The 60,948-nt window shown below is 37.2% G+C and overlaps 1 protein-coding gene across 1 annotated transcript; it reads right to left on the bottom strand.

Annotated features, from left to right (window-relative positions):
* Window positions 1-4,225: 4,225 nt before the first annotated feature.
* Window positions 4,226-52,725, bottom strand: trim44 (tripartite motif containing 44). The gene is made up of 6 exons (XM_028003193.1): window positions 52,496-52,725; window positions 49,963-50,567; window positions 46,921-46,998; window positions 36,672-36,968; window positions 30,205-30,227; window positions 4,226-7,234 (listed from the first exon to the last, which is right to left on the bottom strand). The coding sequence occupies exons 2-6, from the start codon at window positions 50,551-50,553 to the stop codon at window positions 7,150-7,152; spliced, it is 1,074 nt and encodes a 357-aa protein (XP_027858994.1). The 5' UTR covers window positions 50,554-50,567; window positions 52,496-52,725; the 3' UTR covers window positions 4,226-7,149.
* Between the last annotated feature and the right edge of the window lie 8,223 nt (window positions 52,726-60,948).

Genomic DNA, 60,948 nt, shown 5'->3' with positions numbered 1-60,948 from the left:
TGTTCCACACAGCCACCTAACAAACCCAATTAAAAGAGCAGCACGAGTTGGATGGTAAAATCTATCCCCATAAAATTGTTAATGCCACCCGTCTCATCAAACGTGGAGACATGTATCTAATCACACTGGCAAAGGGGAGACCTTCAGGCCAGACTGCCACACCTTCCTCCCCTACTACTACTACTTCACACACAGACCTGTGTCACTGACGCAATTAACAAGCTCTGGAGAAGCCTGGGCAACCAGCAAGGGGCAGGCTGTGTACACAGCATGAATAATGAGAGGAATGACGAAGGATCGAAGGGGGAAAGGAAAACATCACACCAGGTTGCCAAGCTTTGGTGCACTAAATGCTTTAAGATTTTAAAGCCACATTTCTGAGCCCATATACCACTTTCACACTACAATTTAAACATAATGCATTTCAGTTTTAAAGATCCTTTGTGTGTTGACATTTTGTAAAGTGAGCCTGCAAATGCGATCATTTTCCTCCCACTCTACATTCTGCACTCATCCTTGTTGCGAGGATTATTCATCACAGCTGTGACACAGGGAGCGTAATGTGTTACAGCTCTCATAGGGAAAACACAAACTCTTATCTGTGTGGAATGTTCATTTTATTCAGAGGCGCGTTTGATTATCAGGCGATGAAAACGTAGCACCCAGGTTTCTCTTGAAACTGCAGCCAGGGCATCTGGATCAACATCTCTTATTGACATGGAATGGCCAGTTTTATTTCTTCACCAGCATTATTTTCAAAGCAGGATGCTAAAAACCTCTTGAAGTACAGCGAAAGGCTGAACTGCTATGGTAAACGACTGGGAACATATATATATATATATTTTACAAAATTTTGTCATATTAGCAGATCAGTTATTAGATTTTCCATTTTAATCTTATAACTGTGTAAACCCATGTTATCCCAAATGATCTAAATTCAACTCATCAGCCCTGCGAGTTATTTGGCTATTTCTTAGAAATGTGACCACATTCCCTTTTCCCATTTTAAGCGTTGGTGGAAACTGACTCATCTATTGGTCTTTTGATCTCTGTATCCTTTTAGTCTCACCCCCTCATTTCATCCTATATAATTCTCACTACTCACTTAAGTGGGATGCCGAAAAAGACCACATCGGGGATGAAGAGAGGAGCCTTAAGGTACCTCTGCTGAATTGAGTATCAAAGAGCGATGGGGGCTGTCTAAAGCAGAGATGGATTCCATGGCCTGTCTCGTCTCCACCCAGTCATTGTTCATGAGGCCGAGTTGCCAGAGAGCTGTCTGTAGCTGCCACTTTTGACAGATACCTACTGTCAGTCAGTCTGGGACGGTCTACAATCTCCATCCTCTCCATCCTGCTATAGCAGGAACTCATATGAGTCACAAATTCAACGACCGGGAAAAAAAAAAAAAAATCCATCTCTGTTAATATTTCACAGATGTGCTGCGTATGCCTAAAATTGAAAAGAGAGAAGAAAAAACAGTAGCACATCTTTCAGTGAGACCATCTTTCAGTTCAACAGGTTTTGTGAATAAGGCCATAAACCATCATAAGATAATTTTAGACCGTTTTAGTTACCCTAAACTACTCTATAATGATGGAAGGGAAGCTCAAACACTTAAAATGTGCAACTTGTTTTTACACTGTTTTTTACTTGATTTAAGTTTGCAGATACAAACATAGATGAAGTTTTTGTCAGTTTATTTATGTAAATAAACTGAAGTGATTTAAATTTAGATTTTGATAGAAAACAAAGAAGTGCATAAAGTAGAAAGGGAGACATGCTTAATACAAATCTGAGATGTGTGGCGAGCATCAGTTTTGACAGTGGGTCATATGTCCTATTTTTAACACTTAACACCCAAATGTTCATTATGTTCCAAAAACTAAAATCATAAAACTGAAACAAGGAATGCATACTAATTACAACTGTAGAAGTGAATGATTGTAGATTTATTGGCGAATTCCCTCGGGAAGTATGCTGATATCTTGATTTTTATTTTCTTTAAATTTTTGAATAGTGCAAGTCTGATATGTTCCTCTTTCTGTGGCCACATTTCCTTTGTTATGGAGCTAAAATGCAGAGTACATTTTTGTTAAAACATGTTAAAACAGGGGAGAAAAACGTACACTTAAAAACACAATTTTTCATTGGTCAAAATAAATTAAGTCAGGTATTTCAGAGTGACCGTCAGCGGTTGCTTTTACTACAGCTCTACAGTGAATGACTTCAAAATCTGAGCTTAAATTCAAACACTAATGCCTTATTTATTGATCTTGTGCATGTTTGTGTGAATGTGAAGAGAGGAAGGGGAAAAATAAAATAAGAAAGCACATTAACTGTAAGCCAAGCAATATTTTCTTCAGTGATACAAGAACGTGGAGAAAACAGATAGTGTAGGTGTGGCTCACTGCATAATAGCTGTTTTTTGTTTGTTTTTTTACGCATGAACACATATTTTTAAGCACATGCAGAACATGCAATGCACACACATCGGTCTGAAACTGTGTTTTTGGGGTAAAGAAATCAGAATTTTCACCATCTCTTCCATTCCAATAAACAGAATCATTAAGGTGCGTCATAACAGGATTTTTGTTAATCTGCTTCATTACCTTGAAGCCGCAGACTCCGACCGGCTTCTTAAAAGGATGCCAGAGAAACAGGCTCCATTAGAGGCACCAATCAAGCTGCATCACCACTAGCACGCTTGTCACGTAGCTAATTCAGTCTCACAAGCCATGAAGCAATTAATTTATGTCAATACAAATACACAAATAGTCCTTTTTGGCCCCATCAGGAGAGCAGAGGGTCTTAAGGCAGTGCTATTGTTTATTTGCACATCCTTGTGTCTCTGTGTGAACATGCTCAGTGATATGGACCTGGAAGAGCAGGTGTAATTGGGTATGGAGTGGGGGGGCAGAAAGCAACCCTGTGGTCTCGCTGCCTAAATGAGATCAGACAATCTTCTCTCCATTTCCTCCACTGACAAGATGCACATTGTCCCCCTTTCAGGTTTCTTATTATTGCTTTGATCATAAGAAATGAATGTAAAGAGTGGATCATTATTCTCTTTTTGAAGGCACCTGTGCTCGGAGAATACTGCGACAAAGTATTCCTCCCCTTACAGATGTTGCTTTCTTGAAACATCGCAAAAATTCATATCGTCAAATAAATTTTACTATTAGAAAACTATAACGCTGGGAAATACTCGATATGTGTTTTTTCTCATATTCATTCAGTGAAATAAACCCACCAGGACTGATGAGAAAATTGCCTAGTAAATCTAATAACAGGGCATGCCACCTTTAGGAGTAACAACTGCCATTAAGCTCCTGTGAGAAGACTGCAAAATGAATAGTGGGAAAGTTTATCTTTGTCTGATATGAAAGATATTTGAGGATCTGAAACATTAAAGCACGAGAGGAAGAAATCTTTAGAGGAGGGAAGTACTTTTGCACATTGCTGTAACTGGCTATGGCCACAAACAGACAACTGCAACAGAAATTCTCACAAGGTGAATTTAAATGCACCAGAGTAGAGTCATCAGGGTGCTAGCCTATGAGCACCTAAGATCAAGAGTTAAGCTCATAAGAAAATGTAAAATTGTCAATTTCCAACAGGGTAGCAAGCAGTGGTGGCTAAGCAAGTATCTGTGAATCAATGTATTAGGGCCGTTTTCTCAATTATTGGCAGAGATGATGAAACGGCTCAGGTAGAGAGCAGGTGCGGCACTAATGCGTACCAGATAGTGCGTCTGTCAAGAGATGAGATGAAGAAAATGAACAGCAAAGACACAAATGGTTTCAGATTGAGTTCAGGAGTTGATCAGCATTTTTTTGGGCTTGTTTGGAGGCAAGGATTTGGTTAAATACACCAGTCTCTCTGGGCAGAGAGAGGAGGAGAAACCCCAAAGATCGCTCAGGGCTCTGCCTTCCCCTGCTCCTAAACCTCCTATTCCCAGTCCTATCTGGATGTGCTGCTGCTTTGAATTTTAATGAAGAAAGAACTTGAAATTCTCCCCATCCTGAATTCTTCTTTAAGCCACTTCATCACTCTTCCTGTCTCCATCAATCATAGAAAAACCTTACATGGCTGCAAGGGTTTTTTCGCTGATACCACAGACTCGGTTGACTGGTTGACAGATGCTTTTCAGCTGTTTCCCTGAGTTTTGCATGAGTCAAATAAATACAATAAAAATTCTTAAAATGGAAACATACCTCCAGCCTTAAGAAGCAGACTGTTTATTTATAGATTAAAACCAAAACAGACAAATTACAACAGAAATAAACAGCCAGACTCCTTCCTGCTGTCACAATAAGAATACAGAATAATATTTTGCTGGGTTTTTTTTTGTTTTTTTTCCAATCGGCTGTTGACACATTAACAAATCCCTTAAGTAGGTATGCAGCTTCAGTACATTTCTGAGCAGCACTACTGTAGTGAAAAAAGCATTTTGAAACCCATCGCAAATATCATCAATGACAGCATTTCAGTTCAGATTTTAAGGCAACAAATTGCTGATATGAACACAAAACTGTGGCAATGCGTCATGAGTGACAGCTGCGACTCAGCAGGTCAAGGTAGAAAGTGCATTCGCATCTTTGGACGGCAATCCGTCATACGCTGCTGACGGGTCGAGAGTAATGAGCCTGTACATTATAGTACACATGGAGCTGGTAAATGCAGAAAGGCTGTTTTTGCACAGCTAAATAGAAGTTTCTTTTGAAGATTCAGCAACATTTAACCAATCAGCAATCAATCAATATGTGTCAGAATACACCTTGATTTTGATAAGTCATCCAAGAAAAACAAGAGGAAGTGTGAACAAATCTAAATACTTTTTTAAACAGCAAATGTAGAAGTGAAGGCCACAGTATGGCACAGAACAAAACACCATTTTTTTTTTTGCTTTGTTTTCCCCTTTTTCAATCAAAATACCATCCTAGTACACAGAAGAACGTAAAACTGGCCAGAGATCAAAACTCCTTTGTGTCAGTTAAGTAAATGAATAATAACTAAGAACTTTCACCGTTGTGGACTACAGATGCATCAACAAACAGCATGAACATGGATTACTTTTGTGTTTCAGTTAAAAATCAGATGAAAGATAAGAGTTGTACATGGCCTGGGCTAAAATCCTCATGTTATGATAAACTTGAACACAAACATCATGGCTTTGTTGTATTCACAAAATAATTTTTAACAAAACATCTTGTTATCATCTAAATTGTCACCGAATAATTTTGTTCATTAACTGGAAGTCAGTGAGAATTATTCCAACTCTTAACTGAGCTTAGCTTAATAACAGGGATTATTGGTGCTCATTTTGCTTCCCAGAGTTTCAATGGAAATGCTTCCAAACGGCCAAATTCATCTGTTTTGTAAGAAAGAAAACGGAGACAGAGCCTCTTTTCAGCCAGCTGAACAGCAGCAGGTAGGGGCAGTGCTCCAGTTCCTGTCGCACTTTGTCTTGCATCAAAACAAAAACAGTTGAAACAGTTTGAATGGTGTGCTGGAAAATGTTAGCAGTTTGAAACCACAACTTTTTATAACCTTGGTATAATTTGATAATGGAAACCAGCCCATGCCTCTAAGGGACACATGCTTTGATGGTTATAGCTGAAGAAAAAATATTTACATACACTGTAGAAAACATCAAATTCTTAAATCCCAGAATATCTAGAGACTTACTTTTTTTGTTTTTTGTTAATCTCTTCAAGTTCTGTAGTTTACATACACAAAGGTATAAAGGCCTTTCAAGCACTTAGGAAACCCCAGATGATGATATAAAGGCTATGTAAGCTTCCGGATAATTCACAACATTTGAATTACACAGAGGCAAACATGTGGATGTATTTTAAGGCAACATCTCAAATGTGCTGCTTTGTTGTATGATATTATGCATGGAGAAATGTATCTTCTAGTTGCTGTTGAGTGAGAACTGCAGAGGGGAGTGGTACATTTCACAACATAAGAGGGGAGAAAGACCATGAGATGGAAATACTAAATCAACATCTCCAGACATTGTCCAAGAAGCTAAAGCTTGGGCTCATATGGGTCTTTCAAATGGACAAGAATCCTAATCATACTGGCAAATTAGTTACAAACTGGACTAAGGACAAAGTGTTTTGGAAGTGGTCACTACAAAGTGCTGAACTCCATACGATTAAAAAATTGTGATGGAAAAGGTGTGTGCAAAAGGCCTTCAAATCTGACTGTTACACCAGTTATCTGGAAAAATGGGGCAGCAAATTACTGAAGGAAAGAACACCCAACACATTTGACCCAAGTCATGAATATTTCTACCAAATTTTAAAACGATTTGTTTTAAAATAGCAATAAAAAATCTCTAAATTATATCGCTTGTTATTTAGCAAATACAAATAACTTTGTTAATCATTGTTAAGAAAGGAAAATGTAGTTTTTAAACAGTGAATGTAAATATCTGTCCCCATTAACATGTATCAAGGAATTCCTTAAATTTGGAAAGAGCAGCTCATTTTTAAGTCTGTTCTCTTTTCTACGGCATATAGTTCCTAAAAGGGAAAAAAAAATCAGTAATGGTCAAAATTGGAACCAGAAGGCCAGACCTCAAAGTAAACTGTATATTGGTATTGGCCAGTCGAAGCCCGATCAGTGCACCACTAGACTTAATAAAATCTCTTGAAGATATAAGGCTGAACGGCAGAACCATAATTATATTCCAAATAAATGAGGAGTGTAACTCACTGCATCACGTACTTCTGTTTTTCTAACATTTGTTGAGCTCAACAGCTGCTTTTCACAGCTGCCTGCCCAAACTCCTCTCTGAATCAGCCAGGCTCACCAGTGAGCCACAGATCTGGTTGGCTGTGAAAATTGAGCCTGATGGTAATTGATTGCACATAACTTCAGTGCTTCAATTAAAGAAAGCTTGTAGCAAGTGAGAAATCAGGAAAAAAGTTTGCGTGTGGAATAGCTGTGGCCATCCATATTTGTCACTGCAGCCTCCTCTCAAGGTCACTGCCAGGGAAGGGAGGGGAGGCGGGGAGTGGTGGGTGGAAATGACTGACAGAGAAGGGGCCGGCATGACGGCTCAACTGGGCTGATGTCAGGCTGAAGCAAATCGTCAAGGACAGGTAGACGCACGGGGAGTCTGGTCCGCTCACATCACGGGGCGTGGTCCATGGATGGTCCAGAATCATTGTCCTCAAGGTCACGTGGGTCCATAGGGTTCGCTCTTGGCTCCGGCACCCTGCAAGAAAGAAAGAAAAGAAAAATGGATAAACATGACATTGGTTGCAGAACTCCAGCTGCTTTTTTCTCCCTTCTTTCACAACCACCTGCATGCAGCCTCGCAAACACAAACTCCAGCCTCATGATGATAAATTATGGAAATATAATAAACCTCTGCAAAATGCAATCAGCTTCAATCAAGCGTCGCCTTAAGCAGAAATCACTCATTCAGTCAGTGTTATATTAGTGCGACAGAGACAAAGTGATAGCTGGATTGCAGGGACCTGTGGTAATCTGAACCAGGCTGATAGATTCAATTTCACTTGAGACAGTCTACACTAATCATATGCTCTAATTGAACAGTGCAGTGAGGGCGGCAGAGCCCTGCTACCTGCTGCTCCATGAAAGGCAACTCTCCTGGAATTTTACTCGTCAGTCATCAATATTTTCCAATTACATCTGTAGCACGCTGATCCACCTTCGAAAGATTATACCTGCGAGTTTTTCTAAACACTTTTCAATTAACTTTATCGTGTTTATGCCGTTTAAGGCAATTCTATTTTTGCCATTTTAATTGGGTACTATTCAATCAGAATGTTCAAACTTATACGTTTCTGAACAGCTCGTGGATTCATGTGTGAGTTCTAACAATAGGAGCCATGCAAACCACATTTTACAAAGGAAGCAAAATTGCTAAAAAGTTTTCTGAGAACTCTTCTCAAAACATTCCTGTTTCACGGGGGGGAAAAAAGCGATATTTCTCATCGTTCATTATACATTTTGAGTGAGCAAATCATTTATTGCAGTTCAGCCTGCAATAAACATCTCAAGAGAAAAACATTGCATGCAGGATTCGAGAGTATAACCGCTCACATTTTATGTAATTTTTATATTGTTTAGGTCAGGTACTTTCAGGTGTTATTGAATCTGAAACATGAAGGATCTTAGTAAAGCATTCAAACTGCTTCAAATTCTCTATATATTACCAAAGTATAGTGACAAAGCTCAAAATATTTTACGGGGATTTTATGTATTACTTTAACACTCAGACATGAAGAATTGTCAACTGAAATGAAGACATGATTTTACAATAAAATCATCTGTTTTTAAGTAGGAGCTCTCAAAATGATTTATGTCTGGACTTGACTAGACTGCTCCAAGTCATGAACATGCTGTGATCTAAACGATTCCAATTTTATAAAAATCCTAATCTAATGCATTTACATTTTTTGTTGAATGTTTGAGGAAAAGTGCATATCTTTCAATCCTGGGCAAACCCAAATGCAAAAAAAAGGAAAAAAAAGACGGCCTAATTAAAGTGTGCATACTCACATGAAGGACAAAGTGCAATAAGGTTATAGCACATCAAAGAATAAAATTAAAAAGGTTACAAGTCTTTAATTCCTTATCTGTGTCAACGTGGCAGCTTAGACTGCCATCCATTTGGTTAGTTTTTGTTCAAGCTGTTTGAAATTCAGAGCACAAAGCAGTTTGCAAAAGTCGTCTGACTTTTACCTCACTCTTAAACACAGCTTCATCCTGTCTGAGGTAACCGTTTTGGTAAAACCTCAGCAAATTTGAATGTGAGGAGGAAATTTTTCTCAACTCTCCTAATCACCAAATAAGTTCCCCTTTTCTTTGTGTAACCAAGAAACAGCCATATGGCAAAATGTAAAGCCATTGGAGGCAAATAAACTAATTATATTTAGGTAGTCTTAGGACAAAGGGATGCAAGAGCTTTCTTGTCATTTCCACAAGATAAAGACCCTTTAACTTGAGAAAAAAAACCAGCTACAAATTTAATAGGTAGTGGAGGAGAAAAAAAGAGCTTTAACATAACGAAGTGTCAGTCGGCGGCTAATAAACCTCTTTCAAGTTAAGGTCTCTGCTTCGCTCTCTTTTTGCGTCTGTTCATTTTCTCTGTCCTAAATAAAACCAATTTCCCTGTGTGTGTATGTGTGTGTCCCAACGACTGAGTTCCTTCCCTCTATGACTTATTTATGAGCTTTAATGCAGTCAATGTTTTATTGATCAGGAACCATCATTGCCTCCTCCTTCTGATGTGACCAAGGCCTGTGGAAAAAGAGGAGAGCTGACGGCTGGAAGGCTGGCCGGAGAACTGGCTGGGGCTTCACTGAAACATACCTGGTGCCCTACAGGGTGATGGATGGCAGTGGCCATTGTGTGTGGAAATCTGGAACATTGTGAGTGTGTGCGACAAGGAATGGGAAAAAGATAAGGGTTTAGATAGGTCTGATCGAGTGGAAGAAAGCTACTCTTACTAATGTCTCCTCTTCGAGTGAAACAGAAATGCTTCTCTGATTGCCCTAAGAGAAACCCATCGCTCATGGGAGAAAACCTCAGGCTCGTGGTAAAGAAACAAAGGATGGGAGTGAGTATGATGACGCCCAGACTTTGACTTTTGTCTCCTGCTTTCCATTTTCAATTTGGCCTCAACCTTGTTGAGCTAGCTGGAAAAGAGAGAATGGATGGGTGCTTGCCCTGATTAAGTTTGAATTCGCTATTCTTGAGCGAGAAAATGCAGTGCTCTTAAGTCATCATCCGGAAACCCCCCTATCTCACTGTCGCAGCCTAGCTGGCTCAATCCAGCCTCATTGCCATATGAATAATCATACTGCAGTAGCTTGGAAATGCTTTATGAGCCTCCGAGGTGTGTGCATGTGTATATGTGTATAAAGATGGAAAGATGAGAAAAGGAGTAGCTGAAGAGAAAACTGGGAATTGTCCTTAGGGGAGTGAGGTTTTTCTTGATTAAGCAAGGAAGTTAAACGAGAATAAGGCCATGTACATAGACCCCATGGCAATCATCCAGAGGAAAAAAAAAAAAAAAAAAAAACTATTCCAATTTGCATTCCCAGACAGTAGTGATGCCATCTTATGCATATTCCATCACATATGAAGGCTGAACCCATTCCTTTAAGCCCTGAGGCATTATGAAGCTTTTTCTAATGAGAGATGATCCTTGATGGTTACTTAAAGAGCTCAAGAGAGCAGATTTTTCCCCCATGTTCTTGAGAAGCAATCCACTTGGCTTACAACTTCAGTAGCTTAAAACAGCATGGGATGAACAACATTATGGAAAAAAACTAAACACGAGAGATTAATCCCAAGAAATTGTCTGGAATTGGATGATGTTCTTAATGATGTTCTTGGTCTTTCACAACCACCTGTGAAAGACCAGTTTAAAAAAATCTGATCTTTGCCCAGTCAGTCACATGTATCACTTATTGGAGTGATAACTCAAAATTTGCTTTGTTCAGAATCTATAAGATATTGACGGTGAGGGCAGAAGAAAAGGAAACTGTATTTTATGTAATTTGTCTGCAATTCAAGAAAGCTATGAGAGAATGGGAGAGAGCAAGACTTTCAGCAGATAATGGTAAGGCTCAGAGTACTGCAAAACGGCTACATTTAGAGCTTCAAGACTACATCATGGAACATACTGAACATGGAAATATTAAAAGACTTTTAGAAATGTCAGTTATAATGGTGAACAACAGTATAGTACAGAAATACTGTAGTAATAGTGCTCTAATATAATAATATATAGGTATATTTTACTTATTTAGCATCTGTCACAGATAAAAATCACAAAGGGATTCACACAAATTAAAGACTTTCAAGAAAAGGCTAAAACAAACTGAGTGGAAAAAAAGTGAAAAACGTAAAATGCAGGTTTTAAAAAAAAATGTTTAAGAAAATGTTTTCTTGTCCCAAACCAAACATCTAAATTTTCCAGGTTTTCATTTTCAGGAAGATTTAAAATTTGTCTTTATATTTCAAATGTACATCTCTGTGCGTTTAAGATTTTTTTTGGCTGTTGTTTGTCAGTACGTTGACAGGAAAGGGACGGATAGAAGAGGGAGGAAACATGCGGAAAAGGAACTGAAGACAGCTTTCAAATCTGCTCTGCCCACTGTGTTTTTTAAAGCGAACATTACAGCTGAGCACACCAGTCTGACTCTCTTCACTCATCTTTACACTCACTTTTGCAACTCTGCATTGTTGAATCAAGCAACCCCCCACTGCAGAGAGGCTTTTAGGACAAAATATATAATGCAATTGACCTGCATCATGTACTATCAACGCATTAAGCTTTTAGATTAATCGCATAAGTTAAGATATGAACTATTATTGAAGGCCCTAATAGTAATGCTAACTGTGCCAGCCTGTAATACAAGATGCTAAATTCAGTTTAAAATGTCACCTCTATAATCATTTAGCCATTGTTTGATAGATATAAGCAAAATCCTGGTTGAAATCCCCCAAGAGTAGGTAAACTTAAAAAAAAAAAAAACATACAAAAAAAATACAGAAATTCTCACAGAAGAGTAAAAACTGTGAGAAGAAATGTAGAAAGTAAAAAACTGTCTAATTTAGAGATTGCACCACAGAGATCTCCCATCTGGTGAACTTCTAATTTCCCCAACACTTTCAACTCTGTTAATTTTGAGCAAGAATTTTAGTAGTAGTTTTCCCCTAATAAGAAGGAAAACACTATTGAAAAAAAAAATAATGATACAGAGAAAAAGGACAAAAACTTAAGACTGAAAAAGTTAATTAGGATGTGCTTCAGGTAGATAACGATCAGTACATGGAGCGCAAAAGTATCAAGGAGGTGATGTTATCCTAATTTACAAAAAGGTTACATTTAATTGGAGTTGCTATGGTTTATAGTGGGAATACTAATCATCCTGCAATCAGATATTTATAAGTTCAATTCCAGATTCAGTGTTGTTGAGGATTTGAGGATGGCACTTTCCATCGAGCTGCTGATCGATTTGTGCATGCGCCATGATCAGACTGCAGCTCTGATAAAGTGTTAAGGAAGTCAAGGTTACTTTAATAGTGCCCTTTCGCTCATCATAATTGTTGGGTCTACTCTGCGGTTTGTGTTTTTGATCTTGGCAATCCACAGATTCTATACAGGGTTTAAGTCAGACCAGTTTTCTGGCCAACTAAGTAAAATTGTAATTAATGAATGACAATGACATCAGCATCTCCATAAAACTTGTCAAAGACAGTGACATCCTAATTTGTTACAATGCTATAGTACTGTAGCTTTCCAGTCTCAAATACACAGAGCTCTGATCAGAATCAGAAAAGTCATCAATAATCTTGCATTTATTTCCTCTAAATAAAAAATAGAAAGCCCAATTGCCCTTTTGTATGAAAACAATTTCACTGTCTAATATGTTTGCAGATTGTCAATTATACATAACAGTATAAAATAACAGTTTCTGTAAGACAAATGGTTTATAAACAGGAACAGGATTGGAACTTAACTAGATTAAAAGGTGTGGGGCGCACAGCGGTGTGCACTCGTCGATCATCACAAACTATTTTTAGCTCTTTGTAACAAACAAAAAGGTGAGATTGTGCTGCTGTGCCATGAATCAAACTGCATATCCAAATGCTCTGTCCACCTCTGTGATACAATAATAAAAAAAACACAGTGAACTTGTTGACACACCACCTCTCCAGTACATGTTTATTTTTTGTTCCCTGAATTAAAAAACATAACCTTGTTACCCTGGCTGTTTCCAAATGCAGCTGCTAAAATTTTCAACGGAGAAAGGATACAGAAGTACTTTCCTCTGACAATTGCTTCATCAGCTGTGCCTACTAAGTTTAGCTCCAGTTATTTTTAAATTTCTGAGACTAGTTTCAAAGGACGACTGTATCCTCCCCATAACAGATGAAAGCCCCTTTGACAAGATTAGAGCTGATGTCAAGATGAAGCATGTCTTAATTTTTACAACATAGATTGTAGGAAAAAGGTAAAATGTGCTGAACTCAAGAGTCTGAAGCTTTGTGATAACTCACCTCAAGATAACAGGTAGGACAAGTTAGAAAAAGGACAAAAAAAAGTGCTTCACATCATAATCATCTTCCCTTAGCTTCTATTGGGGTTCTTCTGTTTACTTTCTGTTGCTTGCTATATCTATTTTTTTAAACCATTTCTAATATATGATCACATGGTTGTTGTTTTTTTACCTTACCATTGCAGAAATAAACAGTGTGACAGTGGTTATTGATGAGAAGACTCCTTTAAGATTCTACAGTGAGAGGCTGCTGTGTGGGCACAGGTGCAGCAATATGTGGAGGTACAGCAGGTGGACGACAGAAAGAATGAGTCACTGTTTGGATTTTATTACAGTAAAACTATTTTACTATCAAACCTCTGGCAAACAGGGCATACATCAGATACCCTGATTTCACATCCTCAAATATATATATTTTTTAGTTGTCATTATTATAATTTTTTTGCTATGATTTGGTGCTTCAATTTAAAATCTGCTAGAGCCAGAACAAATGAAGCCAACGGTTTTAAAAATACTATTACAGCAGAGTCTAAGGGTTTTCTAGCATGTACACAAATGCTGCGCAAAGCAGACACATGGGGATTCATGCCTTGGGGCAAAGAAAACAACCACAGCCCTGTTCTTCTACCTTGAGATGAGAGAAAAATCTACAGGGGAGTCAAAACCCCTGGGGCATTTTAATGACAAATCTGTGATTTCTCAAAAGCCCCCACATCTGCAGCAACACATCAATGAACTATGCAGAACTTGCAACATATCTGCCTTGTATTTTGTTCTAAACAGAGTTTTCTTATCAAAATAGAAAACTATTTTGGCTCATGTCATCCAGAATGACAACATAAGCCTGCATACACTAAGAAAATATACAGTTTTTATTATCTCAAATAAACTCCAGATCAATTCAAGTGAAGGTATATTCTCTAGGTAGGCTGTAAACAGAGAACCTTTGCAATGACTGGTTTGAGATTCTCTTTGACAAATGGCTTCAGGGTATTAAAAACAATGAATATATACAGTATATATATGTGTGTGTGTGTGTGTGTGGAACTTGGACACCAAACGCAATGGTTATTTCTGATGCTACAGTAGTAATAAAACATTTATTTTCTACACAAATTAAATAAATACCAGCTAAATTTAGGCTTGTTTTCCAAAACAAGCCTAAATTTAGTAAGGCGTGCTGTGGTGGCGCAGGGGGTTAGCACGACTCCCGGTCCCGACAACCTTTGCCACATGTCCTCCTTCAAAAATGGTGCCGGCTCAGCTGGCTGCCTGCAGACGCAGCTCCCGTCGTGTGTGTGTTAATCTGTGTATAAAAAATTCTTGCTGTAACTGCGAAATAATTTCCCTGCTGGGATGAATAAAGTAATTCTTCTTCTTCTTCTTCTAAAGTATCTGCAAATCATTTTAGATGTCTTCCAGAATATGAGAACATGATGAGGTCCTCTTTTCAAATCATTTCTTAAAAATCCTTTTCTAAACTGTCTTATTTAGCCCAGTTTAATAAATGGGTGCACAGAATTCCTTTTTCTGAGTAAAAGTTACTGGATGTTTGTGATGCTATGCACAATCAAATTAAAAAGAAAAAAAAACATGTTTGTTAAAAGATAGTTTGCGTGTTGCTTAAGTTTTCTCTTTCAAGACTATTTTAATTTGTCTGCATTTTCCTTAATGAAAATTTCAGATCCCAGGGTCACACTTTGGGCCCCCCTGCTCTACGCCATCTTCCAAATGTAACACAGACACTTTTTTTCATCAGCTAGTTTGATGATATGATCACAGAAAGCAGCACCCTTAATAAGGTTACAGATGTGTCTTCTGATCTTAAATTTTGTAATCTCCCTAATCTCAATAAAATCTTAGTGGTTTTAACCTTTGGTAGTAAAACTTTACTTCTTACATACTGTGTCTAGTATTGGCACAATGTTAAAATACTTCTTATTTACACTTATTTCTTTCTAAACAATCCAATCCTCTGTGTGTTTAAAAAAAATCTAATTTTCAGTAAAGGCAAAGAGATTAAGCAAAACAACAAGCAATACATCAGATGTATGGGACATTGACCTAGTGGATGTTTAATATGACCTCCATATTTACCATATCTGGGAAAGGCACTGATAAATTATCATCCCCTCAAGGAGAACTTACTCAAACTTCTGGACATCGTACATGATCATTTTAAAGTTTAGAGAACAAAATGTGGTAAACTATTCTACTCAAAGATTGCACGCAACAAACTCCACAGATATGTGACATGCTAGGGATGGTCTCCCATGAGTACGGTCAGTGCACAATGAGGCAGAAAATGTCAGTGACGCAGAATAAAGCAGTGTGCTGATGCTCAGCCAATCAGAATAATCACATAGCTTTGTCTGTGTTGCAGCAAGCGTAAGTTGTTAGATGAATACTTCATCCCTTCATAAACGGAATTCCCTCTTATTGTGACACAGGTAACCGCTGCTAATCATGCCGGGGAACTAATTAAGTGACATTTAGATAAAAGCCCTTAGCAACAGAAAAGGTTCAATCTCACATTGGCTCATTTAGCGATTTTCACCATTTCTGCAGCCATGGCTAATCGAGGGGAACTGTAGAAATGTTATCCATGTATCCTAATAATAAAACTGCTCTATAATATCAATGCAAGTATAAAATGAACCAGAACAGGAAGAAAAAGATTTCCATTGCTGCTTGCTTTAGGGCAAAGTGAGAATGAGGGATTCATTCTTGAAAGCCTCTCTACCATGGGGGCTTTTAACCTGTCAACAATCCCCAATCACTCTGAATATTGCACTGTTATATGCAAAGGACCGTTCTCTCCCATTTCCTTCAGTCATTATACTATGGGTTGCAAATTACATGGCAATATAAGACATTAAGGAGATTCCTTAAAGGGGAGTGCAGACAAGATAATGGAATCCCTTTCATGGTTCCCCGATGGATAACAAAGAGATAGATGAAGACAGATGTTGCACATTGCTGCTAACAAGACTATATTTTTATGATGGTGCACTGTAGCATTCACTGTTATTCAACTTATTGGCAAACATGCAGTCATTAATCTTTAAAATGCACAAATTGAAAAAAAAAGTTTTCATAAAATAATTAAGGGATATTTATTGCAACCGCGTGTCTTACCCATTCTGTTACCCATTCAGTGTTGACCAATAAGAAAAAACCTAACGTGACAATTTGAGCTATGCTTACAAAGCTTACAATTGCTGAAAAAAGAGCCAAATGGCCATCTTTAGGGTTTTCTTTTCAGCTTTTAATGTTGGTCTTCTTGCTCTCTCCCTTCTCTTTGCTTTAGTAACATGGCTCGTACATAATTTACTGTGAGGCATTTAAAACGCTTTCTTACTGCACTAACGTTCCACTTTCTGTTGCTGCCCTGTCCAACAATCCAGGACTCACAAAGGCTGTTCCTTATAGGCTCATTTCCACAAATTTGTCGTGTGAGCACAGAACTGGCTCAGTCCCAGGGGCAGACAGCCATTATGAAGACTGACTGGTCACAGCAGCGCCCACACATTTGGCAGGTTGGCAGAGATGCCCCCTGTTGCCTTTTTCAAACAAGCCCCTTCTCTAACAGCAGAGCGCTGACACCTCCTTAATTAGAGACAGCTCTGGTACCCCCAATGCACTGTCCTGAAATCTAGATTGCTCTGGAGAAATTTTGAAATTAAAAGCCTCTTTATGCCACACATGAAGCAATAATACTAATCCTTTCCTGGTCTACATTCTACCTGATTGGAGAGGTAGGGGAATCATAGGTGCATAAAAGCCAGGGAGGATGATAAAAAAGGGAGCAAAAATCCTCTCTGTGCCAGTGAAAAGCAGACAGAGCTGGAGAACAGAACGGCTATTAGGCAAGCCTTCTGCTACATGAAAACTCCCCCACCCTTGCGTTCAAGGCCTGTCATCTAAACCCTGAGTGTGAAGGACATCCAGACAGACAATCCAGTCACCAGACTGTCACAAGTCTCATCTGACCAGATAAAAGTACAATATGCCTCATCTATCCTGCAGAATGTTAATTAGTACAAATTAAATGACTTTCCTCAGATTACACCAAAGAGAGCTTCTGCAACACATAAATACATCCTTATTTGTGCAGCACCTTTTCAACAGCAATGTTGTCAAAATGCGTTATAGAGGAAAAAATGAAAGAAAGAAAGAAAGCTTCATAACAAGCTGGTAAAATAGTTAAAGGGGTCAGTAGGTCTCAGACTCTGGGTGAGCATTCCAGAGTTTTGGGTCATGATAACTAAAAGTAGCTTCTTCCATTTTCATTGGAGTCTTTGGTGTCACCAGTAGATTACAACTCTGGGTTGAACATAAATGGTAAAAAGTGGCAAAAGTGTCACTAAGACATGAGATGAGGTCATTAAGACTGTAAAAAACAAGGAATGAAATTTTAGAACAAATCTAAAAGCTACAACAAGTTGATAGGGAGATTCCAATGACAAAGTTACGTTACCTCCTTTCTACAACCTACTACATCAAGCAAAGACTTTACTGATATGGGATTTATAGCTAAATATACTTGATCTTGATTCCAACAGACGACAATATTATAGTTGTTTATAAAACCAGTTTTCAGTCAAAGAGAAAGGTTTTATACTTTTACGGGAGATTAAAAATATTCAATACATGAACATATGGAAATTAAAACTTGCATAAAGAAGCTTGTGGACACAGGATCTACAGATCTGTACCTTCAACCATATTAATAACGCAATATGATCAATTTTGAAGAAATAAATTGTTGTCACAGGGTTCTTACAGAAGCACTTGGGCTAGATTCAACACTGTAGCACAATGAAACAGATCTGTGAAGATTAAAGGCTCCCCCCAGTGCTGCCTGACTAAAACTTTTATGTGTGCTAATGCATCCTGTAAAACATCAGTCATAAATGCCTGCCTTTTCCTGGAGGTCACATGCACCTATTAGATATTCTATCATAGGGAACTGAAGGTGATTGCAGATTTAAGAGAAAAACCCGTTTTAAGAGACAAATTAGTTAATAATTGGGAAATGGATCTTTAGCTGTATAGTGAAATACCCTATTTCTCCTCTCTGATTGAAAAATAGGATATTTTACCTACCTTTTGGCAAAAAATGGACTTAGGCCATTATTTTAGGAAGGTGACGGTATGTAAAATCCCCCCACCCCCCAAAAAAACATAATGGAAGTAGTAAAAAAAATCTTCTAATACTTCCTGCATCCTCCTCTATTTTTCTAAGAATCACTAGTTTAATGTGATTTTTAAAGGGTATTCGGTATCTACTATTACAGCCAGAGGTAGCTAAATCCAAGCTATTTTTCATATTTCACTACCAAACATTTTAAACTGATGTGGCAACAGGGCTTGTCATGAGGCTGCTGAATTAAACATGCCACCGGTCACACTCTCCTCCTTACCCTACTATAAAAATAACTAATCAGAAGGACAAAGTGGGAACTAGGAGAGGCACAGATTTTGTTGTTGCAGCATTGTTGCCATCTCCAGTTGTGGAACAAATACGTTTTTCAAGAGTGTGTTTGTGTAAGGGAAGACTGCAGATTCTCTGTTGACAGTTCATACCTAGAACAATAGTTTTATAAGACATTGATTCATTGCCCTTTGAGTTCAGTCTGCCATTATCTTTCTTCATCTCCAACAAGCTGAAATAAGACCGGTATTCCTTCTGAAGGCTAAAGCAGCTATGATTATATGGGTGAGCATTCATGTGCATGTGATTAAAGAGGCCATAGGTTAGACTACATGAAAAAAAGCATCAGTGCATTTAAAGGCCCATTCCAACAGCACAGAAAGATGGTTTTTGTGCACTTTTTATCTCTTCTCTAATTACCTGGTGGATGCAAATGTCTGCTTGTGTGTCTGTGTGGTTTAACGAATGAATAATGAATGTCTGTGCACAGCGCAGCATCACTTGCGTGCGTTTACAGTGTGTTTGAGTACTACATGAATGATCATATGCCTATCAAATATGACATTCTGCCATATGGATAAAACATGTAGCGAAACTATGCGTTGGTGTGTGTGGGTTTGACAGAAAATACAAATAATTTCCACATAAGCTGTTTGAAATCTTCTGTCACCTAGAACTCAATCCAACTTTACTATTAAAACAACCAGCACAGGACTAAAGTGCTGAGGTCAAAAGAAGAGGAAGCTCTAATTGCCTTATCCACTTTCTTCTGCAATATTTCATTTCTGTCACACCAAAGGCAAATTATTTTCAAAAGTAAGCAAAGTTTATGTTCCACTGTACTGCTGACTGCATCCAGTGCGCCTGGTATGCTGTAATCACCGATGCCCAAGTTTTCTTTGGTAATGATTCTTAACAATAAAAACAAGAAAAAGTCAATAGCATAATCGTGTTATGGCATAAGTGACAGTAATCATTAGATACATGATGACACACCCAGCTCATGAGACAAGACATACCGAGTTCCTGACAATGAAATGAGACGTTTTGGGGGAACATATTGTTGTTTATTTTTTCTTGTTAGTTTTTTTCTTATTGAGAAAATGTCCAAAAATTCAATTCGGCTATATCTACTGTAGGACAGGTCTAGTGTTAAAATAAACAAACAAAACATACACATATATTTTTCAATTTCTTTAACAAAAAAAAAAGGTGCAACATACACTGTTTAAAATGAGAGCTGGAGTGAATTTAGGACATATGAAGCAGCGGTATGAAAGAGGTATGTTCAGACCAATGATTTACAGTGTGGCCGAGAGTCAGATGTTTTTCTTTCACTACAAAAATTACAATGCATTTTGATTTTCCTACGCTTGTCAACTCTGCTTAGCAAGCATAGAACACATCGTGTTACATACTAATGTCTATTCCACAACGTACCAAAGATTTTGTGAGAATATGACATGCATGTTTTTGTCAGATGGATTCTGTTAAAACTGGTTTCTTTAGCAGGTGCCTCTTGGTACCTTAAAATATTTTCAAAATTACTGACATACATGAACTTTTTATTATAATTATTACAGCAAAGCATAAATTGAAATAACATCTGAGAGGTTGTTTTCTTACAGCTTTCTAAAGATCTTCAGAAAGCCGCATAATTTATCTGCACAAAAATGGTTGATGTGCAAAAAGTTGCATTTCATGTTGAAATGTTTATTTGACAGACAAATTCTTATTTTTTAAGCCAGATTTTATTTTATTTGAATCAAATGCAGCATGGTGCATATTTTAAATTAAAAAGTTTATTTCCTAAGTTGGCGAAAATCAACAAGAAAATTGATACAAAATTGAATTGATAAATGAGATCGATAATGGAATTGGTATTGCTAACATCTTATCAATTTTGATCCATAGTAATAATCAGCTTTAACCTGGTTGTATTGTAAATTCAACACGATATTTTTATAATTAAAAATATCTCCCCATTACTCTTATTCGAGCACAGTCATGCTTTGCAGTCTGAAGGCAAAACACCCAACAGACAGACATCCTTGTACTGACTACAAAACAGTGCTCATTAATAACATAATGTGACAAAAAAGGTCAGCTCATTACTAGGGGAACAGAGTTCCATCATCTTTGATATGCTTTGACATGTGATAGACATGTGAGAATACCGCTCTGATGCTGTTATACAGCTTCTTCTTTAGATAAAATCTATTCTCACTTCCTGTTGACTCTTGACTCTTTTCTTTTCTATATAATTGCGTTGCTTTAGACTGTAGCATTTATAACAGCTACAAATATCAATTAAAAATTAATTTTTGATGTTTTGTTATAGAGTCTACAAACTGCAAAAACTTCTGTGGCAGTAGTATCCAACGTCAGTCCCTCACTGATACCCTGCATGTTTTCGTTCTTGTCCTCACACAACACAGCTGAATAAAAAGATGACTTGTTAGCTGGCCTCTGCAGAACATGGCGAGAGGTAGTTGGACCACTTCAGCTTTGCTAGTGCAAAGCATAATACTGTTCAAACAGGCATTTGCACGATCTCTTTATTTTTTTAATTTGGATTTTTTTTTCTTTAAAATGTATTTTTATTTTTGTAAGGTGAAATTATGTGTCCTCAAAGCACCTTTTAAATAAAATATATAAGTATTATTATTTTAAATACTTATACTGCTACGAACAGGGATGTTGCCATGGCTATTTTTTCACGTGGTGGCAGACTTCCGGGTATGTATACTAATTTACATATGTATTTATGGGTGGCGACAGGGTGCACCTTTCCTTTTATAAAGGAAAGGTGCGTGCGCACGGCATTATGCATCCAATTTTTTTTGGTGCGCCGCACATTTCTAAATTTTTCCATACGGCAAGTTTTAGTGTGAAAACTGTGCACTCTTTTATGCATGAGGCCCCAGATGATTGTTTTCAATATACATATAAATATAATTAGATTCTGGAACTTTATTTTTTTAAATGTGCAACGTTTTGGATTTAGTTAAAGCATTTGAAAGATGCAAACCAAGCCATGCGAGAACTTAATTAATGTTTTTAAATTGTAGGGAAAAGTAAAATTCACATCACAAGCTAGTATTATGAATTTCTGGTGATTCACACCGTTGGCGCAAAACTGCAGCTCTAACAGAAAGCTGACCACAGCTGTGTCGTTTCTCTCTTCTTTATTGCTGCCTGTCCTTCAGGGAGACGAGCTGCTAGCAGTGCTGCTAAATCATGGTTATTCCCCTGCAAAACTTTATGCATGTGTTCCTGATGATTAAACTCATAATTACCCTCCTCCTTACCAAACAGTTCTGTGACAGCAGCTAAACTACAATGTAGTTTGGAATTTACTGTGAGGTAATCGCAAGCCAATCAATGAATGCAGACAGCTGTCATCAAATCGCCTTGGTGCCGTACTGGGCTCGATGCGGCTAGTACTACCCTTGAAGCAGGTACAAAAATCTGGGAACTGATAGGCAGAGCTGCGGCAAATTTGCCAATTGAAAAGGAATCTGGCCAAGGTGGACAGGAATTGTAACAGTTAGAAGTGGTTTAGTGGAAAAGTGCCATAAAACCTGAGGACTGGAGCTGGACTCCACTGTTCTATGGTACTGTGGGGATCAGACAGAAAACTAAAAAACAGCCAGGATGACTATTTCTGATGAATTCAGGTTGAGAAAAGAAAATGAAGCAAGAACACATGACCAAAACATAGCATGACTTCTCACAAGAAGGGGTTTGGTAGCATGGGGCTATCAGGCATTATGCTTAGATAATTCAATATGTGGTCCAACTGAGGAGATAAAATGTTCATACCAGAAAACTTAGTTGTAGTTCACTGTTCTAACCCATTGTCTCAGGATCTTGTAGCGTGTAGCCTTCTGAAACATTATTTGTCATGCTTTCTTTCATTTTTTTTGTGCTTATTCCCTCTGAATTTCCAACCTGCCACAGTTTCCCTCTTTTCTACTGTATGTATTTTTCTCTTTCCTCCTCAGTAGTCTCCCCACAACTGCCTCGACGAAGCAGAAATACATCTCTGCAGGTTACAGCTTCTTTTCATCTCCTCCCTGCTTAGTTACACCCACAGTTTCTTATCCAAAATCCACCAGTGTTGCTCCTTAAACATCTTTATTACTAAACATCAGGCGCTGGATGAAGAAATCACAAAGTGGAGAGCATTAAGCCACTATGATTAGCAAAGGGTCTCAACCAGTTACTTTCAACAAAATGTTTTTTTTACACAACAAAGCTCAATTAAGCTTATGGATGCTTAAGGAGTCATGTGGCTCTCCATCTTAAATTGTTAAATCTTTATTTTTTTTGCCAGCACCAGAAAGGCTAGTATTATTTGTCTTATCATGGAATGAAAATGAAACACCACTGGTCTTTTAGTCATTTATGAATTAAATATTTGCACACTTCTCTATATCGCTATTATGTTGTTTTGGTTTTCTTGCAAAAGTCTGCTAATCAAATGTATAGGGTATTTTTGTGCAGTTCTGACTATGTTTCAATATGTTTTAGAGATGAGATATATTTAGTGAACACTGATTTATTGCTTTAGGATCAAAATGCCTTTTCAAAGGGTAGGGATCTGACTTTTAGCAGACTTTTAGAGGGCACATAAAACATAAATGAGAGCAGACCAACGCACATCTTTGCAGGCAAACACAAAAACAGCATCTGGAAGTTCGGAAAAGGTAATTGGGAAAGAGCTGCACCTTACATACCTGGACTATCAATAAATTTCTCAATGGCAATTGAAGCTCATAACATCAACACACCAGCAATAACCTCAGAAGGCACCTGGCTCTCTAACTACAAACACAGTCATTTCTGGCATCACTGATACACACAGATTTGCTGCAGTCCTCATATGCAGCAGAGAAGTCCCAGATGTTTTATTTACTGCTCCTTGTAAATGATACAAGGCTGCACTACATGGAAAGAATAACACCAGTTCACTCTCAGAACTGAATTTTGTAAAATCCTGATCGTCAAAACTGACCTGATGATTGACTAAACGGGTATGTTTCAGTTTAGAACACATTGTTGCAAAGTTTCTTACAACAGCAGCATCATTTGCTTTGTCTTAAATAAATATAAAGGTTAGTCACATAAAGAAGCTGTGCAAAATAAAAAAAATACAGGCCACAAAAGTTATGAAAAAAAACCCATCACTTAAAGGTAGAGTTTTTGCAGCACAACTCTTAGAAATGTCTAATTTGGATACATGAAGGAGGCTTCAACCTGCAAAGTATAATAAATAATATTGCTGCAGCAACACCAATAGAGGTATTTTCTACTTAAATTAAGTAATTTATATTCAAGGACATATTCAGTAGAAACTAATAAGTGCTATTAGTCATCACAAACCTCAAAAGCAGGTGCTCATGCTGGAACTTTTTTCCCTTTCCTTCAACATCTCAAATATGCCTCCTCCTAATCTGCATGTTTATATATTTACGGTTTGGTTAGTGTGCTTTAGATTCATCTGGAAGCTTAGTATCACCACTGTGGAACAGTGACAGCCTGAGGAAAGCAGGCAGAAGAAAGCATGACAGGGAAAGAAACAAAGACACTGATTCAGAGAGAGGCAGACAGACCGTGAGAGAGAATGCATAAAAGTTTAGATTGGTTTTATCAAGCATCTGGGTTTCTCCAGCAAACACACACATGCAAACAAGAAAATAGAAACAGATGGATCTCAGCGAAACATTTTCAATTATTAAGAGGAACAGACAAAATTCCATTTCATATTTGAAAATTCAAAGTATTTCAGACAAAGATAGCTGGCCAAATAAACAAGCAACGAAGGACACACAGGCAGAATAACATAAAAATGAGAGGGTGTATTCTGGGAGGAGATATTAATTTTTCAGTAGAGGAAATGCATCTCCCCCCATGTCTTAATCTCTGAGCTCCATCGAATGTCCTCTAGCCACTCTCCCCTCACCCCAGCCACTTCCTGCCTCACTTAACACATCTATTTGACCCCAGTGAAAGGCATGAAGCTCAGACAGATAAGCTGTGTCCCTGAGATTATGCTCTGCTTCTGTGTGAGCCTCCATTTCTTGGTTTGTGTGTTCTTGTGAATTCATTGTGTGATTGAGGGTGGTTTCTAACCTTGGACAAACATCTCTCCTGTAGAACTCTGTTGATCATGCATGGAACAATGAGATGGTAGATCAAATTTGGAAAAAGAAATGCCAGAGTGCAGGGCAAGAGGTACAGAGTTGATAGATTTTTAGTTAACAATTATCTAAAATAACATCTTTAACTAGTGTTTTCATAATTTAACATGTCTTTTGGTCTATGTGTATACAGTGGATTTTTAGTCGCAAACAAGATTAAAATTACAAAAATATCTTCCAAAGAAGAGAGACAGTGCTAAATATTATAGTTCAGAAATTATTTTTTCTGCATAAGTTGACTTGGTTCTACAAATAGTGCAATAAATGAGCTAAGAATGAAGCCGTGCAGTGTGAAAGATTTTTTATAATAATGATTTTAAATGAGCCGCCTCTCAGAACGGCGAAGGTGTAAACATTCTGACTGATCCAGACTGATTCTCTAGTTAGCTTTACGGGGTGGGGATAACCTCCAAAAATCTGCCTGGTTGATTAACTCTTGAAATCAAATTATGATGACATCTATCAAACTATAACTCTGTCCACAACAATCTGACAAAACACAACTGCAGCATTCAGCTAAAATACAGAATTTACACAAGTTAGAATTTGTAAATGTTTTACTTAATTGTGTTGTGTTTCTTAATACAGCTCTTAATGCATCAACCACCAATTCTTCCAGTTTCATTCTGAAAATTATGTCTGCGAACAATGTAATGTCAGGTAAGAGGGAGCACCTAAGAAATAGTGAAACGAGTCAACATCCAGACAAGAATAACAGAGCACTCATTCAGAGATGTTACATCAAAACAGCAATGATGTCTTCATGAATTGAAACAGTTCTAGGTCAAGGAGTAGCCATAAGAAAAATATGTTAAACAGGAGTTTGTCTTCCTTGTCACACTTAAAAAAAATGTCAGATCTGGGCTATCAAAATTTTTCAGCTTTTGTGAAAGCTTCAGTTTAGCTAATAATCTGACAAAAGGATGAAGCCATTTTTAAAAACGCAGGAAGCTCAGGGCTGCTGCCTTGGCTTAAGCTGACAGACAAAGAGGTCTTTGCACTTTAGAGAACATAGTCCTGACAAATGATAAGCAAAATAGTTTTTAAGTGCAAAGCACTTTGAACTGCTTTGTGGCTGAAATGTGCTACAGAAATAAACTTGACTAGAAACTGACCATGAAACTTAGAAAACAGAGGTCAAACATGTCAGACGATGAACTTTGTCACAATATTTTCCCAAAGTCACCTTGAAAAAGAAACGTGACTACCAATTAAAAGGTCACAATTATTTTACTTGATTTCAAAAGTAACTGAGTTAGATTACAAGTTGCTATATTTGTTACATTCAGCAGCTCCACACAACCCTTTCCCCCAATTTAAAAATGATAATTGGTGTTGCCAATGCTCATTTACCGTAATTAGAAGTGCGTTTTTAACAGTAACTGTGACATGTTGATGGGAATCAAATCTTCAGGATCTGCTCACTTCAAAGCAGTGTTCGAACGATCCATTACTGAAAATGTACATTTTTGTAAGAACAAGCTTAGAGAAACTTGTTTCTATAAATAACATTCAAAAAAGTAGAATCATGGATGCGTATATGACGGAACATGCATGCACTGAGTGTACAATAGGATGTGAGATACAGTAAACGGTTTCATGACTGCAGAAATTATATGTTCTGCTTCCTTGCCAGCTTTAATTGCTGGTGTGTGAGAGGAGTATTGACATGTGGTCATCTGGTCTCCAGCAATCTACCAAAGCAAATTTGCCAAATGTTTAACTGATATGTTTCCTGATTTGGTTGTTTGCACAAATAAATTAACAAAATCTGTGTATTTATTTTAAACTAATCTGAAAATCAAATCAGATTATTAGCTGCTAGTGTTATTGCTTATTGATGCGTTTTTCACAGATTCTTTGTAAATATCATGCCTGGAAGATCAGCTTTCTTACTTTGCAGTAATTGTTATTGCCCATTTGTTTTGCATCTATCATTTTAGCTAGCTTCCCTTAAGTCTTACTTGTCATTCTGTGTCTTCTTTCACACTCCATCAGTATTAAGCAGTATCTCAGTTCAAACTGAGTGGGTGTAATCTAATGGCAAATAACTATTTTGCATAATCTTGCAAACAAATAGGCAAACAACAATGACCCCATACCTCCATGTTGTTCTTGCCTTAAGGAATAACAGAAAGCAGTATTTTATTTATTTATTTTTTTTATGGCTGATGCAGACAGAATGTCTCAAAAAACTAAATACTCTATAAGATTCAATAAAGATTCAATAAATCCTAACGATTCGGTATGTAGCATTTCACTACAGTTGCTCTCTTGGCAATATTGACAAGGTAAAATATTTGTTCAGCAGTGTAGCATGAATATTTATGAGATTCTGTTTTATAGTGTGACAATTGTGACAATTTTACTAATTTATCATTTTCTTTGTGGTTCGACATCCCTATTTTGATTATGCAATCTGTTAGAGACTATGCACAATGAAACAAACAGAATTGTTTTTCTAAACTTTGCTGGTCATTTCACCCCTTCAACCATTTCATACTTTTGCACTTCTGGTTGTTTGATAACCAAGTTTTTGAGGCATTAAAAAGAAGTTACTTGCCAAGAACAACAATCTTCTATAATTTGGGAGATATGATATCTTTGGGCACACTGAATAATGCACTCAAAGATCTCAGATGATAATATGCTTGCTTCTGTGGGCATATGAATATGAACATGTACACACATTTGCAAATTCATGCACATAAATCATGTGAAGATTATGCATTGTTCTATTTTGCCTTTTAAAAAAATACTCAAATTCAGTAAAACAAAAATAGAGACCTAAACACCTGAATACTGGGCTGTACAATGTGTGGATAGTGGAGGAGCATTGATGTAAGCGTTTGTAAGATCCAAAACACCAGGGACAAAGGTTGCAATGAAGGTGTGCAGATTAAAGCCCAGACATGAAAGTGAAATTTGCAATGCATCATGTTAGACTCACCAGTGAAATGATTTTGAGAAGGGGACAAAAGAAGGATTTACATTCAGAGGCAAGAAAATCTTGGCAGGCATTGGTTACCTATGTTGAGGGGCTTGCGAAGAGGTGGGGGCTTCTATTGACGAGCAAAGTCTAAGAAAGACGTGTGTGGGTGCAGGATTGAGATCCTGTGGGGATGCTCTGTCTACGGCAGCGATATGGGGCTCAGACAGCGGATTAGTGTTTCTGCTCCATAATCAATTTGCTGTCTGGATCCCACTGCACACAACCCTAACCATCCATTCTTTGCTTGATCCTCCAAAATCTCTCTTTCTTCTGTTTATTTTTGAGTAACAGTTAGTTTAGCCTTTTTGTTTACTTCATCCTCAAATGGTCAGAAAACTCTGCATTTCTCAACAAACATCAATGTGACCAGAATATACCTTTCAGGTTCCATTTTTATCCAAGTTCAAGCTCAAGTTCAGGGCTTGTGTCACATGTTACAGCTACTAAGGATTCTTCAGGGGTCTGCAGCTTGGTGCAAAATGGTTTGATCTGGATTAATAATAGTGTGTGTGTGTGTGTGTTTGTACAGATGTAGAATTCAACCTTTTCTAAGGGCAAACCATTAGTTACATCTCGCTCTCGGGTCCAAGCTGGCTGCCATCTGCTCCATTGCTTAGGGGTCATAATACAGGCTGACCAATCAATAACATATTACACGTTGGAACCACGCTGCACCACTGGTCATGACTTTCCTTGGTTATTAAAATCAAGGCACATTAAACTCCACAGAGAGGAAATAAGGAACATTTTCCAACAAGGAAGCAGCAAGACCACAAAAATGTCAAGTCAAAAATCCAATTTCTATTTTCTAAGAAAAAGCATATTGCCCATCAAAAAGTATATTTTACCATAAATGGGTAGTTTTCACTTCAAAGTCTAGAGGAGGATAGGGCTTTTTTCTTTAACAACAGATGGTCTAACATTTTCTCAAGGCCTTTTGTGCTTGTGAATGTGTGTTGTCTGTATCTGGAGCAGTTTTGGATGAAAGCCCATAAAGAAATCTAATTGGGTAAAAACCTTTACCTACTTTACTTTGACTATAAACTCTGCTGTCAGGGTTTATGCTCCAAGTAAAGAAGGCAAAGGTGTTCACCTTTCCTGATCAATGACCATGAGAACTGTAAAGTGATCTCTATTTCAGATTGCTTTACATATAGAAAATGTGAAATACTCCTGAGTGTACATTACCATAAATAGTTTTCACTTTGAAATCTACCTACCATAACTAGGTAATTGTTTATTTACAAGTAGTTATGTTATAAAAGTAGTTTAATGTTATAAAAGACACATTTAACATACAATGAACTGCCAAAATATACAAAACCCTAGAAATGCTTCCACATTAGCAAAATCTTCAATTGCTGGTATTCTAATAGTGAAAACAAAGTCACATTCCTGTAAGTGGAGGGAAATATTATAGTTTACATAATTTTGTTTATTTGGATTATGTCCCTGCTTTAAATATAATTGTTCTGTTGAGGAAATAATTTTAGCCAACTTTCAAGTCTTTCACAGTCTATAACAATTGTTTTTCAGAGTTGCCATGTATTTTGCTTGATCCATATTTTCATCAGTGGTTTAGCTTTATAGCCATGCTTGCATATCACACTTTTCAGTTTTTTTCATATGTAAAAAAATGTTTAAATCATGCATGGCACTTTGTGTTGGTCTTTCACATAAAACTCCAATTAAATATATTTATGTTTGTGGTTGCAATGTGATAAAATATGGACCAGTTCAAGGGGTATGAATACTTTTGCAAGTCACTGTATCTAGGGGTCAGTGTAAAGGGGGTTGAATACAAATGTATGTCACACATTAAAGATTAATATTTGTAAATAATTTCATTGTAAATAGTTTTCATTCCACTTCACAATTACACACTACAAAAAAAACTTTTTTCCCTTTAGTTGTAGTCACACAGTATGGGAATATACTCACAGTGCATTAATACTTTTGCAAGGTACCGGGGAAATAAAGGCAGACCCTAAACACATAAAACACCTGCTGAGCTGCAAAAACTGATTTATGAAAGAAACAAAAATGAAAAAGCAAGAAGAAGAAGAAAAAGGTGTGAAAAATGTGAAGAAACAAAGACTCTACCCTGGTAATTACACAGCAACTTCTTGCATGTACACAATACAACTACGCATAAGTCAAATTTTTGCCTGCCAGCCACTGTTTCGCAGCCCTTTCATCTTATTGGGCAGATTGTCACCACTACTGCACAATTGTGACTTGCATGTGATCAGAAAGGTTTGGGGGTGAGGCAGGCCTGATGTGACTGCAGGGAGCTTGTCTGATGTTTGAAGGCAGAGCTGGCAGGTGGGATTGTTTGAGGAAGCATAAAAAAGTGTGTGTTTCTCTGGGTTGTGTTATGCAACAGGAATACTAGTCAGTTTCATGGTGAAAGTTGAATCAAAAACTCAAACACAGAGGGGTCCACTTTCTGCAACACCTACTATTGTGCTATAAGAAAGTGAGCATGAATCACACTGGTATTCTTACCTTGGCCTGGCTTCAATGTCGTGCTGAAAACAATGAGAAGAAAAGAAAGAAAGGGAGGGGGAGAGACAACGAGACATAAAAGATTATTGCTCGTGTTGGAATCAACAAAACAATTTTATAAAGCCAGATAACACAAGTTATATTAACAGCTGGTGTGCCTTTAATTCAGACCAATTAATTTCCACTTTCAGTCACCACTTGTGCTCATGTATATTTATGAGGTTTTATAGGAACTATCTGGAGCAAAGCACCAGTAAGCTGCACAAATTATTCATGGGCTAGCTATTACTTTTTCTTTGAGTGGGAAACTATTTAATAATTTTCATTTTTTAACCATCAGCTTATACGTATTTAAGACCGTCATTTTTTTTTATGAAAGAAAGGTGGGTTATTACACTGTAACAATGACGTTTTACCTTTTTACCATTATAATGAGTAAACATTGAAAAAAACAAACATCTCTCATTGCAATCTCAATAAAGAAAAGATCAATACAATAAAGAAGAGTGATAGCTACGTTGATTTATCTCCACTTCTTCCATGAATCATTTACATTTACTCTAGATGCAAGCACCCCTGCAAGTAAAACCCAACAAGCTGAAAATTGTGGCACTTTGATACTATTTTAAGAACCTTTGCAACTATAAGTGTAGATAAACGGATTAATATATCTTAATTACCTATTTTCTGTGTTATTCAATAGGTTTAAATGAGCTCGGTCACTGGGAGCAGCCATGAAAAGGACAATCAAGACTAAAGAGTCGGAAGTCAAACGATTCAGTCTGAGTGTGCTCTTTCAGTGGCTGCGACAAGGAAAACCAGCCTTGAATATATTAATAGTTCAGTTCTAAATATTCATTAAGTAGAAAAAATGTGCATCGTCAGAAAAGTCAGAAGACTAACAAAACACAAACTAAGTTTTCCCTTTTTTGGCAACCTGTCTAGATTGTAAAAGTGTTGAGTGTTTAGATTCCCGGACATAATTACATTTGGAAGGAGCTGCATAGAACCTTTTCTATAATACAATTTCAAATATGAAGTGACACCAGTTCATGTCACAGTGAATGAAGCAGACACAAAGGAATATTACAGTGATTTACAGAAATATACAGTTTAACGAAATATGGCATGCACACCTGGACGTTTTCATGGTATTAGAAACTGTCAGTGATAGCGTATCTTTTTATCACTGTAATTTCACAATAACCTGCCAGAATTGCGTAAATCTGCTAGGAAATCTGTAGGATCACCAGAAGAGGACAGTGAGTGGACTACAAGTTTTCAGAAAGAAACAGGTAACAATTGTCAAGTCAAGATGTTGAATGCTGACAGATCTGAACCAAAGATGAATCCATGCAGACTTTCAAACAGTACTTCAACAAAATATTCGTTTTAAGGCTGTACATCCTTAAACTAAACTACAACCAGATTATTATTTTACCAGCTTTTTATTTTATTATTTTTATTTATATTATTTAAAGGTTTATATAAATCCCTGTAAACCCAAGAAGCAGAAGCTCTACATGCAACAGTATCAAGTATGAAGTTACAAATTCACTGCTTACATGTGTTCAGAGCCTGAGATTTTTTTTATAGTGTGTCTTCACGTAATGTATTCAAATCATATGTATGCACATTTTAAGCAGTAAATATCTTACCATGGATTTAAAAGTCAGACATTACTTATTGCCCCGTGGCATGGCATGGTCGGGTGCTTTCTGTATAGTCATAAATGAAGAGTCTAATGAGCACATGCAATTTTTGTACAAATGTGGCCTTTGGCACTTTTTAATAAAAACATGTTGAGACAGTGTTTTAATAATGGCTGAAGACAGACCGAGTCTCTTAATATATTCTGTCTCTGGTTTCTACAAATTTGTCCATTTTCAGATGCATGTTGACCTCCTTTATTGTAAATCTATGTACAGTGGTATATTAGCATCTTATTTACTCATAATGATATATTTGTTCAACCTAAAGCAGGATTGATTGTTGTAATTATGTTACTTATTTTCCGTTAGGCTGTTAAACAGAAGACATTTGTGAGGTTATATATGTTTTACATTACAGTTGATAGAAGGGCTGCACAGTGGCGCAGTTGGTAGCACTGTTGCCTTGCAGCAAGAAGGTCCTGGGTTCGATTCCCGGCCGGGGTCTTTCTGCATGGAGTTTGCATGTTCTCCCTGTGCATGCGTGGGTTCTCTCCGGGTACTCCGGCTTCCTCCCACAGTCCAAAAACATGACTGTCAGGTCAATTGGTTTCTCTAAATTCTCCCTAGGTGTGAGTGTGTGTGTGCATGGTTGTTTGTCCTGTATGTCTCTGTGTTGCCCTGCGACAGACTGGCGACCTGTCCAGGGTGTACCCCGCCTCTCGCCCGGAACGTAGCTGGAGATAGGCACCAGCAACCCTCCCGACCCCATTAGGGACAAGGGTGAACAGAACATGGATGGATGGCTGGATTACAGTTGATAGATTCAGCAAGTTGGTCAACCGATGTCAGCAGTATTTGAGCCTAATATGTAAACATTTCTGGCTTCAGAACAAGCACTTCAATGAGACAAAAGCACCGTCTCTCTTGGAGACAATCTTTCTGAAAAGTAAAAAAAAAAAAAAAGACAAATCAAATTACAACACAAATAACAATAAAAATGCTAATTAATCTGTGCAATCCTTCACAAATAATAATAACAAGTCTCATCCTTACAGAGTCCCATCTCAGGTGACTACGCTTTCTGTTGCTAACTTTAGTAATAACAAATACAAGAGGACAAACAGGAGAAACTCTGGAACTCTCAATTAGGGCCACTAATGAACCTGGCCCACCATGGACTCACCTCTCAATGAAAAAGCAATCTGCATATCAGCTATTACCATTACTACAGCCTTTTTAGCCATGCATAGCATCTCCAGGGAACCCTCACACCTCCTGTCTTGACTGGGGTGACTAAAATGTAGTGAGTGACAAATGGACCAACGGGATTTTTTAATTTGGCATCTATAAGTACTAAAAACCCTCTCTGCAATTTTGAAACGAGACATGCGGGAGTGAGGTGCTTAAGAATTTGATGAGTGTGAGGACATGACTTGCTCTTCTGCCAAAGCTCACATCTTCCAAAAGCTCTATGTTATATAAAACAGTTATGCAGACATTGGGATTTAAATGGCTCTTTGGCACGAAAAGAACATTTTAGGGCATATTTAATGATTTTACAACTTTTCATTTTCAAATGTGTCCAGGCTTATAGTTTATGACAGTTATATTCATTTCCAGGGTCCCAATTGAGAAATAGTAAAGGCACATGAAAGAAAAGCAGCTGAGAATTCAGCAGAAAGAGGATGAGGAGTGAGGATTCCAAAATTGTACATAAACACACAACGCCCCACAAAAGACAGAAGTAATGAAGGCAAAAATTGTAGCTAAAATGTAGTTTATGAAGTAAAGAGTTTTATGGTGATTCATAAAGTAAGCAGAAGGAAGTCAGGAGAAATGCAGTTGCTTAAAAATCTAATAAACCTGCACCCTCTCTGTAATTCACTTCAGTGGCAATGACTGGGAACAATCTGACAGATCTGGTTCTGTCTCACCAGAATAGTCTCATATTTGCAAGCCAAGCAGTGATAGTTTCACCTTTCTTCACATAATCCATAGTGTCTTGGGATGGTTTACCTGGACAACAGTAATGTAGCTGTTAAAATGTTATTCAGTGGATACTACCATGTCTCTCAATCTTTGGAAGCTTTTCTACTTAATTTCCCCAAAACATTTTTTAGGCCCAAAAAAAAAAATATAAAAAAAAAAAATCACTTCATGCTAATCACTAACACTTTTGGGGGATGGAAAGAAAGTAAAAACAAATATTTAGGCAGCAGGTGAAGTTAACATTCTTTATCATTTGTCTTACAGTGGACATGTAAAAAAAAAAAAAAAAACACTTATGAACTATATTGGCCATTTACTCTCTACTTATCACTTCTGTGCAGCGGCATAAACTATGCAGTGCCCTCAACTTTGTCATATTAAATGATCCACTAGGGAAGCAACATTATCATCTATAGATGGTGGAGCCTTATTGCTTTAGAGTCACGCAAAACACCATTTGTTTTGAAAAGGTAAGCCGAGAGATTTCTTGTCCACTTTGAAAACCATTAGATTGCCATTTATTTATGTCTAATCCTTTCCCATTTTAATGGCTCTAAAACATGATATTTGCTCTTTAAACAAAGAAAGGAAAGAAAGAAACAATAGAAGGACTGCAATAAAATTGATTATATGCTTATGGCTCTTCTGGCATTTTCCTTAAGAAATGACATGCATAATGTGATTGGAATTATAGCGGTTCACTCTGCGCCTGCAAGAATCTCCACTTTTTTAATCAAAACCACCCCAGTTGCTGTCACTGAAGCCATCAGGGTTTTTTTGTTTTCTCCTGTGCACAGAAGAGAACTGATTTTTAGCATTAGCTGCATTCTGTGACTGAAATACAGGAGATAAACAAAATTCATCAGCTGTTTCTGCATTCAGTCACTATCATTAAACCTTAGCAAACCTGAGATGCTGAAATCAATGCATGTTTATGTCATCACCTGCTCTCCATGCGTTTGAAAAATTATTTGATGTGCTTTCGAGGCGTGCTTTGTATTTGCTTCTGTTCCCCATCATTCTTGCACAGTTTAATCGTATGTGTTTTATCTTTTGAAGAATACTGGCTAATCTGACATTTCCATTTTAAAGGCTTATGTCTGGTTTACAGTTTGTGGAGAAGCCTCTATGTTTGCTCACTTGAAGTCTTCTCTGGAGAGTGTCCTTCACTTTGCCAGACGCTAAGGAGTGTATTTTTGTCTCTCTATAATAAAAAGAATCCTGTGATCATCCGTCACTGTTCTGTGGACATCCAAGCCTTTGTATGTCTTCCAAGTTTTTGTTTTTTTTTTCAAAAAAGTACAAAACTACTGATTTGACCATTTCTAATGTCTCTGCGTTCTCTCCAATGGATCTGTTCTTCTTCTGAAGCCTAAAAATAGCTTATTTTCTATACTGAGAGTGCAGTCTGTAAGTCCAATACCACAATATTAGTCAGCTTCAAAACATTAGCTAGTTATGTTGTTTGTTTTAGTGGCCAATACATAACTGTTGGTATAGAAATATTAGGATATCTGCAAATGTCAACATAAAACTGAACTAAATTAAACCCCTAAAACACAAATTCTGTCAGCTTTAATATTTTCATGCAACTATCTCTTATGTATGTTTTTATAAATATATATATATAATATCTAGAATAAATAACTGAGCTAGTTTGACCTTTCAAGGCAACAAATCTGTATATCGCTGCAGCTTCTACACTAACAAAATAATAATAAAAAAAAATAAGACCTTGGATCATTGCTTAATGGCTAGAAGAATAAATCCTGATGAATTGTAAGAATAAGAGCTAAATCTAATCCAAATTATGAATAGCTGAGATGTCACCAAAATTACCCCTGAAATATAAAATAAACAAAATCTGTGCTACCTTTAAATAAATGCTATTTAAAACCTCTAAAGGACATTTTGCAGCCTAGTGCTCTGCAGCAAAAATTTTGAAGCTTCATATGTATTAGATAAAGTGTTTTGTTAAGGTGGAAATATCAGTAATATGCTAACAAATTATATTTCATATTGTTACTGACAAGTGAGTTAGAAATTAGACAATAAATAAGACAAGCTGTTATCCTAGTACTGGATGTCCTACTACACTTTCAATTTAAAATTATACAAATCATCTACAGCTTTACAAAAGCATTGAATTATTTCATTTACAAAAAAAGAATGTTCATTTCTTTTCCAAATATTAAAATTTGTAGCCTGTCACAAACATAGTGCAGTAAGTGTGTATGAGAAGTTGTCTGTTAAGCAGGTGATTTAAAACATGCTTAACAGAGTCCAGCTAATAAACCAATATCAGAATTTTTATACTTGTGTTAATCTACCAACAAAAGATGTACAAAAATTGTATAATCTGCACGAGCTGCACTTTAAAACTACATAATTTAGAACATTTTTGACAATTCCTTTGCTTAAGTCTTTGTATCAAACTTAAAATGATAAATAAATAAATAAATAAATAGCATTACCATGGCATGTTACAGTGCTTGGAGCAGTTGGGATAACCTATTCTTCAATTTTAAAGTAAAGCAATGAAATCCTGTTATAGGTTTCATTTTAGAATTTTGTATGAAAACCATAAAGCTTCGATAACTATACAAGGTTTTCATGTCATAACAAAGTCATAATGACCAATACAAAATTGGAATTAACTGAAATTAGATTTTACAAAATTGAAGCACGCTGAATGTTAGGTTATGAGGGATCCTGTAACAGTTATACTTGTACGTCTTGTACAGAATTCTGCAGTAACTGTGCTTTGTAGTATTGAGTAAATTCACAAAAACAATGAGAGTGAATAAGAGAGGAAGATCTTCTCACCAGTAATCTGTGGACTGGTCCAGGCCTCGCTGCCAGGACCTCTGCCACCGCTGCAGGACCTACTGCCTGAGCCTCAGCCTGTTCCAGCAGGCACAGCTGGTGTGTGATGTTATCCATCTCCTCCTGCAGCTTTTCGGTTTCGAGGGTGATCTCAGCAATTTTTTCTGCAGCCGATGCTGTGAGGAAAGCTTCTTTGAGGTCTACCAGGTGAAGGGTTCGCCTCTCCTCCAGTCGAACCAACCTGCGGAGCTCATCAAACTGGCCGCTGACATATTCTTCCAGTTCCTCTGTAGACATCTAGTAGAAAATATGACAGAGAGGAGGAAATGGAAACAAACAAAAGTATTACACCCCCAAACTTTAATGTATTTTATTACAATTTTACAATATAAACAAACAAAAGAAAGAATTCCCACAGCATGATGGTGTCAGCATCAAGTTTGCCAATGACGTCATGGATACACAGTATTAGAATTTGTCCACTTAATATTTTGCATGTAAGCTAAAGAGTAACATTTGGATTTTATCTGATCAGATCATCTTCATCAGATTGGTTGTATCCTCAAATAGATAGTCTGCAAACAAGATGTCTTATGCGATTATTTTTTTGTGACTTTAATGTAAATAATTTACAAGATGTAGGGGTATATGAATAGTTTTCAAGGCACTGCAAGTCAGTGACTGATTGAGGAATACTGTAGCGGAACATAGCAAAATAAGAGATCAAAGAAAGTGAAAAAAAAACAATGCCTTTGTCTTTTTCAAAAAGAAATTCTACAATTCAACAGGTTTCTTTCATGCAGGAACTATTTGTTAGCAAGACACAGAATCACTGGGGCAAACTCCATGGATCCCATAAGTAAACAGAGAACTAAGATGCTTCTTTTACATCAGAAACCATCTGTTTTGCTTTCAAGATGGTTGACTTGCTCACTGAGAAACCTTTTTAATTTCTCACCAAGCTCTCCGCTGAGACTCTTTAGATCCGACTCATTAAATTAAAGCACCTCAATAAGCAGACTCCTCCTTGCAGTCCTTTCTATTGAAATGACTCCACCTTTAAGAAAAAGGAAGCTGTCATGGCGTAAAATATTCCAAGCTCCCTTGCCATGGTCTCTTCTCTTTAATATGTTCTAATTGTTTCAATCTGCAAACATCAGCTGCTCTATCTCCCCTTTTCCCTGGAGCTGAATTTAACTCTCTTCCTCTCCATTCACTCGGTCTTGTTTCCCTTCAGCCTCCCTCTCTTCAGGGAAGCAAAGAATCATTGTCTTCACAAAGTCTGGCAGAGTGAATGCCCCCAAGGGCCCAAAGTTTTATTATGCATTTGCCATTTCTTCACAAGCAATCAGATTCTCCAAATTGCCCATTAAACCAAGCGCAATAGGTAACACTTTTAAATTACTCTTTCTATGAGGACAGAAAAACATGCTCATCATTCATTCTGAATAAGACAGAAGGAGAGAGTTAGCATCCAATAGGAGAGCAATGAGTTTTTCTCTGTCAGCCCCAAAGAAATTAACAACCTGAATATATGTTTGAGAGATGAGGAACAAAAGCCAAGAAATTACGTTGGACAACGCTTCAATACTTGTCTGGACGCATCTTTAACTCTGAAAGACTGGAGAGGCAGCCATAAGGTTTAAAGTAACAGCATTCTCGTTAATCACAACCACTCGGGTATAATACAGTTAATGAAATTAACAAAATACAAGGGTTAATTTTAATAGAAATAACAGCTGCAGGCTCTCTGAGAGTACAGTATATACTAATAATTTACATGACATTTACTACTAGAATTTTGTATTGGAACAGCTGCTGTTAGTTTGTCACTTTCAACCCCTTCTGTCAGCTTATTATATCAGCAAAACTCTTTTTCCAAGCTTAATTTGTTTGCAAAATAGTAACTATGGAAGTTTTGAATTTAAGCAGGATCTAACACAGAATGGTTCAAAAATAAAATATCCATTGAACTCCTTCTTATTGATGTCGGAAGTTTGAGAAAAATGAACAAACTAGTTTGAAAGAAAATCCAGTACTAAGTCATACACCTACTTGTTACAACCAAGGTATGAGGAATACAATCTCTAAATAAACAAGTCACATCTTGAATCAGGTGGGCTAAAAACGCAGAACACACTGGGAGTGGGGCTCTTGCCAACTGAGAAAGGAAAGATGAGGTTACAATTAACAAGGCTCACCAAAATTTTATGATAATGAACTGGACAACATAATTTGGTAAGAATCACTTTACTGTACTCCAGTACACAGTCACCAGATCTCAGTCCGACAGAGACACTTTAGGATGTGGCGTAATCGGAGCTCTATGCTGAGACTGGATGTGTTATTCACAAATGTGCAGCAAGTATATAGTTCTCATGTCAATAAATGAGAAAAATCTCAGAGGAATGTTTCCAACATCTTACTGAATCAGTGTCATCAAGAATTAAGATAGATCTGAGGGGAAAAAGGGTCCAATCTGCTACTAGCAAGATACACCCAATAACGAGGTAGGTGGGAATATAGTTAGAGCAGGAATGTCCAAGTTAATTCTTCAAGAGCAACCATCTAGTAATTTTTTGATACTGGGCTTCAGCAGGGCTGAATGGTTGCTGGTGAAAGAATTCAGCTATTTGATTTAGGTGCGTTGGAGCAGTACAGCATCTAAAAGTTGCAGGATAATAGCTCTCAAAAACTGGACTTGGGCATCATCTACTAAATGATATTTAGATGTTTTATGCTAATTACACTACTAAAGCTACTGTGTGGAGACAAAAGTACATCCAAGTCTATATTTACCAAAAGTTGTGGAAGTAAATTAGTGTTCCATCATCCTACAAACAATACAAGAATAGACAGAGTTGTCTCAGAGCAGGATATGTGTAAACTGTATATCACAACAAATTTTCAACCAATTGAAGATAATATACCACTAATCACGGTCTGACTTTTTTGTTAAAATAATGCATTTTAAATCCTGCCCATTGTCTATGAAATCCTAAAAGGTCTTTGGGAGAAATAGCTACTTGTGAGGTATGAACAAAATGCACCCAGAGGATCAAATATAAACTAGAAGAGGCAGAGGTAATTTTAGTGCTTCTCAAACTTGGATTAAACTACCCAAATGTAAACAGTATAATATAAAACAGCTCAACTGAAAAGTTACAGAACACAGAATCTGTGGTCAGGCTAATGCAGGGTAATGCAGTGAGAATGCTTGTGTTTCGAATTGCAATCTTAAGTCACTGCACAAAAGGGAGACTTGGCTGGCAAGAGGGGACTTCTAAATCCATCAATAAGCTGCTGGCAGATTAGGCCTCTAAACCCTTACACCCACGCAACATTTCTTCTGACCCCTCTCCACTGTATACAATATATTTACTTTATTAACGTTATATTCTAGCTGAAGACTTGATAATCATATTCTGTTCTTCAGACTTGTTCCAAGTATAACAATATTTGTAAAATATTTCTCAATTTTAGACATGTAAATGAATGTAACCATCAAGAATTATCTTGATAGCTACCAAGTGTGAATACATTTGAAATGGAAAAATATATACATGTGCCTTTTAACGTTAAGCTAAAAGCAAGAAGTCAGACTTCAGTTACTGAACATTTGGGCAGTTGGAATCTGGGATCCGTTTACAGCTACGTATGGACATATGGACTCACCAGTGGATGAAGAAGATGGAAGAAATTCCAGAGTTATAAATACCATTTCGCATTGACTGTTCTTGACTGACTCAACTGAACATGTTCTATGTAAACGTATGCTGAAGACTGTCTTAATACGACGATTGTTCTGTTAATAATGTGTTGTTGAGAAAACAATAAAACACTTAAATGAAAATCCGACTTTAACAAGAGGTGCAGCATTTGCAACATTAAATGCTTTTATTTATTAGGAAATTTAATTTTCATATACAAACTACTCCGTAATTTGTGTTGAGACATTAAAAAAAAGAATCAGATGCTTTTAGTACAATCTCTCAACACAAATAGGACTGCACTGGCTCCAACACAAAACTTTCCATCCTGTCTCTATCAAGATTTACACATGTACCATTACAGCATCTCGCAGGACCTACAGAAAGCCCTTTACTCTTTAAACGAGTCCACATGGTCAGCATGGCGGATGTACACTGTGATCTTGGATGTTTGTGTTTGTGGAGTTTGCCAACATACCTTTAGCTCTGGAAAAAAAAAAACTGGCCGCAAGGAAAGAGCATTCATGCATGCTAATTTTCATTAGCGTTGCTGCAAGCTGAGGCCACAAAATGAGGCCTCACGAGGAACAGCGGCACAATGCTTACGCAGGGAGGGTTGCTGTAAGGACGCAAGAGCAGCAAGCGAGTACAAGCCCTGGCAGGACATCAGGCTGATTGTTTAGGAAAGTGGGGACATGACGAAAAGGGAAAAATTAAGATTTATTTTATGCTCTTGCTGCAGACATGTATGTGGCAAAGTAAACAACTTCTTGTGGCTAAAAACTCTCTAAAACAGTTTGTTTCATGGTTTATAAAAACTTTTCCAGTGCTCTTATATGACACTTTAAATTACTATAACACAGCAACTCGACTGAAAACTTTAGAAGTTTAAATTCTGACCAGATACAAAGAATATGCTGTAGTCAAAAGTTAAGAAGAAGCAGAACTACTGGAATTCAAAAAAAGAACAGTATGAAAATAACACTACTCATGTTTCTTTTGACAAAAAATGCAAGGAGCCTCATGAAATTAGCCTCAGCCGTCAAAGTCACATGTTTCACATTGCTTCAAAGAAACAAAGTTTTAGAAATTTAAGATACATATGCACATTTTTTAAAGGTTTATTTAAAATATTCCATATGTAAATTAAATACACTAAAATGCTTGGGCAAAGAATGCCTGTTTTAATGGTTTTTACAAAGTATTAAATTACTATGGGGGAAAATTTGCAAAGTGAGAGTTTATTTAAAATCTTTGGTCTTCCAAAATCACAGCCAACGGTGCTGCTTATTCAGTCCTCCTTTTGGTGTGATGTCTTTTTAAAAAGGCCTAAAAAGCATTAATAATTCAGTAGGAGTAAATGGTTTTGAACTGTCCTTGCCCTTGGCAATAGTGGACGTGTTCCAACACAGCAGTGCACTCTTACTTTCACACTCTTTTATCTCCCCTCAGAATTAGATTTTCCAATTTAGCTTCTTACAAAACAAAGCAATAAATATAGTGTTTATTTGAAAAACAATAACTCTGACACAATCACAGAAGTCATCTATTTCTAAGAAAGAAAGAAAAATAAGATAGCATGAGATCTTATAATAGTTTCAATGCTCTGCAACTTTTTTATTGCTTTTGAGTGAAACAATGTCAGCCAAGGAACCTTCCTGGTAATGCCATGAAGTAACTGAATTAAAATGCAGAGATAGAACAGAAGTGACAGCCTTAAAGAGCAATTGAATTGGAGAGAAAGAACAGAACAAAGATAAAGGATAGGGAAGAATTTTTTTTTATTCCTCCACTGCCTGCCTCTCAGCCTTGAGTCTCTAAGACAGCTTTAATGTGCTTGCTTCTCTTGTAGATCATATAAGACAGTGAAAATGGATTTAGCCAATAAACACACATACACATTTGTGACAGGCAGTGCTGTGCTCTGCTGATGTATCATATCACAGAGATTCAGCTGTAGGGAGCAGCTTTACAATATGTGTGTGCCATCCCCCATACCTTAAAGTGAAGAAACAAAAAGTAAGTTGAAGATAAAGCTAGTTAGTATCTGCCACAAGCACATAAATGTTCTCTTTTCGCTCACTGAATGTAGATAATGCTTAATAATTTAGAAAATCCGCCTTCAGTGTAAGCCTTCTGATATGATAAATGTATTAGATTTCACTTTGAACTGAAAGTATGACTTTTAAAACATAATTCACCGCATGTCTATGGAAAGAACATACAGAGTCTTGCTAGCATGTTGATACCCTTCAACATTTTCAAATTTTGTCAGCTTACTACCACAGACTTTAATTTTCTTTATTTGGATATTGCGCAACAAAATCCAAATGACAAAGAAAATGAAAAATATAATTGTGGATTAGAATGTATGTTTCATATGTGTAGATGTATAGGTTTTTTTGTATACATAAAAATCAAAAGATTATGACATTCAAGTATATTCAGCTCCCTTTACTCCTCTACACTTAAAGACTGTCTTCATCTGTTGGTAAAACTTGTTGATCACTATAGTTTTATTTCTGTGAAATCCAGCAGTTCAATAAGACCTTGAAGGTAATTAGAGAAAATGGTAAACAAATGATGTGTGCAGTGTGAATAGAGCATGGCACAACTGAAAACAAGACAAGGTTGTCCAACTAACCACACAGGCTGAGAAACAACAACATTATCCAGACAAGCAGCCAACAGGCCTATGATAAGTCTAATATAGTTTTGTTAGTTGTGGGGAAATTTAATGAAGCTACATACAGTGCAATCCTGGAAGAACACCCATTAGAGTCTGCTAAAGACTCGGGATATTCACCTTTCACCAGCACAACACGCCCAAGCATGCAACCAGAGAAAAATGGCTCCAAATCCAGACCTGACTCTATTAAAGAATATGTTGCAAGACTTGAAAACTGCTGTTCAGAAGATCTCCCTCCAGACTGATTGAGAGAAAAGAAACATAATGGGCAAAATTTCAAGAGGGATACAGCTGGAGGAGACTTACCCGAAAGAATTTGCGACTATACCCGTTTCTGAAAGGTACTAACTTAGTGGAGCTGTACAGAAATTGAAACATTTAAGATTTTTATAATCAAAAAGCTTGAAAACTATGAAAACTTGATTTTCCATTTCAGTTACACCCTATTTTGTGATGACGTATCACTTAACATACACTTAGGTTTGTGGTTATAATGTGTTAAAATATGAAGACTTTTACAGAGTATGAAAAATAATATTTTTGCAAAGCACTGATATAAAGCAGACTGGATTTAAGAAGCAAACTGATAGTAAGGGTTAAATCTTTTCCAACCAGACAACCACTCTGGCTTCTTCCTCCTTAAAGTGTTTCAGGATGTCAATACTATGCAATTTAGCCTCCTCCAGATGCACTTTGTGTGTCTGTCTCTGTGTTGCTCACATACTTAGACATAACCTTCCTTACCAGAAGCAGTCTCTCTGAAGGCTGCCTGTCACGCATAATAATAAACACTGACATTTGAGGGAGCAGAAAGGACACGTCGACAAATCCACATAATGGTCTCCAACGCAATGCCCGGTGAGTGAGCAGGTAAGTGCTTTTCCCCAACACACTGCTCCCCTGCACTGAAACAGCAAAATGCACAACCTCCAGGAAATCCTATAGCTAGAGCTGGTATATCAATATGATAATGTATATGAACTGTAAAGGAGGGATAAAGGGTAAGGGGGGGCAACCTACAAGAAAGAGTGTTATCTCCCACAGGTGAGGGAAATTAACCTTTTACATTATGCCACTGTGCCTGGGTCACACCTCATAGTATTCAGCTGTGCTCGGGTATGCCACTGCTCTCCTTTAGAGGTTTTGACAGAGGTGAAAATGTGGGCATGGTTGAAAGAGCAGGAGATGTTGCTACTTCTGCTTTCAGTGGTAATTTGCTGAGACCAGAGCCGCACGTTTCTGATGTTGCTTTTCATTCTTCTGCCCTTCAATGCATAACACTCTAACTCTAGGCGGTCAGGTTTTATTTTCAGTGACACAACAAGCCTCCACTATACGGCATCTGTAATGGAAATACAGAAACTATTTTCAAGGTTGACTTGCTATGAAAATTCACCTTAAGTAGTTTTTTTTTCTCTCTTTTAACATGAGCAGAAATTCACTAGTTGCACTGTTCTTCAGAGAGTAACCTGGAGGGGTTTTAACAGGAATGCAGAAAAAATTTTCCATACAGACAAAAACTATCAAGAGACAAAAACAAAACAAAGAACCACAGCAGAATTAAGCAACCATCAAGATTAAATATTGACTACATATGGGTCAGAATTCCTTTGAGAGCGACCATACCTGAAATATCTATACATTGAAAAGCTGCTTAAAACTTTACTCAGACACAGTGGCTCTCAAATCTGTAAGCAACCCTGTTAAAAATGTATGGTCTTATGATGGAATAAATATGTTTTTCCAGGATTATTTTTTTATGTGGCAATTATCCTGTAGTATTCAACAGAGAATTGACACAGCTGTTGGAGAAAAAAAATATTAATTTATTAAGCAAGAATTACACACGAATTACACAGTAATAGAATAACTTTTTTTAAAACTTCAGTCTTCGTAAAAGGCTACCAGCAGGCCACATATTGACTTATTCATATCTGCCCCCTCCATCTTTCAAACATTGTCTTAATCTGGCAGATTATGAGGCCATCTCTTGCCCTCAGCTGTCTTCAGGTGACCCCACAGATTTTCTGCCATATTTATTTCTGAACTCTGGCTAAGTCATTCCAAACCTTAGATTTTCCTCTCATGAAGTCATTTTTATGTGGATGTGTTTAGGTGCCTGAACAATAAAGCAAGTGGAATGGCTGCAGTCCCATTTTCAATAGTGGAGGTACAAACTTATGTTTCTATATCCCTCATTTCATATCCCAAAGAAATCTGATCACTCAGTGCAGTTCACGAGATTCAGTCTGTTAGCTGTCATCATAACTTTTGATTTATTTTTATTATTATTTTAAATCTCCAACACCCACAAATATTTGTTTTTCAGATCTACAATACACATATGACATTGTATAAAAAGGGTGTGCAAACATTTGGGGGTCACTATTCTGTAAGAAAATGCAACTTTTTTCCCCCTCCATCAACTGCTGAGGTTCAAAATCAGTTTAAAGACAGCTTGAGGGCATTTAGTATTCCACGTTTCATATGACAAAGCCTGAACAATATTCACTTTGAAAGAAAATAAAAAAATAAAAGTGAAAAGACAGCCCTTGACTTAGCACAAATGTGCTGACACAAAGAAGTGATATCAGCAAAAGCCTACAGATGTCCACACTCATGTCATGCTACAAGCTGAATTTTATCTGCAGAATCCGTAACAACAGACTTGTGAATGAGGCAGCATAACATTCTGGACTGCTGTGCTTCTGCAACCCTAAAGCTGTGATGTTTAATGCTGAAGCCTCTAGATTACAAATAAATAACTTTGTAGCCTCCTGATACAAGGAGTTTAGGAATAAATTTGCTTTTTATTATTATATAAAATATCTTCTGTGAGGTTGCAGAAAAGTATTAAGTGTTAACATGTATCATGTTTGTTGCAAAATAGACACATCTGATAATAGTGTTTTCTTTATAAAGGTGGTTTGTTGTTTTTGTCTTTGACATGAGGTTATCCAGGGTTTTCAACATCTTGCAGCATCATGCCCGAGTCATTCTCATGAAACCATAAATATAGTAGTACAGCATTGATTAAAAACATTGACTAATTTTGTGAAATAGCACAATAAAGACATTTATTCAATAACACAAATAATGGTGTTAAGGTAGAAGTAAATGTCTTTGCATTTTTATTTTGCTTTTCTGCAGAATTTCTCATTATTGTCACATATCCAGCTCTGTCTAAATATGAGTTATGTTAGAATTAAAACATAATGGAATTAAATATCTTGAGGAAAATGTAAAGGACTGCGTGTTTTCAAAGTTTGGAAATTGTGCTCAATGAAGCAGCAATGGATGCCAATTTAGTTTGGAGAATATGAAAGAAATTCTCATAAATCAGTTGAACAAATAGGCGATCAAAGCAGGAAAAATCAAATCAACAATATTCTAGGTAGTTCAGTAGAGTAGTATATTATATTCACATTCCATCACTTCTGCGTAAGGCAAGGTTATTTATACACAACCAATCATACACAAGTTAACTGAAAGTGACTCATTTATGTGGTTAATCTTTTCACAATAAAACATAATTTTAATACATAAATGTTCATACATGAGCTTTATTGCCATTGTCATATTTTAATAAAACTATTCCAGGGTTAATAGAGTTAATAGTAAGAAGTAAATCTTGTTACAATTTTCAGTAACACAAAGTTCTAAAGAAACATCTAACATGAATCCCTATATCCAGATGTAGATCATATAACTTTTCTTGTGCTGCTTTGAAGATTTTGGTTAAATATAGCAGTTTGGAGCACCTCTCCTGAGAGGTGCTCTTTAGCAAATCCTGATATCAACTAAACTGTGTTAGTATTTTACTTGGAGTTCAGGAAAGGTTTGCACTCACCTCAGGGTTAGTCCACTTGGTCTTGACGTTTTCAGCCATCTGCTGTGTGTAGCCCAGCAGGTCGTGACCCTGCCTGCTCTGCAGATAGAGAACGTCAACAAGCAGTAAATACAACAGTGTAAGATACTACATAAACACAGTAGGTGAACACAAATATTATGGTATAAAAACCCAACAATATATAAATTGATGCAAAACAGTATTTTTTATAGGGCACACCAATTTTGGTAATAGCACTTTACTTCTGAGTGATGGGGTTTTTTTGTTAATTTTTGCCACACAAAATAAATTGTGTGTGACATCAATGCATCCTTGGCTGCAACTTTACATATAAAGCTTAATATCTTAAAATCATGCAATAAACGGAATCATGTAACGGGTCTGCCATCATCACTCATCAGTAGAAATTGTTGCAAGTAAGAATGAACACTGAGGTAGGTCTAGACTAAATGAAACGTCTTTGGACCACATGTGTGACCTTCTTTGGTGCTCATTAATCTGAATGGTTTTAAGTGTAAACCAGTGAGCTGGCTACTTTACCTTTCTTTTCCAGATGTACAGCCACATGACAAAACAGAAGAAAATTAAATAGAATTTATTTATTTTATTTACTTTTGCCACATTTCCTAAGGCTATTGCAGTGTTCACAACTGAAAACTTTTACTGTTTAAGCAGTAATCCAAAGATAACACAATGATTGACTCCACTAGACACTTTTTAATTGATTCTCTTTGTAAACCTAACAACTTGCTACAAGATCTGCAGCATCTGGTTGTTACTGTCTAGACAATATCAGTGATGTCTTTTGTAAAATATAAAAAGAAAACCACAGTGATGCTAGCATCTATTCATCCAGCACATCAGTCACCCTTAATGTAACCTTACCTAAAGAGCACACTGCTCAAGTCAGGCACTGTAAACCTAAATACATGACAGATGTGGCTTTTGAGACTAAATGGTTCCTTTTATTTTAGGCCCAGACGACACAAAGGATTTCTATATAAAATCTGCAAAGGTACAACTATTTATTTTTATCCATTCAAACTAATTTGAGAAGTCAGCATTTCAATGTTTATGGCTGAGTTTCTCAAAATGTATACTTTCCAATTGTGAAATCTCATTGACAAATGTTTGTGACTATGCAGTTTCTGTGTTTCACTACAATGCAAAGCTGATGTTAAATAGAAAATAACTTGAGCATACACTAAAATCTTTTTCAACCTCAAATGGTACAAACGTTGTTTTCTAAAAGGAAAAAGATAGGAAAAAAAATGGTGACTCATATAAGCTTTTTTTTATTTAAATTGTATAAAACAGCCTTTTCTAAGAGACTTAAGTGTCTGAACTTCTTCCAGATAATACAGAGAACCTTTGTTCTCATAAGTTCAATCTTCTGTGAAGTACTCTTCAGAAAGAACTTATTATTTAGTGCTTTATTATACTTATCTGTTGGCAATTAATTAGATGTAATCAGTTCAAGCATTTTTCTTTATTTCTGTATATTTACACAGCTTGAAAGAAACAACAATCTGTTGCTGGCATTGAATTCAGAATAAGGGGCCTCTTGAAATATCCATAGGCACTTGTTAACAGAAAGAAAACAAATTTGAAGAAATGGGTTTTTTTTCCCTCCAAAGTAAAGAGGAAAAAATGTTAATTCATACTAGGGCTGAAACGATTCTGCGAGTGATTCAAGCACCTCGATTATTAAAATTCCTCGAGGGAAATTTATCTGCCGGGTTATTACTTGCATTGAGCGGAGCTCTCACTTCCCCCTGAGTTGTTGACGAAAGCTAAGTGTTAGCAGCTTAACGTCCGGTTTTCAAGTTCGGCCTGGGAGGATTTTATTGATTGATGATAATGTCTGGGTCTTTGTCGTTTTTTGGGGGACCAATAAGCATCCTTAAAATGACTGGCGCGATGCCTGGAGTACGGCAGTCTTTTCTCCTCCCGGAGCTGCTGCCTGGTGGCGGTGAAGACTGAAGAATGTCGGGGAAGAGCGCTGCAGGTGTATTTATACAGGTGAGAACTGCAGGTGGCTGCACATTAGATAATTAACGCAAGTGTAGCTTTACGGATGAACCAGAAAATTTATTTCATATCATCCCGGTTGCAACAAATGGGTGGCAGAGCGCATTGTGACGGCACATAGCTGGTAGATGTTTCTGTGTGATGAACGAAGGTGTCAAATCCCGTCGCTAACATGAACACAAAAGCTATAAATGGCTGGGCAAGGTGAGAGTTCATCTATTAAATTGACTGAAGATAAATGTATAAACAAAAAGCTGGAGTATTGACATTTTTTTTAATAACTGTATTTGTCTACCTCTTTATTATTGAATTGAATATACTGTTATGTTAGATTTACCAATGATTTACTTTATCTTTTTTTTTTATCCGATTACCTCAATTAATTGTAAGAATAATCGATGGATTACTCGATTACTAAAATATTCGTTTACACCTAATTCATACAACCATTTGGAATGTAAACTAAAAGAGTTAAATATGTATGCATAAGAAAACATAATAAATGATTAGAAATATCTAAACTAATGGTAATGTTATGCTGTACTGAGCAACAGTTAAATCACTGAGCCCATTAAATATCAAAGGAAAAACATTGCAAAAAGACAAAAAAATATATTTATCCACATTTGATGTGAAGCAAAATTGACAGTGATGCAGTTTCATTTACATTTAATGGTTTTCAGGGAATGTACTTATATCGCAGTGCAGTTGGATCAATTTAATAATGAAGTCATGCGGGTGACCATGAAATGTTGTGTTTATAATATTAAACTAAGCGCTTACAAAGCTCCGTTGAGCTGGCTCTAAAGAGTGAAAGGCCTACAGCTAGTGGGATACGTGATGATGAATTAGAAATGCAAAGCAGATAGGTGATGGTCTGAATACACGATGCTGCAGGGCTGCAGATATTGTACAGCATGCCATAAGTGATTAGATCCAACACATTGCATGTAATAAATCATACTCTGCTAGTCCTCCATGTATGAACCTGTCATGTTGTTTGCTCCTTACCTTCTGCCACACATAGGCCTCGTGCAGAGTGATGATCTCATGATCCCTGTGCTCGCCCTGCACAGCGCAAACCACGCAGATGATTTGCTCGTCTGGTTTACAGTACAGGGAGCCTTCCTGGCCGTGCTCTTTGCAGCGCAGTCTCTCCACTGTCACCGTGTCCCTCTTCCCTGCCTCTCCAGCAGCCACAGCCTCAGCCTCTTCCCCATCTTTTCCTTCATTCTGGGCATTTTTTTCTTTGTCTGCATCCACACCCTCACCACCTTCTGCCAGATCCTGATTTTCACTCACTTGAGCTGCTCTCTTTTCACCAGATCCATTCTCAGCTGCACCTTCAACTCTTGAGTCACTGTCTGTGTCCAGACCACAGGCCTGAGCACCTTCATCGTTATAAGGCATTAAGTTGTGCCGTGTGCTGCTGGAATGTCTGTCAGCGTGAATCGGGCAGAAGGCAAAGCTGCAGATGTGGCACACGTGCGTCGCTGGTTGGGCTTCATCAGGCTCACACGCATCACAGGAACCATCCATCTGTGGCAAATCATCTTGACTCAGCCCCGTGGCTCCCTCCAGGGATTCGTCTTTGTGATCCATCGTGACTGGAATATCTGTGCATCACATAAATAAGTCATACCAGAAACAAATAGCATGGGACATGGTATATAACTAAGATCTTCTGGGAGTGATTGCTATCTTTAAATGAGGGAAAAGTCCAAGATTCACAACTATAATCCCTAACATACAACAATCAGGCATAACATTATGGCCACTGACGGGTAAAATAACACCCATTATCTCTTCATCAAGGTACGGTACCTGTTTTGGGATAAAATATATAAGACAACAAGTGAAGATTTTCTCACTGATGTTGATGTGTTAAAGCAGAAAAATAGAAACGCGGAAAAAACTGAACAAGTTTGACAATGGCCAGGTGTGATGGCTAATGACTGGGTTGGAGAATCTGCCAAACTTCATCTCTCATGGGGTTCTGTAGTGGTCACCAGCTATAAAAAGTGGTCCTAAAAAGGAAAATTGGGGAACCAGTGACAGGGTCACAGACATCCCAGTCTGACTGGCTCATGTATGAAGCAATTGTAGATCTGATCCAATAGAAAATATGTTACAGCTCACATTGCTGTAGAAGTTTATTTTGGTTCTGCTCGATGGGCATCAGAATACACAATGCGTTGCACTTTGTTGTTTATGGGTTGCATAGTTGGAGTGAAAACAGAATTCCCTGATGGCTGTGCCCTCGTTCAGCCCTTCAACTCTTTCTGCCAGATATTGTACAGCATCCTATAAGTGCATAAGAAACTTATGCAGTCTAGAAATGGTTTAAGAACTTGACTACCAAATTCAAAAACTGGAATATCACCATAATGTTAAGAACTTTGTGTATCAGTGCTCATCACCTGTGTCTTCATGGACCCATTGACTTACATGTAAGTGTTTTGAGGTTGATAGTAAAGGGGTTAAATAAGGCTGGCAAATTCTTATGACAGTACTATTTTTAAGATTATACGTTTTGTTTGTTTTTTTTTTTTACTTCAAAAGGCAATGCAGTTTCTTTCCAGTGCCAGGGCTATTTCCAAAAAACGTAATCTGAAATGTATTAAGATCTTTGTCTATTTCCATAAGGTTCCCCAACAGTGGAAATGGACATTGTTGGGGAACTGCATCAACAGGTAAATCTCAGAAATCTCTTCCTTTAGTACACAACCAAGTACAGTGTAGGAAAACAAGCACCTCTAGGGCACTTATCGGATAGTTTGGGGTTAGTCTTGTAAATTTTCTATAGCTTTAAATATAGCTGATGAAGAATATTAAAGTAGACAAGACACATTTGTATTGTCTTTAATTTAAGAAATTAGAGTAAAAAAAATCAATCAGAAAGCAATAAAACAACTGACATCACATGTCGTCATTATATAAAATCAACAAATTGCTACTTTGACTGCAAAAATGTGGACATACATAATAGGACACAGGTGGTCGTGACATTATGTCTGATTAGTGGCATGCTTCTGCAGCACATTAAGGACAGCAAAGCTCTGCAGAAAAAAAAATAAAATGTAAACCTTGCACACAAGAAAATACATTGTCCAAGTCCTATTAAACGGTATCCTGCTTCTGCAGCTACTGAAATACCTTTTTCACTCTCTCCTTATTTACTAACTCAAAGTGCTGAGTATGTGTAGTCTCAGCGGGGCCAAATATCTCTTGCTCTCCCAAGGCCCTGACCTTTATGTGTTTTGTTTTTTTTTAGGTGTGTGTGTGTGTGTATGTTTGTCTCTTCGAACTGAAAGGAGGAGGAAGACAAACATACAGTATATTGTTCACCTGTGTCCCTCCTTACTTTCTCTTTTTGAGCTGTTGTTTATGTACTATCCATCAAGGCTGACTCAGAATAGCAAAATAAAAATACTTGAATACAAGGGGGGAAAATTCTCCTCTTTGCTTCTACCACTTCTTTCTGACACACAAGATACAAATCTTTCCCCTTTCTTTTACACTGCACAGTAGCACTGTTACTTACTTGTCCGTGTCTTCCTCTCACTTGTCTCTCTTTGTACATGGGCTGCTTTACGATAATAATGTGTCTATTAAGGAGTTAGCTTAAGCGCTAATTTCCTTAGCCTAATCGTTCTTATAATTCTGTCACGGAGCGGCTACCTGATACATTTCTCTTTAAACAACAGAGGTAAGGCTACGGTTCCAGTCCAACAGCATTTACTTCCTTATTTTCATGAGCTGCTCTCTGCTTCTTTTATTGTTCATTTTCACTCACAGCTTTCGGAGTGAGTGAAGAAAACAGAGACACATAGAGGCCAGGCGGAGGAAAGACAGTTTACAACGAGCAGAGAAATGGAGAACCAGGGGCAGGTAGACATAAAGCTAATAATTAGCTATACGCCTGGTATTTAGTTTAAAAATATTCTCATTTAGATAAGTTTGCTTCTCATAGGGAATGAGACAGACATCCCTCAAAATGGAAAGTTTTTTTTTTTTGTTTTTTTTTTCCATTTTTGTGTCTGTCTGATGACATCATTGTAGAATATTAAATCAGATGTTACGATCAATTACATGAGCAGCCTTTAAAAATTACTGGAGTAATTTCATGGACGGTTACTTTTTACTTTTACTTGAGTAAAAATATGTTGAAGCTCTTAGATACTCTACCCACCTGTGTCCACAAGCAATTAAATTGTTTTATCTCTGGTTATGAGCTCCTGGTCTGTAGGAAGGTGTCCTTGCCATCATGTTAATTGTTAGCTACCTTTGCAGGTTCTCTACAACATTCAAGTCAGGACTATGGCTGGCTGCTTTTAAACATTACTACTATTGCTAATATGTTAGTAAAATAAAATGGTTACCTTAAACCTAAATCTGCTAACTGTGGGTAGACTTCCAATATAGGCTGCTGGGGGATGCAAGTTATTGTTTCCTGAATATAAAAGCCATTATCTATACCTGCTTTTCCTTGCATGGTCACAGGGGCGCTGGTGACTAATTCCAGAGGTCATTGGGCAAGAGATGGGGTCCACCCTGTAGGACAGCTCGCCAGTCCATCACAGGATAACACAGAGACATACACTCACAAAGTGGAAGGATAATTAAGAGAGCAGTTAACCTCACAGTCATGTTTTCTGACTGTGGGACGAAGCCAGAGTACCTAGAGAGAACAGAAGCATACCTGCAAAATCCATTGTCCCACACATCAAGATTTATTGTAGCGTAGTGTTACATATGTTAGGGAGAAGGAGAAGGGGGTGGGGGCCAACAACCCTGTTCGAATTCCCCTATGGGCCATCTACCTACCTGGCCCCTGCTTGTGTCCGTATTAATACACCATAGAGCGACGCAGGGTCCCTCAGAGATCCCCAAAAATGGCAAGTGGTGAATTGCCACAGAGCAGTTGCAACAAGCCCCACCACGGATGGGAGCCAGAACCCCACGCACCAGGCAGCCATGGCAGGTGCACCCATCCTCCAAACCCCCCACTACCCACCAGGGCATAACCCAAATCCCTTGCTCCCCTCACTCTCCACACTATTCCCGAAACCATATTCTGTCCCACCCATTCCCCCACAAGCTCAGCCTACAAATGAACAGCCAGCACAGTATCTGGCCCACCCACCAGGCTGAGAATGACTGGAGTAACTTTTAGCCAGAAGACAAAGACAGTCTCATACAGTTGTACAATAAAAACTTTTAAACCCAGTGGAGTGTTTGCAAATTTGCTGCACACATGAATGTATTCAAATTATGGATGGTCATCTACAAGAACATAGAGTCTAGTTTGCATTGCAGTATTTCTAAAGATTGTATCCAATTTTTGAATACAAAATTTTCTCTAATAAGCTCGAATGCCATGGCCAAAAATAGAAAACGGTCTGGAAACACTGTGCATGCCCTCAGACATTAAGCTTGTCAGATGATCAGCCCAGTTTGTCTCTGATTCAAATCTAATTAGTCGTGGACTGCAGTGTTATTTACTCAAAAACATGTGAGCAAAAAAACCCATGCAGCATTAAAAGCCTGCTTGTGGATTATTAGTTGTCTATTAACTGGATAATACTGTTTTTATGTATAGAAACTTTTTCAGTACCTTTTTCTTTGTTGTATAATGTCTGTATGCATGTTTGTAAGGAATTGCAGCAAAATGGGTAATCAACAGATAGAAGGCCATGTGCATGTATCTGAATAGGCCAGGAACAGAGAAAATGAAAAGGCTCAGCTGGAAGGGTAGAGCAACTGTGAATGTTTCTCACAAGTCCTAATGAGGATTTGTAATTATTATATCAGCTTTCCCTTCTGTTCCATGCCCACCAAAAAGGAACACTGAGAGACAATGGAGCAGGATTAGAGGTCTGGAGAGAGATACAGAGAAATGTGGAAAAACAAACTGTTCTCTGTAGAGATCTAAAGAGCCTATTGAACTGGGCTTCACACGAGCTCTATTTGGCAAATACTTACCGACTGGTAGTTTGGTTTGAGTGCTACAACAGAAAATAACCATTTATGTGCTACAAGAAACCCTCCAGCATTCTGCAAAAATGGATTATTTTTTCTGCACTGCTTTGAAGAGATTTTCTCCTACATTAAAAATGGTGTTACAGACGGTTATATACATAAAAGAGGATTCAATGACAACGTATTTGACTGGCAAATATGTCTTTTGGCTTGGTTCTTGTGTAACGCTGATGTAATGTCTAAAACTGACACAGTGTGTCCTGTGGGTATTGCATCTTACCTGTGTTCACCGACTGGAAGTGCAATTGAAAGCACAAATGGTTTTGCCTTGCACATCACAATGAACTCGGTTTCGCTTACATACTCGTTTGCACTCTTAAACTCACGGCATTGTCTGTGTGACGACAGACGCACCTTTGACTTATTGCAGAATGTCTAAATGTCTTGAATTTTACTGCATGGTAAAATTACACTGTCATTTTGCATTCTGCACAAAACTGAAAACAATTAAAAGCCTCATTGGCTTGCATGTCATTACGATAAGCAGTTAGAAAGAATGCAATATGCAATTTCTGTTTCACTTATCTGTTTCTTCGTCTCCAAAGGAGAGTTTTTGTGAAACAAAATGTGACGCGCTGTAGGAGCTAAATTTGTTTACCTAAATTCTATTTCTACAGCTCAGGAACTGCTGTGCACGAATGCTTGCAACACAAAGGACATCAAGCTCTTAGAAATAACAGCCAAGACTGAAGGAGGCAGTTCTGGCAGAAGAGCAGAGCACACAGAAAACACTTACTTAATCTTTTGGCTTTAACATTGTGTTGCTGGCATGAGGTCAGTTGTTGGTCTCAAGATGAAATGTCCTGCAGGGGAACAGCGCTGTACTGTCACAAGTGAGTGAGTCTGAAGTAAGTTAGCATACCCCCCTTTCTGATGGTTTAGAAACGTAAACATAATAAGTATATGCAAGTATGCAAGTTGCTATAGACTTATGAAACATATAATCTGAGTAATAAGTTAACATTTCAGAGATGCATTTAAACTGTTCATTGTCAAGAGTTAAATTATTTTACAACTTAAAAGTTCTGTTATGTTTAAAAGCAAAATAATGGGTGCAAAAGTTTATGATTTATTATGGATTTTCTATCAATTTTACCCTAACAAATTTAAATATACATACACCTCCACTAATGTTTGATGCAATATTACTTTAGAGCTTTTATTTTGACCACACGGTTTTTGTAACCATCAGGGTGTTGTAGCTACATTCTGCTTGACAGAATGCATAGCATTCAGTCAGATTGGTTGGCTTCCTGTTAGGAAACCAGCTTTTAAGCACAACACACAAATATTCAACACGTTTTGATCTGGACTTTGGACAGATCATTTTGCAAGCTTGACAACCATCAAAAGCCAGGTTTAGTTGGGTTTGGGATCGTTGTTCTGTTAGAAGATTTTATTGTGTGTAGGTTCCAAGCATCCAACTTGATATGAGTAAATTTGTTAGGATGTTTAAGAGACCATGCCAACGGTCAAATCTTTCATAAACCAGAAGAAACCCCACTGTCCATAGTGAAGTAAGTTCAGCACTGCCATCAAAAGAGTGTGATGACCAAGAAAGAAGTTCATCTCCCCAAAATTGGCATCTTCAATCATTATCTTTTTATCTTCTGAAGATAAGGCCTTCAAACCCAAAAACTATATATTAGCTTTCAAGCATGGTGGCAATACCATAATGCTTTAGGGCTGCTTTTCTTCAAGTTAGTATGTTGCAGAAAGTGGATGGAATAACTAAGATGGAGGACAACCTTTTTCTTACCCTCAAATCAACATTTTGAAACAGAAAAAAAGGTTTTAAATAACCTGATTCCAACCCTGGTAAAATGGAAGGGCTATGCTGAAAAGCCAGGAAACCAAATAATTTAAACTAGCTCCACCATTTCTTACACAAACAGCCCAGTTACAACTTCTTATCCTATGTGGATCATTAGATGACATTCACAATACGTCAAACCAGAACCAAGTTCCTGGTTTTAAATATCATTCAAGTTGTACAGTATGCTACATTATCAGTCCATTAAAAAACAACATTTTCGATGAATCATTAAAAGGTCCAATTTTAAACTCAACTGAGTGGTGAAAATGTCTAATCTTCTGACCAGAACTGCATCTAATGAAGAACACAGATTAAAAATGAAAAAGAGATAAAAAAAAAAAAAACTAACATCCTCAAGCCTGATCTGGAACATTATCCAATAGAAAGAAACAGAAATGTTTTACATTTCACTTGCTGATAAATCAGAGAGGCTGTTTTCTAAGATAAGCTTCACTTGTATTTGTACAAGGCATTTCAGAGGAGTGAACACTGTCAAGACTGAATAGAGGCACTGCAGTGGTCTGAGATACGGGTCAGTGCAGCAAGGCAGAGGCATAAAAATCTGTTTTTACAAGGAAGGGCACAATCAATAACTCACAATATTTACTCAAGAATACGACTATTCTCTCAAAAAACAATCCTTGGTGTAGTCAGTATAGCAGAATAATTATGTACAATTAGTATTATTGAAGGCTACACATAATGTTTTTTTGGTAGGGTGGGCGGGAGCCTGAGGTAGAGACTTGTTTGTGACATAGTTTATTTTGATTGATAGAATAGTTCCTCATAAAATGAAGCTTTCCAGTCATCTGTCCATTGTCCATTGTTCTTTTTCGGTCTCAAGGTAGATGGTGCATGTCTCGAGCTTTCATTGGGCGAGAGTCAGGCTACACTCTGGACAGGTCGCCAGTCCATCACAGTGCAACATAGACACATACAGGAAAAACAACAATGGACACACACATACACACTTATATAAGCAAAGTAGAACACAGACTGGGCTTTGAATCCAGGACTTTCTTACTGCAAGGCAACACTGGCAGCCCTCAAGCTGTTCAATAAATATGATATGTATACATTTGCATATAAATTGACAATATTTAAATAAAATGTGTCTCATCTTAACATAAAACTGTAAGTTGTTTGTTTATCTGCCACAAGTCCTTAGTTTTTGTCAGAGATAGCTGTGTGTAACCCTTTTTCTGACTTCCTTTTTACCAATTTGTTCCAGACCAGCTGACATAAGCATTACAATTAATATTATTTTTAGCTCAGAAATTTCTCGTAAATAGCTACATTCCCTAATGAGAAAATTATTTTTTCTTGCATTCACCATTTGCCATTATGAGCAATGATGCATGTTTCTATTAATTGGAGCACATTAGTCTCAGTCTTCAGTCTTCAGTAAGTTTATATAAGTGTCTTATGGGTTAATACATATCTTATTCAGTAATTGCATGGATTCCTATTGACCCTAGTTCAAGTTTGGAATACATTTATGGATGTGAATAGGTAGAATGAAAGATAGCCAAATGTTTGGGTTACTTTTCGTGACATTTATTCAAGACTTGCGATTCAAGACACAGCTGTGCTTACAAGTACGTTGTAATTGTTTTATTAGCTTACATATCAAATAAAAAAAGCAAAGAACCCTTTGGAGAATATATGATCCTCATAGACCATTATTTTGCAAAGAAGAGTACAGATCATAGGAAAGAAAAACCTTTATATTATTTCTGCTGTGCCTTGTTTAGCATATAAATGTGCATTACATCCAGATGTTAGGTGAACATTCTTCAAAACCAGAAATACAAGACAGATTAATTTTAAATGTGCCTTCACTGCCTTGTCATATTAATTTACTTACCAACTTGACATATAAGCCACTTTTATCATCCGTTCACACATTCGGTGACCACAGTAAATCTTTTGCACCACTAACCTCAGAACATTGATGCACAATCTGTAAGTAGCTGCTTGTGTCTGCATCCCTCAGTTTCCAACATCAACTTTGAATTCTCAAGCAAGGTGTTAAGGAAATTGTGCCTGAGCATCCTAAAGCAATTTGAAACATGTCATACTTCAGTAATCTTTTCATTTGTTGGTAATGCACAGGAGAGAAAACAGATTAATTTACATTTTTTAAGTTTCTGAAATTATTAGCTTAGTGTAGATGAAAGCAAGGGGAAAAAAGAAGTTTAACAAGCCAAATACTATGCTGCAACTGTGTATTTTTTCTCACCTTTGTAGCAAAACTTTAAATGTTTTTATTATTATTATTATTATTATTATTGGTGTTATTGGCTTTAGTTTCCTATTTGATCTGTTAGTTGTGCAGAAAAATATAGATTATGTCTTAAGATTAAACTTCTTTGTCAGATTAAAAGTACCTTTGAAAATAACCTTTAAGCAGATATATACTTTTTATTAGACCAGGTTTCAGCATTGGCACAGTTACCCTGGAGCAGTCTGACACCTGACCATCACCCGCAGGCAAGGCAGGTGAAGTATCTTGCCCAAGGAAACAATGACAGAAAAGGACAGCAGGGACTTGAACCAGTAATCCATCAGTTACTAGATGAACTCCTACCACCGTCACCACTGTTGCCCCTTAATACACAACTCCTGCTCAGAAACAACCAATCATAGCCAGGGCAAGTGTCTTAGCATTGTCAGTCATCAATAAATGCACTTCAGCTCTGTTAATGGAGGAGAAACAACTTACAGTTTCTTACAAACTGTTTTTCTGCCATCATTGGTTGTGTCCTAACTAGCCTGTGCATTCTTTGCAGGCTCCATTGTGGTAACCCAGTCAAAGCGCAGCAGAGAGCAAGGTGGAGGGTGTGTATCCAAGAGTGACTGACAGCACTAGTCAGGCAATCTTCGCTTTGATTAGTTGTTTCTGACCAAGTGACGTATGTATGCAAATAGCAGTAGGACCATAGGGAGGAGCTTGATTTTTTTTTTTTTTACAGATTATGTGAAACCGAAAATTTTAACAAATGTGTAAAACTCTCCTGTCTCCTGTCTACACATTTGTCTACATATTGTTATATTCTGGCACTGTCCACAACAGACAAGTTGCTATATGCTTTATATCTCACTACTTCAGTGTAGGACTAAATTCAGCTAGATGGTAACCTAATTCGACTAACAGAACGAGGATTTTCCCTAAAGGATATTCCTAAAAATGGTTAAAAAGACCCGGCATACTAATATCTTAAGATGTAGCTTAATGAGATGATCCTTGCTGTTTAGATGGAGCAGATTTGTTACAGAAGAGGTAACACTGTTCGCTTATTTCAGAAGCTGTGGGAGCCATGTTTTGACAATTCTTGAAGTGATAATGAGCACTCCTGCTCTCTCATACACGTTGAGCTGTTTCATTTATTCTCCATGTATACTGGAGAATTTTGTCACAAAAGTTCATTAATATTTATGCATGAATTGTGCCTCCATGTGTTGAGTTTGTTTTTGATTTTCCTCTTAGGTACATTTTGTAATGTTTATTGATTTTCTGTTGTTAGCGTGACTGTATGCAGAGCCTCCATATGACTGAGCTGTCTTTTGAAATGTAAAAGTATGCTTTCTTACACTGTCCATTTTTTTTTCTTAACATAAAACAGCATCAATTTGGTCTCAGGAGTTTTTCAAAAGTTACATTACTCACTGAGCTCTCTGTGTTATATCTTAGTATGCAGCGAAATTAATTTTCTCTTGTCTCATGAAGAATTTTTAGAAAAGCTGAGATATTCTTTGTTTGATCAAAAACAAGTGTGTCCTCATTAAAGCTGCTCCATACTAATCTGGTTAAACTTTTGGATTCAGTCTAAATCTTCCCTCAAACCCGAAAGAAAAAAACGGTGAATCCAATACAATGGGTGGTTTGTCTAAGTAGGCTCTTGCTTGGCTGTACTCATACAACAACTTCTTGCTACATCTGTACTTCATCAGTGGAAAACAAGTGCATTCTTGTCTGTGAGTCAGAATCGTTGGCGCTGTGAGCACAACACTTGTATTTTTAGATTCCTGCCTTCTAAAAGTTTAAGACTGAGAAAGAATATATGTAAATAAAATATGAAGCACAAATAATGTCACATTAAGCTTTTAAATATATATTTTTAGGTTGTGGTATAAAA

This window comes from Xiphophorus couchianus, chromosome 2 (assembly GCF_001444195.1).
Source record: "Xiphophorus couchianus chromosome 2, X_couchianus-1.0, whole genome shotgun sequence".
In the NCBI taxonomy this organism is placed as follows: Eukaryota; Metazoa; Chordata; class Actinopteri; order Cyprinodontiformes; family Poeciliidae; genus Xiphophorus; species Xiphophorus couchianus.
This window is presented reverse-complemented; position numbering and strand designations above follow the sequence as displayed.

Excerpts from the sequence above, each read along its gene's own strand:
- trim44 (XM_028003193.1), bottom strand. The coding sequence starts at position 50,553 with ATGGATCACAAAGACGAATCCCTGGAGGGAGCCACGGGGCTGAGTCAA. Across the intron at positions 30,228-36,671 it reads GACCAGTCCACAGATTACTG|CACGACATTGAAGCCAGGCC; the intron begins GTGAGAAGATCT and ends CATTGTTTTCAG. Across the intron at positions 7,235-30,204 it reads GACATTGAAGCCAGGCCAAG|GGTGCCGGAGCCAAGAGCGA; the intron begins GTAAGAATACCA and ends TCTTTCTTGCAG.